This window comes from Garra rufa, chromosome 24 (genome assembly GCF_049309525.1).
Source record: "Garra rufa chromosome 24, GarRuf1.0, whole genome shotgun sequence".
Taxonomy (NCBI): Eukaryota; Metazoa; Chordata; class Actinopteri; order Cypriniformes; family Cyprinidae; genus Garra; species Garra rufa.
The window spans coordinates 16,248,730-16,320,818 of record NC_133384.1 but is presented as its reverse complement, the minus strand read 5'-3'; the positions used below and the strand labels follow the sequence as shown (position 1 = coordinate 16,320,818).

General features: G+C 37.1%; 1 protein-coding gene across 1 annotated transcript; it reads right to left on the bottom strand.

Moving 5' to 3' along the window:
• Positions 1–20,763: 20,763 nt before the first annotated feature.
• On the bottom strand, positions 20,764–43,309 carry crispld1a (cysteine-rich secretory protein LCCL domain containing 1a). The gene is made up of 14 exons (XM_073831138.1): positions 43,024–43,309; positions 34,547–34,665; positions 33,250–33,382; positions 30,232–30,347; positions 30,015–30,115; positions 27,906–28,052; positions 27,339–27,399; positions 27,157–27,223; positions 26,941–27,071; positions 26,823–26,866; positions 24,392–24,464; positions 24,166–24,241; positions 23,950–24,083; positions 20,764–23,566 (listed from the first exon to the last, which is right to left on the bottom strand). The coding sequence occupies exons 1-14, from the start codon at positions 43,279–43,281 to the stop codon at positions 23,515–23,517; spliced, it is 1,512 nt and encodes a 503-aa protein (XP_073687239.1). The 5' UTR covers positions 43,282–43,309; the 3' UTR covers positions 20,764–23,514.
• Between the last annotated feature and the right edge of the window lie 28,780 nt (positions 43,310–72,089).

Genomic DNA, 72,089 nt, shown 5'->3' with positions numbered 1-72,089 from the left:
TTATTTAAATTAAATAAAATTAAGTTTATATCTTGCAATTCTGAATTTATAACTCACAATTGTGAGTTTCTATCTCACAATTCTTAGAAAAAAGTCAGAATTGCGAGTTTATATCACGTAATTTTTACTTTATAACTTGCAATTGTGAGTTTATATCATGCTATTCTGAGAAAAAAAGTCAGAATTTCAAGTTACAAAATCAAATTTGCGAGAAAAGTCGGAATTGCAAGTTTCTATCTCGCAATTGTGAGTTTACTTCATGCAATTCTGAGTTCATATCATGCAATTACGAGTTTATATCACGCTATTCTGAGAAAAAACTCAGAATTGCAAGATACAAACTTGAATTTGCGAGGAAAAAAGTTGGAATTGCGAGTTTGTATCTCGCATTTACATAATGCAATTCATCATGCATGTTTACAACATGCAGTTCATATCGCACAATTGCAAGTTTATATCTCGCAATTCTGACTTTATAACTCACAATTGTAAGTTTCTCAGAATTGTAAATTTATATCTCACAATTTTGACTTTATAACTCACAATTGTAAGTTTACATCATGCAATTCTAAGAAAAAAGTAAGAAATGCATGTTTCTCTCTCGCAATTCTGAATTATTTCTCGCAGTTGTTAATTTATATCACACATTCTGAGAAAAAAAAGTCAGAATTGTAAATTTATATCTCACAATTTTGACTTTATATCTCGCAATTGCGAGTTTATATCTCACAATTCTTAGAAAAAATTCAGAATTGTGAGTTTGTATCGTAATCCTGAGGGAAAAATGGGCAGAACTGTGAGAGAAAAAGTAGCAATAACCTTTTTTTATTATTCAGTGGTGGAAACAGTCTTCCGTACTTGTTTATTTTGTGCTGTACAGTTTTTTAAATTGCTAACAAGCATTGTTCAGTACTGAAGCCACATTTTTTTGTTTATACAGACTGCATTACCAAACATGTTTTGGCCAAACAGTTTGATCTCACCTCCAAAACTCACTCAGACAAAACACTTCATATAGGTCTCAAAATAAGCTTGTTTTACTATACACTGGGAACAATTCTCATTCAAAAAACATACACTTCATTCATAACACACTGATTTAAAAAACACTAAAAACAGGGAGCATTAGTTCATAATCGATGAACTTCTATCTTTAAAGTTTGAATGATTTGTCACGTAAGTATTTCATTATTGGATAAGAATAACAGGAACAAATGAGAAAGAAAGTAATTGAGATCTATCAGTCTGGAAATGGTTATAAAGCCGTTTTTAAAACTTTGGGACTCCAGCGAACCACAGTGAGAGCCATTATCCAAAAATGGCGAAAACATGGAACAGTGGTGAACCTTCCCAGGAGTGGCCTGCTGACCAAAATTACCCCAAGAGCGCAGCGACGACTCATCCAAGAGTTCACAAACGACCCCACAACAACATCTAAATCACTGCAGGCCTCTCTTGCCTCAGTTAAGGCCAGTGTTCATGACTCCACCATAAGAAAGATACTGGGGAAAAAATGGCCTGCATGGCAGAGCTCCAAGACGAAAACTGCTGCTGAGCAAAAAGAACATAAAGGCTCGTCTCAGTTTTGCCAGAACTTGATGATCCCCAAGACTTTTGGGAAAAAGTAAAAGTAAAAGTAACACAGCATTTCAGAAAAAGAACATCATACCAACAGTAAAATATGGTGGTGGTAGTGTGATGGTCTGGGGCTGTCTTGCTGCTTCTAATAATAAATATATTTATGTCCTGTGTGGACAAGGGCTCAGTTGTAAAAAAAAAAAAAAAAATAGACAAAACATGTATAGGCAAAAATAATGTTTGTTTGTTTATGTATGTATGTATGTAATTTTATTGGAACATAATAAACAAATGGAGAGAAAAAAGATATTTCATTCACATTTAATGTACTGTGTGGAAGAAAGAAAATAGACACTAGTAGATGTCATACTTGTTTTATTCTTGGGGCAACACGTAATGAAAAAAGAAGTGTAATAATGGGAGTAATAACTAAGGGCAACATTTTCATAAGAATATCTCATATTTCATGGTAATATTGATATTTAATTTCCTTTCCTATTGACTATATACAAGAGGCATCATTGTGGGAAAAAAACTTCTCAGCTTTTATTTACATTTGAACAAAAAGTGGCATGTCCAAAATTAATCATACCCTTTGCAAACTGTCACAGTCTATGGGAAAATCCAAAGTTCTATACCATTCCAAATAGTCCAAGCTGTTCCCAGATAGGATGTTACCACATCCTAATTACCCTGATTCATTGGGAACAGCTGTTTTAATCAACTCAACAGGTGAAAAACAGAAGACGCAGACCAAGCAGGACACCACTTCTCCAGATAAGGCACACAAAAGCCTGCTTGGTCTTTGCAAATGCTCATCTGGACAAAGAAGAAGACTTTTGGTCTTCTGTTTTATGGTCAGATGAAACAAAAATTTTACAGTTTGGCCACAATGATGTAGCCTTCATTTGGCGTAGAAGAGGAGAAGCCATCCTCACTGTCAAACATGGTGATGGGAACCTAATGTTTTGGGGGTGTTTTTCAGCCGGTGGACCAGGGAACCTAATCACAGTAAACGGCGCCATGAAAAAGGAGCAATACATCAAAATTCTCAACAACAACATCAGGCAGTCTGCAGAGAAACTTGGCCTTGGGCACCAGTGGACATTTCAGCACGATAAGGACCCAAAAACCACAAACAAAAGTGGTGAAGAAATGGTTAGCAGACAAAACATTACCATTTTGCAGTGGCCCAGCCAGAGTCCTAACTTAAATCCAATTGATAATCTGTGGAGGGAGCTAAAGATCAGGGTGATGGCAAGGAGACCCTCCAACCTAAAAGAGTTGGAGCTCATCGCTAAAGATGAATGGGCAAAAATACCAGTGGAGACATGTAAAAAGCTGGTCAGAAATTATAGGAAGCGTTTGATTGCTGTAATAGCCAATAAAGGTTGATTATTGGCTATAAAATTGATTATTGAGAAGGGTATGGATAATTTTAGACATGCCACTTTGTACATCATCTTATTATCTTCTGGGAGATGTCTGTGTCATTTCTGAAAAAAAAAAAAGAAAAAAAAACTTGCAGGTTGAATAAAAGTAACTTTAAGTCAGAATTTGCCAGGGGTATGAATAATTTCGGGCTTGACTGTATATACCGCTACTTTAGGGACTAAGAACTCTTTTTAGCTTATTTGATTTATTGCTGTAATTTATTAATTGTTTTCATTTATGCAACAAGTAAGATTTGATTAAATGGCAATTAACTGCTATTGTTTATTCCTTTATTAGTTATCCAACTGGAAGGGAACTGAACTGATTAACAAGCAACTGTTGCCGACTTCAGAGCAGATTTGATTTCACAAGCTGTCACTGCAAGCGGGCTGTACAGAATCATTCATGGGATCAGCTGGAAACTCAGGCCAGTGAGGGGGTATAGAGGCGTGTATTTTGGCTCAGACTGTATTCGCAGCAGTTTATCGGCTCACTCATTTAATCTGACAGGTTTAATATAAAACAGGTGAAGTTTGTGGAGCTCTGAATCTTGGCTGGTTTTGGCAGAAACATGTGTGGCCGCTGCTGCCATTTCATCAAGACAAAGTGACTCTTTTACCTCCCCGCGGGTCCTGACAACGGCTCATGTGTGAACATGGAAAAAGAAGCGAAAAGAAATCCATTTTATAAACAGAGAAAGGTCAGTGGTGACGTGGATGAGTAGTACAAGACCTAGTGCTCACCACAGTCTGTAACCTTAACTGTGTCCTGTCCTGTATGCTGCTGCAACGAAAGTGAACCAGGTCAACTGATATGTTTTCATGTTAGAAAGAATATTATACAAATACGAAAATTATATATATGTATATATGTATATATATATATATATATATATATATATATATATATATATATAAATTGGAAAACACTACATATACTGTATATGTATGATGCCGTAAACAGATGTGAACAAAGATATAATTTATTAATTTATATATATATATATATAATTATTTATATAATAATTAATTTTATATATATATATATAAATTTAAAACATTACATATACATATGTATGATGCTGTAACGAATGTGAACCATGTAAATGAATGTTTTGATATATTAGAAAAAAATATTAGATTTAGAGAAAATTTTATATATATTACAAAAGTTGGAAATATCTAACTGAAATAAATACTGAATAAAAAAAAATAAAATAAAAAAACAGAAAAAAATCTGAATGTAACTTTTTTGCATAAATCAAGATTTTTTTTTACATAATACATCTTCATTAAAGCATATATTTATCTATAAAATTACATAATAATAATAATAATAATAATAATAATTCATAGCCTTGAAGAAATGTTCAAGAAACTAAAAAAATGTATATTTTCTTTATTAATGTTTATATTTCTCTTACTTATTTTTCACTTTTATTCGTAATTTATATTAATAAGAAAGATCAAATAAATATTGATAAATTCATATATACAAATAATATATATATACACATACATACATACAAGTATATATTATCTATACTAATATATATATATATATATATATATATATATATATATAAACTCTACAAAATTTATATTAATAATAATATGAAAAATAACACTGAAAATTAAAGCTGAAATATTGTATTATTTGTTTATTTTTATTTATTAATGTTTATTGGATTTATTGATTTTTATTTAGTTCGTTTTTTGATAAATAAAAAATATGATAAAATAAACACACACACAAATATATATATATATATATAAGCTAAATGTTTAAGAAAATTAAGAATATTCTATTTATGATTTTTTTTATTTTATTCATCATTTTTAAAAAATGAATAAAATAAAAATAAGCTGAAATATATATATATATATATATATATATATATATATATATAATAAATATAAAAATAATATTTTAAGAAAATGAAGAATATTTGTTTATTTATCTTTTTATTTTATTCATAATTTTTTATTAATACATGAATACAATAAAAATGATAAAATAAACATTGATTGACACTCATCTCTCTATATGTGTATGTATGTATATTAAAGCTGAAATAATGTTTAATGAAGAAATGAAGAATATTTATGTTATTAATCAATGTTTATTTTATTTTTTATTTTATTCATCATTTTTTGATTAAAAATTTAATAAAAAATATGATAAACTAAATATTGATAACATATAGAAAAAAAATATATGTATACATAGAGAGAGCGAGAGAGAGAATAATTGTTAATTATAATAAAATTTTTCTAATAATAATGATATGAATATGTAACACTAAAAAAATAGAATTATGTTTAAGAAAAAGATAAACATTTGTTAAATTTTATTTAGCGATGTTTATTTTATAAAGAACATTGATATAATAAACTATAATATACCATGCTCAAAAACATAAATTATTCTGCCCTGGCAGTGGTGTTCAGAACCAAAGCTTTGACAGATAGTTAACGGAAATAAAGCACCATCACACTTTCTTCTTGCGCATGTGATGCACACTTTACTTGATTCACTTGTAAAACTAAAAGGAAAAATACAAAAGTAGAAATTACAAAATGATTACAAATAATATACATCTTTAACATTTGTAAACATCAGCTGACATATTCAAACAGCTAAATAAACAATCGAAGCACATTAATGACGTGCACCTATATGAAAACGATTATACAGCTCGTTAGCAGATTGCGACAGATTTCAGAACAGAATATCAAGCTTTAAACATTTCAATACTTTAATCAATCTAACAGAAAAGAAGTATAGCAGATGTTTTCAAAATAAAATTAGCAACTTACGGTCGTTTCTATCACAAGGACTGAAAGCAAACAACAACGCGTCTCTGGATGCCGATCGCAGTCTCTTCTTCTATGATTATTTAAACATCCGGTTACGTTCTAAAGAATAGTGCAATAACGTTTTTCACCACTAGATGTCACAATCGAACCTCTTAAATAAATCAAAGTACAGCTTACAAAAACGAAACAAACACCATACAGTACACTCCCCGCCTGGTATTTTGGTTATACCACTATGCCTTTTAATCACTGGACAAAAGTAAGGCTACCTCACATATAGGTCTTAAGTACTCTCTGACAGCCCCTTGCTTTGCAGTCTTTACCATAACCTTCCGAATTTTCCCATCAGATGAGGCTACAGTCTTTGTTATGAGACCAATTGGCCACTCACTGCGCTTAGCTTCCCCATCCTTTAACAGTACGACGTCTCCTTCCTGAATATTATCTCTCTCCTTGGTCCATTTCCTTCTGGATTGCAAGGTGGACAAGTACTCCTGCTTCCATCGCTTCCAGAATGAATCCGCTAACATCTGGACTTGACGCCACTGACTTTTGTGCAAGTGTCCTAACTCAAAGTTGCCTGGTGGAGTTGGGGCAACGCTCGCTTTCTGAGTCAAGAGCATCGCTGGTGAGAGCACTTGAGGCATACTTGCGTCTGTTGAAATTGGGGTTAAAGGACGGGAATTCATAATGGCCATGACTTCTGCCATTAAGGTTGTTAAGACCTCATGTGTGAGTCTTGTAGGAGTTTTCACCAAGAGCGCTTCCAGAATACGTCTGGCAATCCCGATCATTCTTTCCCACACACCCCCCATATGAGAGGAGTGTGGAGCGTTGAATGTCCAGGTGCAGCTTTGATTCCGCAAGAAACCTTTTAGCTCAGAATCGCCACTGTCAATTTGGAGTTCTTTCACTGCTCCAACAAAATTCGTCCCTCTATCTGAACGAAAATGCTTCACTGGCCCTCTGACAGCCAAAAAACGCCTCAAAGCACAAATAAAGCTTGATGCTGATAGAGACTCCATGACTTCCAAGTGAACCGCCCTAGTACTCAAACAGCTGAATATGACGGCCCATCGCTTGTTCTCAAGGTTGTGCCCTCTTGTCTTGCGCGTCACCACAGTGAAAGGTCCAAAAACATCAAGACCTGTGTGTGTGAAAGGTGGATCTACAGAAACCCTGTCTGGGGGCAAAGCCGACATCTTCTGACTCTCCATTCTACCTCTCAGCTTCTTGCATAGAACACATTTGTGGATGATATTTGAAACACGTCTTTTGCCGCTGACAATCCACAATCCTGCACTACGTATAGCGCCCTCCGTAAAATGGCGGCCTCGGTGAGCAACTTGATCGTGATAATGCTGAATTAAAAGATCAGTCACATGATGGCTGGGCGGAAGTATCAAGGGATGCTTCTCTGGATCTGAGATGTCAGCACATTGAATCCGACCCCCGACTCTTAACAGACCTTCCTTGTCCACAAAGGGGTCAAGTCTCAGGAGTGTGCTACGCTGTGAGACTTTACCATACTTGGTCAGACTCTCGAACTCTTCTCTGAACACTTCTCGCTGTACAGTTTTAATTATGGTCGACTTAGCTTGTGAGATCTCAACATCTGAGGTCTTTGCACACCAATGCCACTTTCTACAAGGACTATTAGGTGGAGATTGTGAGAAGGATTTTGTGATGTGAGTAAGAGTTGTGACAGCTCTCACCAAAGACCTCCATCTCGAGAAACGTTGGAATCTGCTTGAGTCTAGAGACTGCTCAATAATGCCAGTTGCCAGGACTTGCACTTGAGGGCGTATTTCAACATCCTCTTCTGCTTGGACAAGTCCATAGGATTCCTCCACACTACATCCCACAGGACCACATTTCCTAAGGAACTCTGGACCTGAAAACCAGTTGGTAAGAGGTAAGTGGGCTGCTGGCACGAACCTAGTGGCATGATCCGCAGGATTCTGCTCAGAACAGATGTAGTGCCACTGATTGGGTTCTGTGGCTTTCCTTATGCGTGCAACTCTGTTAGCCACATACATATAGAATCTGCGCGTGACATTGTGAATGTAACCGAGCACTATGCGACTATCCGTATAAAAATGGACGTTGTGAAGCTCCAAGTCAATTTCTCCTTTTATGAATTCCATCAACTCCACAGCCAGCACTGCAGCACATAACTCGAGGCGCGGAACAGTATGCACTGGAAAGGGGGCTAACTTGGATCTTCCCATTACAAATCCCACATGAGGCTGTCCATTCGAGTCCATCACTCTGAGGTATGCTACTGCAGCAATAGCTAAAGTAGAAGCATCCGAGAAAATGCACAGCTCACGAAGTTGAGCTCTGCACACCGAGGTTGGGACATAAGCTCGAGGTATTTGCAATCGATCAAGCTCTGCTAAAGATGAAATCCATGCCTTCCATGGATGTTCCTTTTCTGATGGAAGAACAGTGTCCCAATCCTGCTGGACTGTTGAAAGTTCCCTCACTAGAGCTTTGCCTTGCATAGTGATTGGACAGACAAACCCGAGAGGATCATATAAACTATTGACGGTGGAAAGGATCCCTCTTCGGGTGAAGGGTTTGCGTTCCTGAGAAGCTTTAAACATAAAGCAGTCCGTCTTGAGGTTCCAACTTATACCAAGGCTGCGTTGGAGAGGTATTGTATCTTTACTGAAATCTAGGTCTTTCAGATCTTTGGCTCTTTCGCTAGAAGGAAATGCTTCCATCACCGAAGCACTGTTGGAGGCCACTTTATGCAGGTTCAAGCTTGACTTAGAAAGCATTGTCTGTGTGCGCTTTAGGAGATCAATGGCTTCTCTTTCAGTTGGGACGGACGTGATACCATCGTCGACATAGAAGTTGCGCAACACAAAGTTCTTGGCATCCATTCCGAACTCCATTTTGCCGAGTTCCGCTGCTCGTCTCAGGGCATATATTGCGACTGCTGGCGACGGACTATTGCCAAAGACGTGTACAGTCATTCTGTAATCAATTATCTCCTTTTCTGGACAGTTGTCTTTGTGCCAAAGGAAGCGAAGATAGTTGCGATGCGGCTCTTTTACTTTGAAGCTATAGAACATTTGTTCTATATCTGCCATCACAGCTATTTTCTCCCTACGAAAGCGCAACAGCACACCCAAAAGGGTGTTGTTGAGGTCAGGACCACTCAGCAAAACATCATTGAGGGAAACTCCCCTGAACTGAGCACTTGAATCAAAAACCACCCTTATTTTGTCAGGTTTGTGGGGGTGGTAAACACCAAAAATCGGCAAATACCAACATTCCTCCCCCAAATGCAAGGGTGGAGCCAGTTCTGCTTGTTTATGCTCGATCACCTTCTGCATGAAGTCAAAGAAGTGCGTTTTCATTTTTGGTTTCTTAGAGAGAGTGCGCTGTAAAGAGCTTAGTCTCTGCATAGCTTGCTCTCTATTGTTTGGGAGTTGAATCCTTGGGGAGCGGAATGGAAGTGGCGCCACCCAGTGGCTATCCTCGTCAAGGTACACCTCTTTATTCATTATGTCTAGAAAGACTTTATCCTCCACAGATAGAGTTGCTTTATCGTCGTCTGGAGATCTGAAGAACACATCCTCCTTTAAACTCACTGAATAGCTCTCGTTAGATTTGAGAGAACATGGTGGGTCGGGTATGTATGACAAAAGAGGTGACTCCGCTTTTTCTACGACGCTGATGCCCTTTGTGCATGAAGAGAAGTATGAAGTTCGTCCATTGAGAAGTATGTTGGTCTTGTAAGCGTTCACACTTGACTGACGATGAATACCATCTAGGCAAACTTCTCCCACTATCACCCAGCCCAGGTCTAAGCGCTGTGCATATGGTGTGTTGTGGGGTCCATTGCGTTGTTCACGCACTTTGTGCACACTAAGAACATCTCGTCCCAAGAGGAGAAGGATAGGAGCATTGGGATCTAAAGGTGGAATTTTATCTGACACCACAGTGAGGTGGGGAAAATGCACAGCTACCTCAGGCGTAGGGATTTCGGATCTATCGTCTGGTAAGCTGTTGCATTCTATCAAGGGTGGAAGAGCAACTACTGTTTTTCCATCAAGTGATTCGACAGAGAATCCACTTACTTTTCTCCCCGCCGTAGACACTATGCCTGAACACGTCTTCAGTGTGTAAGGGGAAGTACTGCTATCGACGTTAAACAGATCAAAGAACTGTGACTTCACCAAAGATCTATTACTCTGTTCATCCAGCACAGCATAAATGCGTTTGGCCTTTTCACACTGCTTAGAGGGATAAACTTTCACGAGACAGATCTTTGAACATGATTTAGGCTTACTAACATCTCCGCAAATCTCCGTGCACTTGTTGGTGACCTCAGCTGTGTCCTCACCTATGTTTTCTTTGATTTGTTCTGTCGTTGACTCAGGTGCCTCAACAGACCATGGAGCAGGTCCAGGATGCATGGCCGCAATATGTCGATCACTATTGCACTCCCGGCACTTGATCAATGCTGTACAGTCTCTCGCAACATGCTTGGTGGAAGCACAACATTTAAAACAGATGGACTTTTCCTTCAGGTGTGCTTTTCGTTCATCCAGATGCTTGCTCCTGAATGTTCGACACTTGTGAAGTGGATGAGGCTTATTGTGCACAGTGCAGACCTTGTTTGGTTCTACATTCTTTTCCAGGGTTCCGTCCTGGTTTGATTGCACAGCCATTATTTCAGTTTTCTTGACAAAGACAGAAGCTCTGTTACTCGACCTGGCAGCTCCGTCTGCTTTCGTGCTGCTCAAACAGCCAGATGAAGCAAGTGCAAAACTAGGATCATTTCTGGTTCTTGCTTGTCGACAAACAAACTCCACAAAGAACTTGAAAGGAGGAAAATATACTTTATGATCTTCTTTGTACCTGGAACCCTGCGTAATCCATTTGTCTTGAAAACCGAACGGGAGTTTTTCCACAATGGGGTTTACTCCTCGTGCTGTGTCGAGGTAAGCAAGTCCAGGCAAACGACCACTCTCTTTAGCAGACTGCAGCTCAAGCAGCAAATCTCCAAGGTCCCTCAGACGATGGATGTCTTTGTTTGTGATACGAGGGAAAGCATCAAGTCTTTTTAACATTGCCTGCTCGATGACTTCCGGACAACCATAGCAGTCTTCTAGACGACGCCATATCACTCTAACTCCTGAGGTCGGATTACTGACATAAACTGATTTGATTCGTTTGGCATGATTAGAGGAATCAGGACCGAGCCATCTGATGAGAAGGTCGATCTCCTCCCTACTAGTTAAATTAAGTTCACTGGTTACAGCTTGAAAAGATGTTTTCCACGCCCAGTAATTTTCAGGGCAGTCATCAAACCGGAACAAGCCTGAACTCACCATTTCTTTCCTCAGCAGATATGTAGTGAAGTCACTGACATGTGGCGTTGGTGTAGAGCACCTAGCAGGTTCTTGTGAGAGCGGGTTTGATTCACACTGTATTCTTACTGGATAGCTTTGATGCCTCACCTCATCATCTCCATCAAATGGATCCATCTTAACTTTCGAAGGAGAGCACTGAAAGCTGTGTTGAACTGTGTGTTCCTGTTTCATAGATACTATCTCTGCTTTAGACTCCTCTTTCTTTGTCGGCGAGTGGGAGCTAAGTGAACCTTCAACATAACTTCGTGTCACATACTGAGAATTCTCACTCTCATGTTGCGAATTAGAAGTCAGATTAGGAGCATTTGGTAGCTGAGAATGTGTCTGCACATACTCTCTGGTGCGTTCAGTTCTGTTCGAAATGCATGAAAGTTTTTCTAGGTCTTCACCTAGTTCATCTTCTCTGAGAACTGCAGCGTCATAAACATCTGCTTCTTTAGATGCTGCTACAGCTTCTTTCTGCAATTTCAATACATACAGTTCAGCCTCAACCTCTGCTTTCCTACGTGCTGTTTCCGCTAATGTTTTTTGTTGATGCTCTTCTAGTTGAGCTCGTTCTCGCATCATGATGGCTTCTTTCTCTGCATATGATGCTTTTATTTTGCATGCTGCTGCTTTAGCTCTTGCTGTGGTCGCAGCTGCACTGGCTGAAGATCTAGTAGACCGATGTGATCTTCCTGACCGTGATTCTATTTCTAGTGCTTGGTCAGCTTCTTCAACATTTTTGCAAGGCTGTGACTTGTCCATCTTGATATCACAGTGTAACTCGCTAAGATTGCGCTTGCTTGTCTTCTCCCGCCGCGTAGTCGACCTTTTACTATTCTGCCCTGGCAGTGGTGTTCAGAACCAAAGCTTTGACAGATAGTTAACGGAAATAAAGTGTGCATCACATGCGCAAGAAGAAAGTGTGATGGTGCTTTATTTCCGTTAACTATCTGTCAAAGCTTTGGTTCTGAACACCACTGCCAGGGCAGAATATAAATCATAAATTAGTTAAGAGAAAAAAACAAAACAAAAAAGCATTTTTGAAACCCAAAACAGTTAATCATAGGATGCCGTGAATAAATATCCTCACCAGATCCCATAAATATCCTTAGCAGATCCCATATTTCCTTCAGAAATTCTTTTGGATTCACTCATTCTCAGCTTGATTCCTTTTACTTTTGGGAAGAAAAAAAAATAACAAAAAACAATATTCTTCTCCATCCTGTTTGACCTAGATTCCTTCTCCCAGGAATGCAAAGTAGACAGCACGTTAATATCTGAGCCGGTTCCTGTATTCAAAGGTATTTCCTCATTTCACTAATATGGTGTTGTTTCACTAAACTAAAACACTACTTGTTCTCGTTTTAAAAAAGAAGAAACTTTTGAGTCCCATAATAATAATCTGAACATCTTACACAATGCATTTCTCAAGCCTTTAATCAGAAGTCTTTAAATATTAACGCACAAATGCCAGCAGCTTTCCAGAAACTGGGAATCTCTAGAGAAGATCTAAGAAATTGAATGTTCTTGTTTTAAGAAAGCTTTAACATATGGTACACACCTGAAGCAAAACTTTGTTATGCTTTTATTGTAACTCAAATGAGCAAATGTTTTTGTTGGACTTGTGCTGATGGAGTTTTGGCTTGAATGTATGGTACAATGAATGGCAGCAATTACACTTTTTTTTCTAGGTGCAAAAATTCATGTTTATATGAAGATTACAATAGCAATCTTGTTATTTTAACCAGTTATATTTGACTAAAACGTCATCCAAAAGCCAACCATGCCACAGCATACACGTTTAAAGGAAAAAGTTTCACTCAGCACAAAATTACTACTGTACATTACTGCAAAAACAAGAACAGCTTTATTTACTCAATACTGCTTGTACTAAAGCACATGTTCCTGATCCATCTGACATCTCATCTGCCGTAATGATTGTTTATTACTGTCTGTTACCTTCCTTTAATGTTCAGATTGCTCGCTTTTGTGCAACTTGAAATATTTGCTGATTTTCTGTCATTTTTCTGTGAAATTCGCTGTAAATTGCATTGGGAACAGACTTGTCATTTTTATATGAAAAATGGGATGCTGGCTGTGCTTAGAGTGAGACGTTATTAGTCCTGTTAATGTGTCAGAAGTAATAAATCAAATCACTCGTTCACGTGCATGTCATGTTCACATGTCACGGTCAAAACGTGCAGAAACAAGCAGGAGTTTGTGTTTCAGTAGCCCAGAAATATGAATTAAAATCACTGTTTTGGATTTACACAGGGTTTCTGTCTAATGAACTGAAATAGCTCCAATTGTAAGACTCGTTTGGCAGGTCAAGCGAAGTCTAAACTCCTTCCAATCAAAATATATTCAATTTGTGTGTCATATTTTTAGCGTTTCCCTTCATCTTCTGATGCCAAGGAAAAGGTGGGCGTAGAGAGGCAGACATTACTTCTGGTCACCATAATATTTCAATTCATCGCCAGCAACCTTGTGGCTGCCAGGCTGAACCGTTTTCAAAGGTTTCGGAAAATGCGGCATGTAAATAGAAGAACGAATGAGTAAGATTGTTGAAGATGTTCCAAAGGACTCAACGTTTTCATGCCAGCATGGTGAATATATATGCTGCTTTCAGTTCAGTTCATCACACAGCAGCTTAGAAAGTTATTAATGGTGACTGTTATTTTAAATGACTCTCAGAAAACATAAGTCTTCAGGTTTGTCTTTCATCATACGCACAAACATCTTCAGTCTTCAATCTGCTGCTGCCAACTGCCACACGTGTCAATGGAAAGTTGAGGCAACTCCCAGCCTCATTTGTCCTGCGCAAACCTCTGCTGCCATGCTGTCCAAAGACAGTCCTTTATGCCCTATTTAGTCAAATTGTTTGTATGAACTGCTTTCTGTTTCACACAATTTTCTGTTTGGGCTAATAAGCCAAAAAAGACGTTTCTTTGTGAGGAAAAAAGTACTTTTCTTAATTTTTTTTACTCTTTAGAGTCTTCATGAAATGTCTAAGACATACTTTGGTTAAAATTCCTCAACAGTTGTGTAAAACAACACCTTTTTTAACTTGTCCAAAACAGCTCTGTTCACAGCAAGCCGTTTTGGTGCATGTCTCTTTAAATGATAATGAGCTACTGCTCACCCCGCCCCTCTCTTCCGTTTTCTGTGTATTTTGTGGCGCATTACCATCAAAACAAAACTAACCCACTGCATCCGCAGTGTCTCTGATGTCTCATTTGGGAGCCCCAATTGCCTCTGAGCAAAACAAGAAAAGGTCAACGACTATTAGTGAATGGAATTTGCCTGCCAAGCCATTCCCCGTACATACGAGTATATAAGACGCCAACGTGCATCCACTCATTCAGGTTTATGCTAAGGAGCCGAGAAGCATCCCGGCATTCAGTGCAGTTCAAGGTTGTGCCATAAGGGATGTAAAACTGTAATAAACAGACCATACCACGAAAGCAAACGATATGTGAGTTATCAAAGTGCCAAGTCCGGCCAAGGGATGACTGATGACATAACCCCAATAAATGAAACAGCAACAAGACTTCAAGGCTGCAGGGAGAAAGACTTACTGGATAAACAAATGCATGTATCCTCACCAGAGGAATGTGAGTGCGTTCCACGTAAATGCGTAAAGCATATACAGGACACAGCAAAGCAAGGGCTGGGCTGGGCTTGCAAGTTCACCACCTGGACCTGTAAGGGAGTGGTGGGAACCTTGGGCACATAAACGGGCTGGGCTCCTCAGGCAACATGAGAATCAGCCGGACCAAACTCAAGGCACGATTCGTTGACAGAGAATGCTTGCAGGTCCCCTACCTTCTTAATTGGGGTAACCCAGACCAGGAGCGAAGTCTTGAGAGACAGGAATTTCAGCTCTACTGAGTCAAGCGGCTCAAATGGGGCTCCCCACAGTCCTGCCAGGACCATGGAGAGAGGGGATGAGGTGCAACCTGGGAGTTTAGTCTCCATGCACCTCTCTGGAACCTGACAATCAGGTGATGCTTTCCCAGGAATGTACCATTAACTGCATTGTGATGTGCAGCTATGGCAGCAACATACACATCTGCTCCAAGTTTTCCTGTAGGAAGAAAAGCACCACACTAACCGAGCATCTTTGGGGGTCCTCCCAATGAGAAGAACACCATTCAACGAACAGACCCCACTTCAAAGAACAGGCTTGAGTGATAATATTTATTACGGCCTGAGAAAGGCCAGAGAGGTCTACCGCATCCCATCCAGAGAAGCTAAACATGCAGGTTCCATAGATTGGGGCACGGGTGTTTCCAAATTGTGCCCATCCCCTAAGAGAGAAGGTCCCTCCCTCAGGGGAATTCTCCGAGGAGGGGTTGTTGCGAGAAGCATAAGGTCAGCAAACCAGGTCCGAGCTGTCGTGAGAGCACATCGGCTGCACAATTGAGCTCTCCTCGAACATGAACGCAGCAATTTGAGCCACATCTGACTCTGGAGGAGATGGCGGGCAACGTGCCCCCTTTGACGCTATCATTGCAGTGTTGCTTGTATGGACAAGCACATGCTAGTCTTGCAGCAGTAGAAGAAAATCAGCGAAGAGCAAGCAGTACTGCAAACAACTCGAGTCAACGGATATGCCACTGCAATCAAAGTCCTGTCCAGGAGCCCAAAGATGCATGCCCATTGCATACAAAGCCCAAGCCCATTCTGGAGGCATCTGTTGTGACAACAACATGCCTTGAAACCTGTTCTAAGGGCACTCCTGCCTGTAGAAACACAGAGTTATACCAAATGCTGCTTTATGGCCTCAATCTTCTTCTGGACTGCCAAGAACTGCTCAGCAAAGTCTTTGACAGTGTTGCCAAAGCGGGTGGCCTGGGAGAGGGGGGCATTGAGAAAGCAAACTTTGTCTGCATATCAGCCAGGTTCAGCCAGAGATGGTGCTTCTGGACCAGCTTTTATCCAGTTGGTTTCATCCAGTTTCTGCATCAACCCTGGGTTAGACCTACCCTTATGCAGTTTTTTGAGCACCTTGGCCTGATGTACGTGCAGGATGGCCATGGCATGCAGGGTGGAGGTGTCCTGGCCCACAGCGTTGTAAGCCTTGGCAGGCAGAGCTGACTACAGCTTACAGGTCTTGGACAGGAGGTTCCTTCAAGTTGCAGAGTTTTGTGTGCACAAACATATGAGCTACAACAGCAGAAAACCACACCGTGTGCGATGGTGTGGTTTTGTGGGCACAAGTGCACCGCAACTGCATGCTCCACCTGGGGATAGGTGTACGGAGCTTTCCTGGTTTTGGTGAGCTCTTCAATGGACCTCCAGGAAGAAAGGCACTGGGGCGGAGCGTGGTTCAGAATCACGTCCAGAATGCAGATACCAAATTATCGAGCCTTGAGCATTTGGAAGAAGGCGCAGAGTTCACCTCCAACCCAATTTTCTTGGTCGCCCAAAGGAGCATGTCCGTCAACTCTGCCTTAGACTCCAACTGAGCAGCCACTCTGTCAGCAGCCTCGAAGACAAAAGCTTATCTGTGCTAGACAAGGGCGAATTCTCCGGGGAATGCAGTGTTGATCACACCCGAGGAACTTTTTTCTTTAAAATGTAGAAGGGAATAAGCACTCATGCTGTCTCTGAAGGCTGAGAGTCACGTCCGGAACCCAGATATTAATCATCAAGCCTGAAGCACTCGGAAGAAGGCAGAGAGTTCATCTACAACCCGATTCTCTTGGCCGCCCGAAGGAGCATGGCCGTTAACTCTGCCTTAGACTCCAACTGAGCAGCCACTCTGTCAGAGTAGACTCTGAAGACGAAAGCTGCTAGACATGGTGAACTCTCCAGTGAATGCAGTTTTGATCACAGCCGAAAAACTCCTGCAAGTGATTTTATTGAAGAATTTTCTCTTCAAAATGTAGAAGGGTAGAAGCACTTACAAAGCGATCAGCTCTGAAGCAAAAATCTGAATGAGTGGATGAATGCCACCATCTTAGTGTATATACCCATATGTACGGGGAGTGGCTTGGCAAATTCCACTTGCCAATTGTCATTGGCCTTTTCTTATAATGCTCAGAGGTGATTGGGGCTCTCAAGTGAGACCCCTAACATCAGTGTTGACATAACATTGAACATGACTTTCGTGTTGTTTACACCAAATTCTGATCCTACCATCCAAACGTCAGAACAGAAATTGAGACTTATCAGAGCAGGCAACCTTTTTCCAATTTTCTATTGCGCTTGTGCAAACTGTAGCCTCAGTTTCCTGTTTTTAGCTGATAGGAGTGGCACACGGTGTGGTTTTCTGCTGTTGTAGCTCATTTGTTTTAAGGTTCAACATGTACACTCTTCTGCATACCTTGGTTGAAATAAATGTTTTTTTGAGTTAGTGTTGCTCTTTTATCAGATCGAAGCAGTCTGGCCACTCTCTTCTGACCTCTGGCACCAACAAGGCATTTTCACCCACAGATCTGCAGCTCACTGGACATTTTCTCTTTTTCTGACCATTCTCTGTAAACCCTTGAGATGGCTATGTGTGAAAATCCCAGTAGATCAGCAGTTTCGGAAATACTCAGACAACAACAAGCATGCCACGTTCAAAGTCACTTAAATCAACTTTCTTCCGCATTCTGATGCTCAGTTTGAACTTTAGATGATTGTCCATCTAATCAGCTAATCAGATGACAGCAACTTATTGCATTTAGTCATCTAGAGTCTAGATGACTAAATGCAATAAGTTGCTGTCATCTGATTAGCTGATTAGATATTTGCATTAACAAGTAGTTGAACGCATGTTTTGAGTAGTTGATTAAAGGGCTAATTCACTCAAAAATGAATATTCTGTCATTAATTACTCGCCCTTGTGTTGTTCCAAACGCATAAGACATTTGTTTATCTTCAGATCACAAATTAAGATATTTTTGTTGTATACATTGTTGAATAAAATCTTTTTTTTTTCCTTTGAGCACAAAATGTTTTTTTTTGTAGCTTTATAAAATTACGGTTAAACCACTGATGTCACATGGACTATTTTAACGATGTTCTTTCTACCTTTTGGGGCCTTGAACATGGTTCCACCGTTGCTATCTATGCTGGGTCAGAAAGCTCTTAGACGTAATCAAGAATATCTTAATTTGTGTTCCAAAGATAAACAAAGGTCTTACGGGTTTGGAACGACATGAGGGTGAGTAATTAAAGACTATGAACTATCCCTTTAACTTTACAAGTAAAATTGTGCACATGTATACATTTGTAATTACATAAGAAAGGACCTTGCCTTTCAACTGAGCTCCATCAGGTTTAATAACCAGAATTATTCTGACATGCTCAGTGTTGTTCTTTGTCTGTTCTCACAGTTGATCTTAAACTTTGTGTATTTCTCATTTTCCTTACATAAAGTGGGTATTTCCCTCTGTTTTTTACATTCTGCTGTAAGAAAGTGGCGACAGTAATATTTCCACGTCCAACGTTATTGCTTTTTTGAGTAATTTCCATCCAAAGGTACCAAACTCCAATAAACAGGCAAAGTTATTTATCAAGGTGTTGAAACCGTGTCATTATATGTTAATGGCACTTTATAATATAAACATATGTTAGTGTGGCAGTCGCCCTGCATTACTCTGTTTTGTTATGATGTCAGTGTGGCTGGCTGGTAATTACACTCAAGTTGTGTTTCTGGACCGCAGGCGTCCAGGTGGAACACAACCTGGAAGGAGAGTGATGTTTTGGACATTAGCCATAAATATTGGCTGTCTACAGCACAGCAGACAGCAATTGTGGCAGGTCTGAAACTTTGACAAAGTGGACTTCCAACTAATAAACAAGTTATTTAACAGATGACCTGAGGTGTCTGAAACTGCAGGTGTTTAATATTCACTAGCAGCTCCTGGTTTAGTAGTTATCATATTTACCCATCCTTCTTACTGAGAAGACATTCAATTCTTCTACTAAATTAGATCTATGGCATCTATCAACCTGAATGAATGAAAGTAATGTGGAAGCGTGTTGCTCAATAAAATGCTTCTATAATCCATAAGGGAATTGTTTTAGCTGTTACATTGAGGGTGAGAGAGCAGTAAACACTGAAAATTATTCCATCTGGTTTTCATTACAGACAGATGGCTTCAATACTTTCTCTAGTCCATGCATTGTGCCACTCCAGAGTTTCCAAAGAAGAAAAATCACATTGTGGGCTCAATACACACCATATTTTCATTTTAAAAAATGAGGTACATTGTGAGTGATTACTGAAGTTTATTGTAAAATGTTTTTAAAGATTGTGAGGTAGAAAACACAAATATATACAATCATACGCATACATTAGGCCATTATAACAGACACTGTGACATTGGGGAGGACAGTGTAAAGTACCATTCGTAATCTTTTGAATTTTTCCCATTTAAAGGGATAGTTCACTCAAAAATGCTAATTCTGTCATTAATTACTCACCCATACGTTGTTTGAAACCTGTAAGACCTTCGTTCACCTTCAGAAAACAAATTAAGTCACATGGACTATTTTAATGATGTCCTTACTACCTTTCTGGGCCTTGAACTTGTCAGTTGCATTGCTGTCTATGCAGGGTCAGAAAGCTCTCAGATTTCATCAAAAATATCTTAACTTGTGTTCTGAAGATGAACAAAGGTCCTCCGGGTTTAGAACAACATGAGGATGAGTGATTAATGGCACAATTTTCATTTTTGGGTGTACTATCCCTTTAAGCAGAACAGAGCTGTACTTGCATGACTAAAAATAACTGTTGTTCTCTGAATTTTCTGAAACAAGTAGTAACATTTAAAAAAATGTAAGATGAACGTCCAACCAAAACATTTCATAAAAAAACATTCCGTGAACAATGTATAGATAACGCTTTTTTTGCTAATATTAAATATTGTTAAATCTACTTGATCTCATGATGAAAAGATACCTGTGAGAACTTTCTCGCAAGATGCAAAATACGTACCGATAAGTACATATCGCTGCAGTTTCCAACAGAAATTAACACTGGAGGTGTTTTCGAACACAGTTATGGAATTGAATTTAGGATGCAGAATCCTTGGGTACAAATCCCATCAAAAACATGACTAACAATAAAAAATCTAAAATGACACGCTTGCGATTGCGTTTTTTTAATGTCACATTCACTTTTGTTCATACTATCGGATAGGTTTAGGTGCAGTGCAGATGGTGCATTATTTTAAAACGTCACGGAGCATTAGACTTATAGCGCCACTGAACGGACATTTCAAGTCAGAATTGCTGTGACACATAAAACATACCATATGTACGTTCAACTGTTCTGGGGAAAAGAAACGGAACACTCTTTTAACGCCACTCAGTGGACATATCACATCGAATATGTCACAAAATGTACATGGCACTACGTATTTCGCGTCTTGCATAAACGTTCCCACCGGTACACTACATAACTCTGAAGGAACATTATATTAAGAACAAATGTTTTTCCAGTAATGTTAACTTTGAGAGAACCTTGCCAGGACATCAGCCATAGTTCTGAGAACGTCCTATGTTAGCTGAGGATGCAGTCTTTTATGTCAACAACAAAATATACACATTCCCAGTCCGTTTCAAAAGCTTATTTATTTAGCTATCCTAAATATGCAGAATTATATGGTTAGTGTTTTCTGTATCAGAACCGACCTGTGACTCATTTTTGCTTGTGACCAATCCAGTTGAAAACCACTACATTAAAGGGATAGTTCCGCCAAAAACCTTTTCATCATTTACTTACCTTAACGTTATTTATAGTCAATAAGCCAAATGTTTGCATACAAAAATTATTTAAAATATCTTCTGTGTTCAGCAGAAGAAAGAAATTCATACTGGTTTGGAACAACTTCAGGGTGAGTAAATGACAATATAGGCTCATTGGAAATAAGTGCCTCTATATACATTTCTGCAAAACTGAAACATCATACCTATATGTACGAATCACTGCCGTTTCTAGTTAAAATGACACTAGAGGCAGTAAAACTCAGACAACTTTTTCCTTTTCACACAAAGTATGATTTACAGGTATAAAAAGACTAATTTTCACACAAGTACTTGCAGAATATTATGTCATGACTTCAAAACATCCTGTGCGATTTGAAAACGTGATACTTTTGAACATTGTCGTCACATAAACTGCTTCATATGCATGAGTTTTTTAATTCAGTAAATTAGCTCGGTAGCTCACAAGATACAGCGTTGCACTTAAAGGAACACGCCACTATTTTTGAAAAATAGGCTCATTTTCCAACTCCCCTAGAGTTAAACAGTTGAGTTTTACCATTTTCGAATCCATTCAGTCGATCTCTGATTCTGGCGGTAGCACTTTTAGCATAGCTTAGTATACATCATTGAATCTGATTAGACCGTTAGCATCTGGCTCAAAAATGACCAAAGAGTTTTGATATTTTTCCTATTTAAAACTTGACTCTTCTGTGGTTACATTGCGTACTAAGACCGACGGAAAATGAAAAGTTGCGATTTTCTATGCTGATATGGCTAGGAACTATACTCTTATTCCGGCGTAATAATCGAGGAACTTTGCGGCCGTACCATTGGTGCAGCAGGCGTAATGATATTAGATAGTCCCCAGCTAGGTAACTTCCAATGTGACTGGCACTAAGTTTGTGTTAACTAAGTTAGCCTTTTCAGGCGCAATGAAAGTTCCTTGATTATTGGGCAGTTGTGGCCTAATGGTTACAAAGTCGAACTTGTAACCCAAGGGTTGTGGGTTCGAGTCTCAGGTCCAATAGGAATTGTTGTGGGGGGAGTGAATAACCAGTGTTTTCTCCAGCCTCAACACCACGACTGAGGTGAGACCGTTGAGCGAGGCACCATACCCCAACTGCTCCCTGGGCGCCGCAGCAATATGGCTGCCCACTGCTCCAGATGCAGAGCACAAATTGCGAGTATGGGTCACCATACTTGGCCTGAATTCTGAACAGCCGCGATACATACCTCAAGCAGCGTACTAAAATTGCAACAATACATGCCTGTACCAATGTTATAAAAACGTGCCAAGGTCACTTATTGAATGTATGTTTTAGCGCCACTCTCTAGACATTTTACTTTGAAATTGCCACAAAACGAGCAGTAAGGTGCGTAATTACGGTGTTGCAGAAATGTACATAGAGGCATGTATTTTCATGAGCCTGGGTTGGTAAATGATGACAAAATTTGTTTAGTTCACTCAAAATTCATTTTTGAGTGAACTATCCCTTTAAGGAATTACAAAAAGGACCTCAAATTCATTAGAGCATGATATAAAAGAAATAGTTTGATAATACAGTTGTTTTTTCTGAGACAGTACACAATACCCATAAATACGTACAGCACCTCATTACAATTAAAGGGATAGTTCACCCAAAAATAAAAATGTTGTCATTAATTACTCACCCTCATATCGTTCCAAACCCGTAAGACCTTCGTTCATCTATGTGGTACTCTTGTGAAAGCACGTTGACTGACACAGAAGAGAAGAAATTATTAAATAAAGTCGTTAATTTTGTTTTCTTTGTGCACAAATATTATCGTAACTTCATAAAATGTCCTTACTACCTTTCTGGGCCTTGAACATGGTAATTACATGGCTGTCTATGCAGGGTCAGAAAGCTTAAATTTCATCAAAAAATATCTTAATTTGTGTTTTGAAGATGAACGAAGGTCTTACAGGTTTGAAACGGCATGAGGGTGAGTAATTATTGACAGAATTTTCACTTTTAGGTGAACTATCCCTTTAATACCAGAGACACGCTATTCACAACAAGCTATTTACAGTGTTTAACGATGTGGACGTTTCATATTATGTTTCATTAGATGTTTTTAGATGTAATCTCCTGCCCTGCAGGATTATACCCACATTCATAATTATAATCAAAATAATATGCAAAAAACCTTATCAGCAGTCCTTTCTTGCCCTAAAGCAAAAAATACACATATAAAAATAAATACATAGTGAAATCTATAAATGAGTGAGAACTTCCTCGAAATGTAATGAAACTAAAAAGCTGTAACGGTTTCTAAAATGATCTTTACGACAATAACGAAGATTAAAACTCCTTAAGTGCTTTTTCTCTGCAATACAGACACAATGTTCCCTGAATGATCCTCTAATTACATGCTTTTTAGGCAATACAATGGCTAATCAGCTTGATGCATTGGAAAGGGTCTCCATCTATACGGCAAATACTTAGTTCACTCAACATTTGTGTGAAAGAAAATACAGTATAGGCTGGTTAGAGCAAAAAAAGGCCTCACAATGGCCACTATTACAGCCTAATCAACAGAACGAGTTGATGAGTGACTGTGATTTCAGCACACGCTCAAATAACGGCGAATACTCTGAATGCCTTGCCTCCCGCGGGGTTCTGCAGACTGCGAGAGAACACAGGAGTTAAATAAGCAATGCTTCCCAACCCTTCAACATAATTGTGTTCGTTTTGGTGAAAAGCCTATTTAGTGTAAGTAGATGTTTACGATATTGTGATGAATCCTTTGTGATTATTTGATGGGATGGCTATGTTCATTACAAGCCATTGTCAATTTCCGTAATTGTACACATTTATTTATCCATGATTTTGCCTACCAAACCTTCGAAGTTTACTCTACCATGCTCTGCGTGGAACCACTGGTACGGCTCTACCCTAATCAGCTTTTTTAATAAAGGCCTGTGATTTTAAAAGCTTAGGGAGAGGCAGGCCGCCCCATACTCTGCCTTACACGGGCTCCACACGGGCCAGTTTAGGGATAAAACCTACCTTTCTGAGACTATGCCATTCTGGTATGAAGAAATGTACAGATTCCTGTTGTCTGTGGGCATCACGTCAACATAACCACCTGATTCGTTGCTTAAAACTCCGGCGTGAATTGCAGATCTGCATATACTAGATTTCTGCAAAACAAATTTAAAATTAAGTCTTTGGTGAGACAGCAATCTTCTTGCTTTGAGTTGATTTACAAAAAAAAAACCTTACATCTGAATAAATGTTGGTGCCAATGACTCGAGAAAGATTGGGATTTTCTTGCAGGCAGTTCCGAGGACAGTAAATCCTTGTTGGAAGAAAACACAGGTCAGAAAGATTTATTTTTTGGACAATGTAATAATAGTAGTTTCAAATGCTGTTGGCAATTTTTGTTTCAAAACAGGTGAGATAAAAGAATTTCACCTGGAGGTTTGGTTCATTACAGATCGAGTTTTACCTTGGACAGTGTCTTGTAGGCTTCTGGTAAGGGCACAGCACTGAAACTGTAGTCTCACATGTGATAGCTTTTACTGAAACAAATGAAAGATGATGAAATTAATAGTAAAGGTACTGTATGTAACAACTACAGGATGATACAAGAGCCCTCGGTTTTGCACCAGGGATCGTGACCACTGTTGTTGGTTTATTTTGTAATAATAACCATATTATTATTATTATTGTGCTCCTTCCTCAGCTACTTTGCAGATATATTCCTTATATAAAACATAATACCTTAAAATAATAATACCATAATACCTAAAAATTTTTAAAGAAATTTTATTTAGCAAGGGTGCTTTAAATCAGAAATGACAGAAAGGAAATTTATAATGTAAAAAAAAATCTCAATAAGAAATGTTTGTCAAGCATCAAATCAGCATATTAAAATAATGTCTGAAGGACCATGTGACACTGAATCATCTGACTGGAGTAATGACGCTGACAATTCTCCTTTGTCATGTATTCAGATAGAAAATGTAATATTTTGAATTGTAATACTTCGCATTATTTCTGTTTTTTATTCATTTTTAATTAAAGATATTTTTGACTAAATAAATGTAGCCTTTGTGAGCTTAAGAGACTTCTATGGAAGCCCTTTTTTTCAGTCAGAATTGTGAGATAATTTTTTTTAATTTTGACTTTTTTCTCAGAACTGCAAGTTATAAAGTCATAATTGCATGATATAATCTCATAATTGAGTTATAAAGTCAGAAATGCGAGATAAAAACTCACAATTCTGTTTTTTGTCTCAGAATTGCATGATATAAAGTCACAATTGTGAGTTTTAAAGATATAAACTTGCAATTGAGTTATAAAGTCAGAACTGTGAGATATAAAGTCAGAATTTTGAGATAAAAATTCAAATTCGAATTTACTCACAATTATGAGAAATAATGTAGCGATTGCAAGATAAAAAACTCACAATATCGACTTTTTTTCAGAATTGCATGAGAAAATTGCATGAGAAAATTGTGAGAAATACACTCACAATTCCAAGATAGAACTCGCAATCTGACTTTTTGTCTTAAAACTGCATGATATAAATTCACAGTTGTGAGATAACTCACAATTCTGACTATTTTTCCCTCAGAATTGCGATATAAGCTTACAATTGCAAAATATTGTGAAAACATAGAAAAAACTTTTTCTTAGAATTTCGATATAAACTCAGTTGCAAGTTATGAAGTCAGAATTGCGTGATATGAACTCACAATTGTGTGAGTGCAATTCTGACTTTTTTCTTGGAATTGCGTGATATAAACTCACAATTGCAAGAAATACACTCACAATTTCAAGATAGAACTCGCAATTCTGACTTTTTCCCCCTCAGAATTGCATAGAAGCTTACAACTGCAAGAAGTAGTGAAAACCTAGAAAAAACTTTTGACATAATTTTGACATAAACTAACAGCTGCAAGTTATAAAGTCAGAATTGTGAGATACAAACTCACAATTGAGTGAAATAAACTCACAATTACGAGTAATTAACCCAATTACGATCGCAGAATTGCGATATAAGCTCACAATTGCATGAAATAAAGTCAGAATGTGTGAGATATAAAGTCAGAATTGCAAGGAAAAACTCGCAATTCTGACTTTTTTCCCACAATTTAGATGATAATAAACTCACAAATGCGAGAAATAAAGTCAGAAGATTAAAAACCAGCAATACTGTTTTTTTTTAAGAATTGCAAGATATAAATTCATTATTGTGAGAAATAAAGTCAGAATTGTGAGATAAAAACTCACAATTAGGACTTTTTTCTGACGATTGTCAAATTTTAAGGGGAAAAAAATACTGATACGTTCTCAGAATTGCGAGTTTATATCTCACAGTTCTGACTAACTTACAACTGCATGTTATAAAGTCAGAATTACAATATAAACTTGCAATTCTGAGAACATATCATTTTTTTTCCGTTTAAGTTTCTCAGAATTGAGAAACTTAATAACTCCCAATGTAAACTTGCAATTGCAAGGAATAAAAGTCAGAACTGTGATAAAAAGTTACAATTACCTTTTTTTTTTTTTTTTTTACTTTTTATTCAGTGGCAGAAACAGGCTTCCTACTGTACGACTACTTTCAAAAACATTTTTTTTTAATCTTACCAAGCCCAAACTTTTACAGATGGACATGAAATACTTATGTAATACTGATTAAATAAATGCTTATATGTAAGTGCTTGTATATATATTTTTTATTATATGAGAATAAAATGCACAGTTATGCAAAGAGTCGTGAAACTAGCATAGCCATGTAGGAAATTTGTTGGCAAATTAATATACAGTTTAGCCATTATATAAAATATCTGACTGCTAAATGACACAACTAACCAATCAAAATCAAGTATTACAGAGAACCATGTAATATATTCTAAATGGTCATTTACCTGTCACTTTGGATACTGTGAAGGCATTGGCACTCTGGTATTTCCTGTAACATTTTCATCAAGTTAGATGGAGTTGTCTCTAATGCGCATGAAAGTCAATCTTGAACAGATTGCTTACCCAAGGGACTGAAGCCCATTTTTGTATGATTTGATGAAGAAGTCCTTTCTGCCCTGTCTTGTGACATCCATCCAGCCTCCATCATTGTCAATGACACCGTAATGAATGCCTGCCCGGCAAATACTGGATTGCTGAAGGCGAAGATATTGTCAGTATGAAAAGTTTAGAGTATATGTGACAGGATAAACGAAAAAAAAAAAATTATGCCAGGCTTACCATGTCATAATACACTGTTCCAACCACTTTCGCCATGCTACCTAAACAACCAGCAGGACACTCATACCTTTACAGAAGCAAAAAAATAATTGCAGAAAATGGAGTGAAAATTGTAATTATTATTATTTTCATGAAAATGGTCTATGTGACGTATATGGCATATATATTTTTTTTTATCTTACCTATTGCATGTGGTGCCTTTACACTGGTCTCTTAGCTTTGTGTCACATGTCACAATCTGGGCTGCACAACAAAGCAGAAAAAAACACAGGTGGTTCATTTATGTTCAGATATGCTGTATAGTTCAGCAGCGCTGCAGAAATGCACAGCTCTGTTCCTGCAGTTCTGTAAAAGCAAGCTGTGGAATTCCAGCAGGAGCTCATGGTGGCCAGCAGCAGGAGATCTCAGCTTTCAGTCCAAACCCGCTTTCAGCAAAGGAAGCAATTTAAAACCCACAAGTATTCATCGTCCCCAAAGCAAACACACTCAGCAGGGAGATCACATTATGAGAACAAAAAACCTCCCTGCTGCACAAAAGTGACTTGCAACATTAAATATATGTTTAAAGAAATAAAAAACAGATTGACAGATTCATGCCTGGCAAACATCAAAACAATCAGAGTTAAACAGAAATATGTTTACGTGCTAGAAATTTTTGAGTGTGGTCACATTTAGAAAATTAATTTTTAGATTAAAAACCACAACTTTTATTTCATGATGCTGGAAAGCATAATCAAAGAACAGCTTACACATCTGCTCCTTGCTCACAACCGTGTTTGGGCGTCTAGTTGGACTTGGGGCCTGTAAACGGGGCCCAGGGCTATGAGGGGCCTCTGGTTCTATAGAATTTCTTTCGTCTGTTTCCTCACGTGGGGTTTGTCTATTTGCTCCCTCACCTGAAAGAGTAGGAGAAATTAGCAGTTTTACATTTTGCCTGAAAAACTGATGCTGTTCATCAAGCAATCTACAGTACAAATTATTAATTAAACACAATATACAGTCAAGCCCGAAAAAGTTTTTTTTTGACCAGAAATGACACAGGCTTCTCCTGAAAGATAAGATGTACATGAGGCATCATTGTGGAAAAAAAATATTTCTCAGCTTTTATTTACATGTAAACAAAAAGTGGCATGTCCAAAATTATTCATACCCTTTTCAAACTGTCACAGTCTATGGGAAAATCCAAAGTTCTATACCATTCCAAATAGTCCAAGCTGTTCTAAAGCATCCTAATTAGCCTGATTCATTGGGAACAGCTGTTTTAATCAACTCAACAGGTGAAAAACAGAAGCTCTCTGCTGCTGGTTTGTGGACAGTCATGGCTAAGACAAAGGAGCTCACTGAGGACCTGCGGCTGCTCATTGTGGCTGCTCACAAGTCAGGAAAGGGCTATAAGACCATATCTAAATGTTTTGAAGTTCCAGTGGCTACAGTGCAAAGTATTATTAAAAAATACAAGACGTTACGCACTGTGAAAAATCTCAGAGGACTTAGTCGGAAGCCAAAAGTGACACCTGTTCTGGCCAGGAGGACAGTGAGAGAGGTAAAAAGAATCCAAGGATCACCATCAAGGCCATCCTGATGAATCTGGACTCTGCTGGTGGCAACATCTCAAGGCAGACAGTCCAACGGACAATGCACACCGCTGGGTTCCACGGACACAGACCAAGAAGGACACCACTTCTCCAGATAAGGCACACAAAAGCCCTCTTGGCCTTTGCAAATGCTCATCTGGACAAAGAGGAAGAATTCTGGTCTTCTGTTTTATGGTCAGATGAAACAAAAATTGAATTGTTTGGCCACATTGATGTAGCCTTCATTTGGCGTAAAAAAAGGAGAAGCCTTCAACCCTAAGAACACCATCCCCACTGTCAAACATGGTGGTGGGAACCTAATGTTTTGGGGGTGTTTTTCAGCCGGTGGACCAGGGAACCTCAGCACAGCATCACAGCAAAATGGCACCATGAAGAAGGAGCAATACATCAAAATTTCTAAACAACAACATCAGGCAGTCTGCAGAGAAACTTCGCCTTGGGCACCAGTGGTAATTTCAGCATGACGCTTTTAGCTTTGATTACTTTAGTCACATGATCCTTCAGAAATCAGTCTAATATTCTGATTTGCTGCTTAAAAAACATTTATTATTATTATTATTATTATTATTATATTAAAAAAGCTGGAAAAAAAAGCTTTTCCGGTTTCTTTGATGAATAGAAAGAAGAACAGCATTTATCTGAAATAGAAATCTTTTGTAATATTATAAATGTCACTTTTGATCTATTTAAAGCATCTTTGCTAAATAAAAGTTTTAATTTCTATAATTTCTTTAAAAAAAATTATACTAACTCAAAGGTTTTGAATGGTTTATTGTACAATGTTACGAAAGCTTATTATTTTAGATAAGTGCTGATCTTTGAATCTTTCTACTCATCACAGAATCCTGAAATAATTCTCAACTGTTTTAAATATTGATAGTAATAACAATAATAATAAATGTGTCTTGAACACCAAATCAACATATTAGAATGATTTCTGAAGGATCATGTGACACTGAAGACTTTAGAAAATGGGTTTTGATCACAGAAATAAATTACACTTGAAAATATATTCAAATAAAAAAGTTATTTTAAATAGTAAAAATATTTCTAAATTGTACTGTTTTGCTGTATAAATGCAGGCTTGTTGAACAGAAAAAACTTCAAAAACATTTCAAATCTTACTGTTCAACAACTTTTGATTGGTAGTGTTTTACTACAATGAAAAACTTTTTTATACTAAATAAAAGCACTAATTTCTTAAACATAATTCTGACCCCAAATGTTTGAACAGTAGTGCATGTATGGACAATGTTAACAAACCTTTATAACAGAGGTTTTCTCTGCACATTCCTCCATAGCTGGGTGGACAGGCAGAGCAAGGGGCGCCATGCTTATATGGGGAATATCCCCACCAGTTACCCCTGCACAGGACGAAACACACAAGGACAGACAGCATTGACAGGTTATCATAATATAAATGACAGAGAATCAGTGCAGTATTTAGTAATAAATGAAGACTACTGAATAAGTAACTCACTTTGGTGAGTAGTTGCACACAAGTAAAACAGCTCTCGCCCAGATCTGGCCCCACACATTCATGTTGTAGCACACATTGATCGCACAGCCGATTCGACTACTAGTTGCCCAAACAAGCTGGAAACAGTAAGGAAGAAAAACAGTCAGTGAAGTATAACTGCCTAAAGTGTCTATCCTTAAATGACAATTAGGCGTTATCTTTAACATAACGAATATGCGCTTTATTCAAATCTTTTTGCATGGGTTATCCCTCTTGTCTATACAAGCTCAAAAGGACACACACAGTAGTCCATATGACTTCAATATCCATATAATTGGCTATATTTCCTGCTACAAGGGGAATTTTTACTTTTAATTAGGCTTTAAATCTTTAGTAGATTGATAGTCTTTGACTGTTTAGTAGTAGAAATGTTTTGTGGCCATTTGGGGTTGCTGCTCAGATAAATTTGTGAGGTCCCTCAAGGCTCTATCTTGAGACCTCTTTAGTTTTAAAAGCACAGTATGTATTTTTTTATTAAAATACCCCAAAACCACTAGAACAGTGTTATATATTTTGTTGACTTGTGTACTTATATTATTCCATATGTTTCCAAGAATGTTTAAATCCAGAGAAATAAGAATTTGACTTGTGTGACGGAATGTGTCATTGTGTCCCCTGCCAATGATGTCATGCACCTTCAATTTCAGTTTTTATTTTGTAAAAAAACATTGAAAAAACCAAAGGCGTTTTAATTTGTTATGCGCTTTATTAGACGATATAATTGCGATATAAACTCGCAATTCTGACTTTTTTTTCTTGCAATTGCGAGTTTGTATCTTGCAATTCTGTTTTCCTCATAAATCTGACTTTTTTTCTCAGAATTCCTATTTTGAAAAAAACTGATGTGATTCCAGAATTGCAAATTTATATCTTACAATTCTGACTTTATGTCTCAGAATTGCGAGTTTTTTTTTAGAATATTGAGTTTATGTCTCAGAATTGCAAGTTTATGTCTCAGAATTGCAAGTTTATGTCTCAGAATTGCAAGTTTATGTCTCAGAATTGCAAAGTTATTTCTTAGAATTGCAAGGTTATGTCTCAGAATTACGAGTATATGTTTCAGAATATCGAGTTTATGCCTCAGAATTGCGAGTTTGTCTCAGAATTTAGTTTACTTCTCATAATTGTGAGTTTGTCTCAGAATTGTGACTTTTTCTTAAAATTGAGACTATTTCTCAGAATTGCAAGTTTATTTCTCATAATTGCAAAGTTATTTCTTAGAATTGCAAGTTTATGTCTCAGAATTATGAGTATGTTTCAGAATATGGAGTTTATGTCTCAGAATTGCAAGTTTGTCTCAGAATTTAGTTTATTTCTCATAATTGTGAGTTTGTCTTAGAATTGACTTTTTTTTCTTAGAATTAACTTTTTTTTTAAATTGAGACTATTTCTCAGAACTGTGAGTTTATGTTTCAGAATTGCAACTTTATTTCTCAAAATAGTGACTTTATTTCTCAGAATTGCGAGTTTTTTTTCTCAGAATTCCTATTTTGAGGGAGAAAAAAAACTGATGTGATCCCAGAATTGCGAATTTATATCTTATAATTCTGAGTTTATTTCTCAGAATTGCGGGTTTGTCTCATAATATCAAGTTTTTTTTAGAATATTGAGTTTATGTCTCAGAATTGCGAGTTTATGTTTCAGAATTGCGAGTTTATTTCTCAGAATTGCAAAGTTATTTCTTAGAATTGCAAGGTTATGTCTCAGAATTACGAGTATATGTTTCAGAATATGGAGTTTATGTCTCAGAATTGCGAGTTTGTGTCAGAATTTAGTTTATTTCTCATAATTGAGTTTGTCTTAGAATTGTGACTTTTTCTCAAAATTGACACTATTTCTCATAATTGCAAGTTTATTTCTCAGAATTGCAAAGTTATTTCCTAGAATTGCAAGTTTGTCTCAGAATTACGAGTATGTTTCAGAATATCGAGTTTATGTCTCAAAATTGCGACTTTATTTTTCAAAATTGCGACTTTATTTCTCAGAATTGTGACTTTATTTCTCAGAATTGTGACTTTATTTCTCAGAATTATGACTTTATTTCTCAGAATTGTGACTTTATTTCTCAGAATTGCAAAGTTATTTCTCAGAATTGTGAGTTTACGTCTCAGAATTGCGAATTTATGACTCAGAATTGGAAGTTTATCAGAATTGTGAGTTTATCTCTCAGAATTGCAAGTTTTTTTCTTAGAATTGCAAGTTTATTTCTTAAAATTGTGAGTTTATTTTTCAGAATTTCTAGTTTATTTCTCACAGTCTGAATGTCTCACAATTCTGACTTTATAACTCATAATTGTGAGTTTAAATCTCACAATTGTGAGTTTATATCTCACAATTCTGACTTTATAACTCACAATTTATATCGAGTTTATATCTCAATTCTGAGAAAAGAAGTCAGAATTGAGAGTTTATTTCTCAGAATTCCGAAAAGTCGCAATTACCTTTTCTAAACATTTTATTCAATGATGGACCTGCTTTATGCTACAGTGACGTTAATAAATCTTTATTATGTCAGCTCATCCATGAACATGATTTCTGCTCAAGTCTCATTGGATTTAATCTTCCTTATCAAACTACGCCTTTGTTTCTTTGTTTGTTTTGAATATGCGCCTTCTAGTGGCAAAAATGACATACTGTTCCTTTAATATGCTACTTCATGATTTACAGTCATTTACAACTGCCTTCTAACATCTAAGAATCACTGTCAAAAGCACACAGATATTGACACTCATGTTCACTGGTAGCAGACTGAAGCGCTTCAATGCTCTCTTGTCTGGTATTCTCCAGAACTATTTAAAAAGGCTGCAGCTGAAGTGCTGACAACCAGAACCAGGGCACATATTACATTGGTATTAAAATTCCTTTACTGACTTCCCATACATTTCTGAATTGTTTTCAGATCTGTCAAACCAATAAATGGGCTTGCACCTAAATAAACATGTGATGTGCTTATGAGGTATGTTATTACTGTTTATCTACCTGAGTGTAGTGGGTACAGACTGGACCAGTGCACTTAAAAGGGCAGTGAGGGTTACATTCCTGGGGATATGGGAACGAGTAGTCTTTGACCTCATCATACCAGGACTGTACATGAGAAGTAGGTGGACGATATCTGGGGTGAAGGGTAAAAAAAGCATAATTAGTAATAGCCTAAATTTAATGCATTGTCTAATGCAAGACAAAGCCAAAATATTGTTGACATGCACACTATTGTTTAAAATTCTTGGGTTGATTTTTGTTTTTAAAATCTTTAAAAGAAGTGTCTTATGCTGAAATATACATCACAATAATAGTCTATCATGGTGGACTCACAGACATAACTCAGAAAACAAATATTAACATACTTGGATATCTAGTTAAATTGCTAAAAAGTGCCTCAAACCATTGGTAGAAAGTCTCTCAAGTGCCAGTATCTTTTAAAGATCTGTTAACACTAACTTCAAACGGTCTTCAAAACCGCTCACTGTATCAGCATGGTACTCTGTAAACATGACTTCATTTCCAGGTGGACTGATAAAAAAATACTGTCTGCCCTTACTGACCGAAGTTGTGTAAAGCCAGCCAACCGGATTACGGTTTGCCAGATCTAAAAGGCAATCTCCAGTTTTATATGCAATATGCATCAAGCGGTCAGTGAACAGCATGTGGGTGGTCTTTGGGTGTGCCATCTGACACAGAGACTGATGTAAATATATTTTGCTAGGTTCATTTAAATATGCGTTAGACATACACTACCATTCAGGGGATTAGCAAGATTTTTTTAAAGAAACTAATATTTTTACTGAATGAATTAAAAAGAAAATTAAAGTAACAATAAAAAAATACAAAGGTATAAAAATAACTCTTTTTAACTCTGATAATAATAATAAAAAAAATTGAGCACCAACATATTAGAATGATTTCTGATGGATCATGTGAAGACTGGAGTTATGGCTGCTGACAATTCAGATTTGCATTCACAGAAATGAATGGCATTTTAATTACTTTAACTTTACTTGAATTACTTTTCGGCTGTATTTTTATTAAGTAAATGCTGCCTGGGTGAGCAAAAGAGACTTAAAAAAATGTTTCGTGGCCATTTGGGGTCGCTGCTCAGATAAAAACTAGGTCCTTCAAGGTTCTATCTTGAGACCTTTTTAGTTTTAAAGGCACAACATGTATGATTTTTTTAAATTAAAAACCCCAAACATTTGAACAGTATTGTACAAATAAAGCTGAATACTAGCTGTACAGAAGTTCAACACAATCACTATATAACACCAAAGCACAATCAGACCTTCCCCAGTGCACTCCCAGGTTCTGACCAATCTGAGGCAGCAGGCCAGCTGGGCCATGTTCCCACAGGCACGTCTCGGCCCATTCCTGAGCACTCTGCTCCAGTTCAGTGTCCCACACCTAAAAGAAACAGGGAGACATGGCTGAGATTCAGATGGAAACGGGTGGCAAGTAGAGCGCTACAGAAACGCTACACAAAGCTGTTTAATCCCTAACATTTGGCATGTGTAGTTATGATTTTGACCTATTTATAATGTGATTAACAGGAAAAGAATTCAGTCCTGTAAAAGTCAACGGCTGTTTTTGCAGGTTAAAGGGATAAATTACTCACCCTCATGTCGTTTCAAACCTGTAAGATCTTCGTTCAGCTTTAAAACATGAATAAGGATATTTTTGAAGAAATCTGAGAGCTTTCTGATCCTGCATAGACAGCAACACAACTGACACATTTAAGGACCAGAAAGGTAGTAAGAACATCAATAAAATTAACCTGGTCTCATGACGAAATGTCCACTGAGTGGCACTAAAACAGTGTTCAGTTTTTCCCCTAGAACAGACGAACGTTCATATGTTCTTATTCTTATTATTATAATTTTCATTATAATAAAAGTACATTTATAATGCAATGCCTTTATCACTGCTTAGAATACTATGAAATATGTAGTGTGCCTTATTCTGTGTAAGGAAGGATTTATTTCAAACACTCGACTGACATTATGAAGTTAGTTAGTAGTAAAAACATGTTATTAAATGTAGTTTTTTCACATGCTTTCAGATAGAGTAGCATTTACTACACAGAGCCGTAGTTCACTGATAAGCTACGCAAACAGCTGTCATTATCATAAAATTAATATTGCAACCTGTCAGTGAACTACGGCTCTGTGTAGTAAATGCTGCTCCATCTGAAAGCATGTGATGGAGATTAACTGCTGATTACAGAACCGGCTTTACTGACAAATTGTGCATGGAAATCAATTTTTTTGTTGATTAATCGTGCAGCCCTTCGTGTTTATCACAGGATTCATACCCCAAGAATTCCACATCCTAAATCCAATTCCATGCCGACTGAGCTACCAACAAGCTTGTCATGTCCGGAAAGCAAAATCATAATCATAACTGTTTTAACGCCTCTAGTGGACATTTCTGTTAATAACTGCAGTGATATGTACTTATTGGTATGTATTTCGCATCTTGTGAAAATGTTCCCACAGGTACGTTTCTGTCATGAGATCAGGTAGAATAAAATAGTCCATGTGACATCGGAAGAAAAGAGATGCACCGATCTGGATTTTGGGGGCCGATCACCGATCACCGATCACCAAAAGCAGTATCTGCCGATCCCGATATTACCGATCACAGCGTCAAATCCATAAATTCTTCAATATTGTTGTCTCATGTACAAACATTGACATTGTATTATTAGTATAAAAAGTAGGAAATGAGAAAGTATCATGAATTGACCAGTTTTATTGCAGGCTGAGGCAAATTTCAATATTGAACACTCTCAAGACTCTCAGACAACTTGGACTCAGCTTACATAGAGTAAGTGTTGCTTACTATCTTAAACTGTCTTTTGGCAGTAATTATGTACAACACAACATTTCACTCTTTTAGAGCTGACACAATTTGTAAACTATGAACCTTAGTTTTTCTGTGGAAAAAGTTAAATCTAATAAAAGAGTTAAATCTTAAAATAAAAAAATGATTGTGCAAAACACACATGTGCACCATAATAAACATTTAACTCTCAGGAGGCTCTTTCTTAAAATCACAATTTAGAGTTTAGCAACAAGCTTTTTGTGGAAAAATAAAATAAATATGCCATACATATGCATATACACATACATATACATATACACAGTGGTGGACAGTAACGAAGTAGTTGTAATTCGTTACTGTACTTAAGTACATTTTTCAAGTATCTGTACTTTACTGGAGTAGTTTTATTTTGAGTAACTTTTACTTTTACTTCACTACATTCCAAAGCATAATATCGTACTTTTTACTCCACTACATTTAATAAAACATGTCGTTACTCCTTATAATATATTACGTGCTCCGAGACGCAGAAGCAGTGTCTGATTAATGAACAAACTGATTCTTTTCAATCGGTTCGCAAATCGCCACAAGCGATTCATTCACGAATTGGACTGATCCAATTGCAGCTGTTCAAACTCACTGATTCAAATGAGCCGTTTAGAGCGAGTCTCCAGTCATCTGAATTCACAAATAAGAACCGGGAGATTGTGAGCGCGCGCGACTGATGCTGCGAAAAGTAAGATATAATGTCGAGTTTTAGGATTAATTATTGCAATTGTCAGTTGTTTGCGAACTAAATCTGCTGTAAAGGGTGATGTATTTAAGCCCGCTGAAATGATTAAATGCAGACACATCAACATCGTCTCTTTTTAGGTAAAATAACGAAACATTAAAATATCACAGATTAAATCAAATAACTCATAACGTTACACGTTCATATTCCTCGCTGCTGTAACCTCAACAGTTTTATTAAAATGCTACGCATTTAGCCCTATGTGACGTCTGTTTTTATATTGTTTATTAATGGTATACTTTTTTATATTGTTTGAATCAACTAGCCTAGTATACAGAAATAAATGTTTATTCATAACCATACTGAAAATAAGTAAATATTGTTAGCTGATGCTAACTGTCTAGCTAACAAGCTTGCTGGTGCTAAGTTGAGGTAATTTTCAGATATGAAGTCCAAATATTTATAATCAACCACCTAGACAGATTACATCTTAGGGAAAAGAAAATATGTGATGTTCAGATGGTAACTACAGTAATTATCAAAGTGGGAAGTGATGCCCTCTGGGGACATTTGGCCAGGGGGTGTTTTTACACCACAGACAATGTTTGAGAAAAAAGAAAAATATTATGAAAATATAATTACATTTTTCTTCCTAACTTCAGGCCTTATTCTCATATCATTTATAACTGTGCCGTTCCACAAAATAACAAGCTTTAAAACACTTTTCTTACTGGTGAAAATGAGATGGTTAAATCAGTTTTCTCTCAGGTAACGTTACAATGCAATGTAAGCTTCACAGTGAACATTGTCAACGTAGACCATATCAACAACAAAAATCTATCTTGACTCCATATAGGCTAGTGGTTATTTTGGGAAAAACCAAGGCTTATAGTAGGATTATAAAAAATATATATGCTAATATAAATTTATAGCCTTTATAAAATTGCAAAATATGTCAGTACTTTTTTACTTAAGTACACAAAAAATGTAGTACTTTTGTACTTTCACTCAAGTAAAATGGAAAAAGGAGTACTTTTACTTTTACTGGAGTAATATTCTATTATACGTATCTGTACTTTTACTCAAGTACTTGATTTGTGTACTTCGTCCACCACTGCATATACAGGGTGCAATTTGTGGAAAAAAAAACAGAAGGGGGGATGCTTTTAGAAACTTTTTTTTCTCTCTCCATAGGGAGAGGTTGACCAAACTGTTACTGTAATCTGTTAACAACGCGCATTATACCCGTCTTTTTAGGCAAGAACCAGATAATGAGTGTCAGGTCATGCATTTTTTTTTAATATGACAGAAGCTGTATTATGTGATCACAATTTAATAAAAACATTGTATTAATAGTAATGGTTTAATTTCAAACAACGAATACATTTTATAGAGAAGGTGAGCAAAGTATCAACGGAGCTTTTTGGAAACTCAGAATCAGTAAACCACTGCGTCGCAAAAAGATTCACTGTTTTGAAGCGCTCCAATCGGATCGCGAATCATTTGATTCAGTACGTTCAACTTCAAAGCGCGTATGGCGAATCATTTGATTTAGACGCCTTTAAAGCGCTTATTGCAAATAATTTGATTTAGATCGGGACGTAGGAGCGGCTTCGCGGGACGTTTTATCCCCACCGTGGATAAAAATAATTCAGCAGAGGCAGGGATGCATAGACCAGAGGGGAGGAAATCCCCTCACCGGCGACGTCATCTTCAGTGTTAATGCGTTGTAGAGACAGCCGCGCCCATTAGGAGACCCTAGTCTGAGAAGTGGGAATGCGTGCTCTGGCGGCTGTTTGTTGTTGTAAACGTCATCTGATCGGCCTGCTCTGATCTATTTTGAGAACTCCGATCAAAACCGATAGCGCCCCTATCGGTCGATTGCGATCGGATGCCGATCGATCGGTGCATCTCTAAAATAAAGTCATTATTTTGCACACAAAAGTATTCTTGTAGCTATTTTAACAATGTTCTGACTATTTTTCAGGGCCTTTAATGTCAGTTGTGTTGCTGTCTATGCAGGTTCACAATGCTCTCGTTTTTCATCTAAAATATCTAAATTTGTGTTCTGAAAAGGAACGAAGGTCTTACAGGTTTGGAACGACACAGGGTGAGTAATTAATGACAGAATTTTCATTTTTAGAGTAACTATCCCTTTAAGAGAAAAAAACGGGTTTCTTTCTGGTCCACCTCTTGGTTTATTTTTCTTGTGCCCTGATTCAAAAGGCACAGTGATTTCTTGGACACAATAATGTTCTCCATATGTCTTTGTTTCTATAATTCCTGCTCTGTGTTGCTAGTTTTGGTTGCATGCTACATCATTCAAGGCCACTCACAAGTGTTAGAGTTTTCTGTCCATCTGACCCATATTTTGCTGTTTAATACAAACATCTCATTATTCTGGAAAAGTAAAACAGCACTTTCACCTTGAATGGAAAGCATACAAAACTCAAGGTTGGAGAGAAATCTGAGCCAGAATTGTGGCGGGGGCAGCGGGGGAGTTATCTGCCCTGTCACTGCCCATACATGTTACACTTTTTCCCTGGGAAGTCCCTAAGCACAGTCCAGCGGTAAACCTGGCCCAATAAGGTCCCTAAAATAGCTGAAACAATTGCCTAAGACATTAATCCTTGAAGTGAGCACCTGCCAACTGGATGTCTGCTTGGTTTGCTAAGCCACCCATTAAAGTCGGCCTTCATACTGTAAAGATAAAGGAATATTCTGCGTTCAATACAAGTTAAGCTCAATAACAGAATTTTGATTCTTTCCTCATTTACTTAAAAAAAGAGACCACAATGAAGGTAAACAGGGCCAATTTTGAAGGATTTTACAGCAGAAATATTAGAAATAATCAACTAGACTGCAAAAATGCTTTTCTTACTTAGATTTTTTGTCTTGTTTCCGGCCAAAATATCTAAAAATTCTTGAATCAGGAAGGATTTTCTAGACAAGTCAAAATTTGTGTCTTGTTTTTAGTAAAAACAAGTCAAAATTAGGTGAGTTTTTGCTTAAAACAAGCTAAATAATCTGCCAATGGGGTAAGAAAAATAATCTAGTTGTCTGCTTGAAATAAGATTTTTTTCTTACCACATTGGCAGATTAGTTTGCTTCTTTTAAGCAAAAACTCACTTATGACTTGTTTTTACTAAAAACAAGGTAATAATTTTTACTTGTCTAGAAAATCCTTCCTGATTCAAGATTTTTTAGATATTTTGGCTGGAAACAAGACAAAAAATCTAAGTAAGAAAAGCATTTTTTGCAGTGTAGGACATGGATATCGAGGACTTTTGTAGTAAATCCAAATCAAACACTTCTAAACCACAACTGTTTAGTGACATTAGTTTAACATCAGTGAGTACTGATCGCACAGATTTGCACATTTTCACCAGTGAATGGTCTATACTGCAAAATCTGTAAATGAAAAAGGGTAAACTGACTCTGTTTGCACAGCGTTCTCAGTAGGGGAGGCCCCCAAGAATCTGACCGCACTTAGACAGGACCGGTAAAGTAAAACACGTTCCGTCAGTGCAGACACTCACACTCTTTCACACACCATTGTTTACTTCATTTGACACCTCATCAGCTGCACGTTTTTCGTCATCTGGTCACATTCCAAGAAAGTGAAAAATTTCCAACATCCCTCAGGAGAGAAGCTTGAGAGGGAAAGTATTAAATGAGAGATGTAGAGTCAATGCAGCCGCTGTACAGTGCATGTGTGCCTGTTGATCGCTCGATTTCCCCACTGCAGTCTGGAATTCTGCAGTTTTGCCTAGAATTCTGAATCTGGTATTATAAGAGGATGGAGCAGAGCATCATCACATTCCATGTCTCCACATCCATCACACCACTCCTATTACTCGCACTCTGCTGAGCAGCCCAAACTCCATTCCCAACACTCAGTTAACAAACCCTGCAAGGCATCTCTCAAAACACTACCCGTCTTTCTGAAAAGCTGAAATATAAATGGGTCTCAGTGTTCAAGAGGGCCATGCACCACTTACTTTTTTCTGATCTAAGACTGTACACTGTATTAGTCTCATGGCACTGGTTTGTTTAGTGTGAGTCATGTTTATCTCCTAGCTAGAGCATTTAAAATCAGCATTCAAATATGCATTTGAATTATTATGAAAATTACCCCATGATTTACTCACTCTCAAGCCAACCTAGGTGTATATGACTTTCTCTTTTCAGACGAATACATTTAGAGTAATATTACAAAATGTCCTGGCTCCTCCAAGCTTTATAATAGCAGTGAATGGGTTCTCTCGAGATTAGAATATTCTCACCGGAGCGTACACAACACCTACATCCTTTCAGAAGGCCTTTATTAACCCCCCGGTGCCATGTGGAGTACTTTTTATAATTAATGGATGCACTTTCTTGAACTTCAAAATCTCAAGAGCCATTATAAAGCTTGGAGATGCCAGGACAATTTGTAATATAACTCTGATTGTTTTCGTCTGAAAGAAGAAAGTCGTTTAAACCTAGGATGGCTTGAGGGTGAGTAAACATGGGGTAATTTTCATTTTTAGGTGAACTTTAAAGGGATAGGTCCTCAAAAAATGAAAATTCCATTATGCTGTTCCAAACCAGTTTGACTTTCGTTTAAAGCAAGATTTTAAAGAATGTGCCAACAACATGAGGGTGTAAATTAAGGGTGTGTTCAAACTTGTAGTTTGGTTTGTTTGGTTCATTTGGTCTGGACCAAATAGGAAAATGATAAATTTGGTCCTGGTCCGCTTAGTGTTCACACTGGCATTTTAAACAGCGAACCTAAAGGCACTGAAGCTAAAGGCATAGTGATATGTTCACAACCTGATTGGTAGGGTTGAATGACGTACATTTCATGACAAAAAAACACTCCAAACTAAAGGAAATGGCGCGTTTGACTTAAACTGACGCTGAGCAGACCGATCAGAGAATGGGTACTTTGAGTCCATCTGCTTGTTGTTGCATGTATATGATTTTATTTTTACCATAAAGAGCTAATAAAAGGGAACTTTACCTCCTCGTTGCTCCACCTTTTCCCCTTTGCTCATTTTGTTTTGGATACATCGCTTTTTCCGTTCATTAAATCATGTTGCATAGCGTCGTATCTTGTCATTACTTCCTGTTTTTGGTTTGTTTAAAAGTATTTGGTCCGTGTTGCTTTCATATTTCATTTGAAACGGACCAAGACACATCTTTTTAGCAGTCTTGGTCCGCTTGTTTGGTGCGCACCAGGGTTTGGATGGCAGCGTTCCCAGTTACTCAAACGAACCTCACTAACAGAGCAATCGCACCAGGGTTTGTTTTAATCGAACCAAACATACACCCTAAGAAAAATTGTTCATATTTGAGTGAACAATATTTAACTGTATTTGTTTTACAACACTTCAGATGCTGACATTCTGCTAATTTTATATCCCCTTGCACTGAAGGGGTTCTTTGTCCATTTCAAAGACTGTCTGGAAGAATAATGAAATTAAAACGTTCTTCCATTTCGACAATGATCCTTCAGACAGAACGATATATGTGCTTTACATGCAGACTAGAAGTAGGTTTGGTGGTGAGTGTCCGCAAGTGTGTGGTCCTCTGTTAAACAGCCTATTGAAAACTGACAGTGCTTGAGCAAAGATATCAGGACGTAATTATGCCACAAGCATCAAACTTTAATCAAAGCAAAACTGTTTATGCAACTTTCAAATATGCATACTATTTTGTTACCGTATTTCTATCCTGCAATGACACCAATTCTGTGTAAAAATCTAATCCTTTTTCATTCTTTTTTTTCTCATAAACCTCTGAAACCCCACTATCCACTTCACAAACAAAGACCAGGTAATTAAAAACAAGTACACACTTGTGTTAGCATTTTTTTTTTCCAAAAAAAAAAAGGTCAGACAGAAATCATTCATACTGTTTTCAAGTCACAGCATTATACAGGTTATCTTTCCTAACACTGTAAATCCTACTGTGTCAATTTTGACAAATGGATTTCTAAAGCCTCTTACTTAGTTATCAACACCATCAAAACTTTGCTGAAAAACCTGTTATACATAATTTTCTGAATACATTCGGCCTTTTTGAATCATAGTTTATCCTAAAAGATGATACAAACTTATTGTACACATGCCACTCAACCACAGATTGTTGAGTGGATAATTCTTCCTAGTATGTGTTGTTAAAAATGTTCTATCATTTGTAGCAGTGTAGAGGTGTTTTACCATGAATTCCATATTTGATGCCGGTGGGTAGACCTGCCCCCGGAGTTTGTTGTGGAGGTCTAGAATTGCTTGCATGTCACTGGCAGTGATGGCCCTCTTGCTTCGCTGTCTCTCCACCATCCAGTCTCCATCATCATCTAGGTACTTCTCCAAGAGAATGCCAAGATCTGTGGCATTAAACAGCACCATGGCAAACACACTCTGGGTCACCAGCAGGAGAGAGAGACCCCTCAGTAATGCAGAGGATAAGTGACCCATAGTGGATGAGTTCTGATGATGATGTCTGAGGGTCTGAGGGTAACTGAAGGAAAGAGAAAGAGCTTTTTAGGTAACAAAGCTGATGAACTGAACGTAAACAATGCCACTGAACTGAATGGAAATCACAAATTTTGCTGATTATTCCTGCTGAAAATGGTCAATTATCGTTATGATTTGGGCTGTGCTAATTGTTTGGACCGGGAAAAACATTTGAAGTACTGCCAAAAGTTATAACAAATCAAGGAGAAGAGTGCAAAAGACTGTTTGAGGAACACTGTTTGTGGTTGGCCAAACTGAACCAGAATTTCCAGGGCAAGAATCTTGACAACGTTTGTGTTTGTTCTTATAATTTCCAGTCAGGTAGGTGAAATATTAGCCTAATATCTTAATTAATACTGCTTGTACGTATCTTTACCACCTTTTCCTGTTTACCAAGTCCTTCTCTATATAATTTAGCAGCTTCCACACATCTTTCCCATGGTTTAGACAGCATAAATTAGCAGAACAATGTATTCAGTAGTAAATTAACTGTGCAATCCATGCTATTGTTTACATCCGTCAATATGGCAACGCATCGAGGTAACTGACCAAACCGTGATGTAAGTGCAAACCCTCTATTCAGCTAATAAAAGCATAACATTTAATCCAAACCTAAATAGAAAAAAATACACCTTGTTTTCGGTAAAAATACCGAATCAGTCGTGTGAGCAAATTGTTCAAAACAATCTTTTTCGATTAACTTATCTGATTCATAAACTCGATTCATTTAAAAGATCCAATTCACGAATCTGAGACAGCTGTTAGCCTATGAGCCAATGAGAGCAACAAAATGAAACTGAAGGCAGCTCCTAAATCGGTTTATTACAAAGATGCTCTCAACTGAATTGACTTGTGGACCGAATCAGTCGTGTGAGCAAATTGTTAAAAAAGCGATTCATTTTTGGATTCACTTAAAAGATGCAATTCATAAACTCAATTCATTTAAAAGATCCGAAAAAGAACAATTCGTTCCCAAATTTCTGACAGCTATTAGCCTACAGTTAACCAATGAGAGCAACGAAATTAAACTGAATTCAGCTCTTAAATTGGTTCACTACAAAGACGCTCTCAGTTCATTACGAATTGGACCGAAAGACACGAATCTTGGTTCATCGAGTCAGGTGAATTGACTAGAGGACCTAATCAGTCTTGAGAGCAAATTGTTCAAAGCAATTCATTTTTTTACACTTAAAAGATGCAATTCATAACCTCGATTCATTTAAAAGATCTGATTCAACAGAACAATTCGTTCCCAAATTTGTGACAGCTATTAGCCTACATTGAGCCAATGAGAGCAGCGAAATAGAAACTGAATACAGCTCTTAAATTGGTTCACTACAAAGACGCTCTCAGTTCATTACGAAATAGACCGAAAGACACAAATCTCGGTTCACTGAGTCTGGTGAATTGACTAGAGGACCTAATCAGTCTTGTAAGCAAATTGTTCAAAACAATTCATTTTTTAATTAATTTAAAAGATTTGAATCATAACCTCAATTTATAAAAAAAGATCTGATTCAAAAGAACGATTCATTCACAAATTTGAGAGTTATTAGCCTACAATGAGCCAATGAGAGAAACAAAATGAAACTGAACACAGCTGTTAAATTGGTTCACTACAAAACTGCTTTCATCTCATTGCAAATTAGACAGAAGGACACAAATCTTAGTACACTGAGTCAGGTGAATTGACTGAATCAGTCGTATGAGCAAATTGTTTAAAATGATTCATTTTTCGATTAATTTAAAAGGTCTGATTCATAACAGCAATTCATTTAAAAGATCCGATTCAAAAGAACGATTCGTTCACAAATGTAAGAAATTTAAAGTTATTAGCCTACAATAAACCAATGAGAGTAACAAAATTAAACTGCATGCAACTCTTAAATCAGTTCACTACAAAAGAGCTCTTAGCTCATTACAAATTAGACCAAAAGACACTCTACGTTTATTTATTCAGGTGAATTGACTCGTGGACCGAATCAGTCGTGTGAGCAAATTGTTCAAACCGATTCATATTCCGATTCACTTAAGAGATTCGATTCATAACCTCGATTCATTTAAAAGATCCAATTTAAAAGAATGATTCGTTCATGAATTTGAGACAGCTATTATCCTAATGAACCAATGAGAGCAACAAAATTGAACTGAAAGCAGCTCTTAAATAAGTTCATTACAAAGATGCTCTCAGCTCATTACGAAGTCCAAAAGCCACGAATCTCGGTTCGTTAAGTCAGGTGAATTGACTCAAGTACCGAATCAGTGGTGTAAATTGTTCCAAACGAATCAATTTTCGAATTATCTAAAAGACTCGATTCATTTAAAAAGATCCGATTCAAATGAATGATTCATTCACGAATTTGAGACCGCTATTAGCCTACAATAAGCCAATGAGCAATGGAATGAAACAACGTAGCTCTTGACATGCTTAAAAACTACTTTAACTTAAAACTCAAACTTAAATATAGTCTAATACGGTACATCAGTCTGACCTATGGCGTCTACAGTAACCAACAAATACAATATAGCGCAGAATTAATGCAAGCACGAACACCGTGCTAAATAACAAATGATATATCTTTTGCTGCTTCATAAAGTACACTAAGACATGAGGATATACGACAAACGGTCAGGTACAATATCAATAATTACACTTTGAACCAGTGATTTCGTCAACACATACAGAAGGACTGACCATGACTTCACTAGCAACTAATCACAAAGTGTCTATTTTTAATAAGTTATACTTTTGAATGATTACCTGAGATCTGTTTCCAGCGAATGAGCGCTCACTCAGCTTTTCTGCAGACTTGCTAAAAGTTTCAATACTGAGGAATGCAAGTGTTGTGACAGTAATGTTTTTGCGAATGCTCATCCATAGATCCCAAAGCATCTGTAATCACGCTCATAAGTGTAGTTTAACGACCATCAGTCTGCCGGGGAGACTCAGTTCCCCCTATATGGCTGCAGCATCTCTTTAAATCCACACTCAACTTCGTTCACAGTGTCGAATTTCTTTGGAAAATGGAAACCACACCTCCGGTCTTTCAGTCAACCCACCCGTTTAACCTGGATTCAAAGAAATATTTAGAAAGTGGAATTTTTGCGTTTAAATGCGTAATGTGTGGTAGTTATTGTTCGTTATTGTTATGCAACATATTGTTATCCACGTAGGTATGAACTCTGAATTCTGACCATGTTGATTTGAAAGCATTTATATTAGATCTCTTTTGAAACATGTAGAACCAATCTGAATGAGGGTTAGTAACATCCAGACAAGTGCCCACCATTACTTGGAATGGTACCTGTGCTTGGGAACCTCAGAAAAAAAATGATCATCTGCTGCTGTCCCATGTACTTTAACGTTTGATGAGTGTTCAGAGATGTTCCTCAGCAAAGAACTGATGTAACATGTGGCTATTTCACATACTGTTGCCTTTTTGTCAGATTGCACCAGCGTGGTCATTCTACTCTCACCTCTCATTAATAAAGCATTTTCACCCACAAAAATGCTGCTTACTAGTTATTGTTATTTTGTTTTGCACTATCCCCTATAGAGTCTGTTGTGCATGAAAATCCCGGAAAATCAGCAGTTTTATACTTACACCACATGTGGAACCATAAATCATTCAGTAGTTAGTGTCACAGATCACATTTCCTGCCAATTTAGATTTTTAAGAACAGAAACACTGGACATTATCTGCGCTCTTTATAATAGAGTGTTGTTATTTTTTTACGACACGTCATCAGTCGGCCATATTGGTGGCACTGAACATAAACAATGCTACTAAACCGAATGAAACTTGCATATTTTGCTGATTATTGCTGCTGAAAATGGTCAATTATTGTCATGTTTTGGCTTGTACTAATCGGTCAGAACAGGAAAAAAACATCTGGAGTACTAAAGACTGCCAAAAGTTATAGCAAATCAAGAAGAAAAGTGCAAAAAAACTGTCTAAACTGAACCAGAATTTCCAGGGCAAGAATCTTGACAACATTTGTGTTTGTTCTTATCATTTCCAGTCAGGTAGGTGAAATATTAGACTAATATCTTAACTAATACTGCAAGCTTGTACGCATCTTTACCACCTATTAACTTTAGTTTGCCAAAATATTGCACACAATTGTCTTTTCTATAAGATTTAGCAGCTTCCACACTTTTTTCATGATTTAGACAGCATAAATGAGCAGAACAACATGTTCAGTAGTACATTAACCATGCAATCAATGCTGTTGTTCATGTCCAGTGTATCACCAGTACGGCCACACATTCAGGTAATTTACCAAATCGTGACAAAAGTGCAAACCCTCTATAGGTGTAACAGTGTATATTAAGGTTTTAAAGCTAAGAAAGTTGTCTGCTTCCATGTTGTGTTTATATTTGGCAAATAAACTTCACAGTATATTAATTCTTCCTGTTTATATTTTGCAGAGCTCACATTGTGTCTTAATGCAAATCACTGTCCTTTCTGCTATAGCTCATGTGCATACATTTGAACTCAATCCAGTTTTATTGCTGACTCTTAAAATTCATATTTAGCATCTCTGTACTGTCCAAACCAGACGCTGTGCTTTTTGGAGTAGAGCTTTACTTTGCACTTAATGTTATAATGAGCCTCTACAGCATGACCTACCGCTTTTAAACAGCAATGAACCGGAGTTTGCGGCTGGTTGTGTAGGTCACTGGCACGGGGCCGTGACCGCAGCCATCAGAATGGATAGCTGTGTGAAGAGACCAGGACTCTCTACAACTGAAATAGAAATGCCAAGGTGCTCTGTGTGCCAGCAGGAGGCTGCCACAAAACACTACAGTAATTCATAAGACACAGACAGGATAGAGTCACGGTTGCTTCGCGTTTAAAGGGATAGTGAACTGCAAAATGAAAATTCTGTCATCATTTGCTTACCCTCAAGTTGTTCCAAGTTAGTATGAGCTTTTTTCTTCTGTTGAACACAAAAGTCGTCTGAAGTCTGATTCGTTTTTTTTTTTTTTTTGGCTCCCTCTGTTGGGCAACCAAATTCCCAGTTTCTTTCCAAGTGTAGATGTGCTTTAAGGCTGATGAGACAATATTTAAGTTAGTGTCTTGTGTATATTTACTTTCCAATAAACTGGACGAACCCAGAAACACAAGACCAAAACAGCTCGAAGTCTCCCTCTACTGTTTTCTAAGTGGAATTTTATCAAGACATACTGGGTTCAAACTGTTGTTACTTCTATCAGGCACAAGTGTATCTTTCTCTCTCACATCGTTACCTTTTATACCTTTATAGCCTTTTCACTTTTTTTCAAAATTATACAATGCATACTTAATTATCATTATTTCAGAAAGTACTCTAATTTATTATTTAAATATATGACATAACATAAAGTAGTATTTAAGATGCGTTAACAAAACAACAAAACTAACAAAATATGCAAACTTGTGACACTGACCATGTGAATTAATTTGTACAAAATTTTGCATTTTCTGGTCTGCTGTAACTTCTATTTTATAGTATATAACCATAATAATATTATTTGTTCACTTTGGCTCTGATACCTTTAAAACATTTACATTTACAATTTGTCACAATTACCTAATTACTTTAAATTATTAAAAAAATAATTAATTGTAACTGTCAGTTCCCTAAGTTCCAGTACTATGTACAGTTGAAGTCAAAGGTTTAGATACACCTTGCAGAATCTGCAAAATGTTAATTATTTTAGCAAAATAAGACAGATCATATAAAATGCATGGTATTTTTTTTAGTACTGACCTGAGTTTTATTTAATAGTAGAATTTATAAAAAAAAATAACCCATTCAAAAGTTTACATACACTTGATTCTTAATACTGTGTTGTTACCTGAATGATCCACAGCTGTGGTTGTTTTGTTTAGTGACAGTTGTTTATGAGTCCCTTGTTTGTCCTGAACAGTTAAACTGCCTGCTGTTGTTCAGAAAAAAAATTTTCAGGCCCCACAAATTCTTTGGTTTTTCAGCATTTTTGTGTATTTGAACATTTTCCAACAATGACTGTATGATTTTGAGATCCATCTTTTCACACTGAGGACAACTGAGGGACTCATATGCAACTATTACAGAAGGTTCAAACGCTCAATGATGCTCCAGAAGGAAACACAATGCATTAATAGCCAGGGGTGAAAACTTTTGAACATGATGGATCTCAAAATCATAAAGGCATTGTTGGAAAGGGTTCAAATACACAAAAATGCTATAAAAAAAAAAAAAAAAAGAATTTGTGGGACCTGAAAGATTTTCCTGAAGAACAGTTCAGGACAAACAAGGGACTCATGAACAATTATCACTAATCAAACAAACTAACTAACAAAACACAGCTGTGGATCATTCAGGTAACAACGCAGTATTAAGAATCAAGTGTATGTAAAATTTTTAACAGGGTCATTTTTATAAATTCACCTATTAATTCACCTTGTGGACTATATGTAAATGTCTTTTATGTGAAATATCTTATTCAGGTCAGTGCTAAATAAAAAATAACATGTATTTTGTATGATCCCTCTTATTTTTGTAAAATAATTAACATTTTGCAGATTCTCCAAGGTGTATGTAAACTTTTGACTTCAACTGTATATATAAGTTGTGTACACGGTTTCAACTAAATGCTAACTTAATAAATTTTTTGGATGTCTGAAGACAGTAAATGTTTCTCAAATTAGCTTTTTTCTGGCACTGTGTGGTGAATCACCAGTAGATGGCAATCTAATCTTTGTCCTAATGCAGCTAAACTCTACTAATCATCTTGAAATGCCTTTTAACATCAAACATGATACAAAATTTTAAAGGGATAGATCACTCATAAATAAAAATTCTGTCATTAATTACTCACCCGCATGTCGTTCCAAACTCTTAAGACCTTCGTTTATCTTCGGAACACAAATTAAGATATTTCTGAGGAAATCCAAGAGCTATCTGAGCCTGCATAGACAGCAAAACAATTAACACGTTCAAGGCCCAGAAAGGTAGTAAGAAGATTGATAAAATAGTCCATGTGATATCAACCGTAATTTTATAAAGCGACGAGAATACATTTTTTGCGCAAATAAAACCAAAATAACTTATGCTGAACTTGCAAAAAGAAAGTGAGGAATGGTCTCTATGTTCACATCACGGCAGAAACCTGCCTGGGAGATTCTGCAAGTGCTTGTGCAATAACGTTGAAAACAGCAGGAGTAAACAAGACAATGTAATGCACTTTCCTCAAACCGGGGTCTGTTGTCATGCATACATCCTGCGGAGATTATAATGAGATGTACGATAAATGTATGTAAAAATCTGTGCCTGTGTTTATTCCAAGCAGCACTGGTAATTTTATTTCACAGCAGGAAAGCTGAAATCTTCCTGTATAGTTGGGAGGCCACATGGAACAAGGTGAATCTCATTTATATTTATATGGAGCACGTCCTACCGTGTTCCTCCTGTAAACAACCACGGCAATATCATCACTGTCAACAGTACTGTTTTGCGAAGCGCATGCACTGGTTTCAGGTTTTTGATAATACTCTTAAGATAAGCTTGATTTCTGGACAAATAAACTTATTGTCGGCTAATGCCAGAGAGATGATATGCTGAGATTTATTGGTCAGACATGAACTAAATAAAGTCTTTGAATAAGCCTATTTATTTATCAATAGTAACTTTAAAGAATGGCACAGCTGGTCCTGTGATCAAAATTAAGATACAAACCTTGATAAATAGACTGTGATGTTCTGACCCAAAGACCCATGAAGACTGGGAGGAGTGTGTCCCTAAATACATGTGGATGTCCACTGCTCACTGTCTTCGCTATATAGTTGCACCAGAGCTGAAACACAAAATACATTACTATTAGTATTTCTATTTTATTAGACAACGCTGATTTCCTAAAGAATACCACAAGATTTTTTGACTGATTTGATAAATGACACTATAGTGAATAGTAACTTTATCTTGCCCCAGACATTAGCACAAATTTTACTGTTCACTGACCTAATTTTTTTAATCACTATTTTAGAAAATCTACATTTAAACTTATAAATAAAATGTCTCTTCATTTTTGAGAATCTCCTAATTTCTTAAGGACTCTTACTCTTAAACTGACCTTAAATTTTCAACAGAAAGTAAACCTGATAAACTATACTTTCTGTCTTTTCAAAAGTTTACAATATATTTTCAGAAAATGTACAATAACACTTTAACACAATAAATTTAAAGTTAACTTCAGCTGGCATACACAGATTAGCTTTAGGTTGTGTTAAGTATGTCTACTAATCTATCAGTCCTATTTTAAATTTTTTAAATTTATATTTTAATGTTTGAAGTTTGAAAATTCCTTGTTTATATAATTTATTTTATATAAACATGGACAACATCATTTTGAAAACGAATCAGACTTAAACCAAATCAAGAAATCTCTATCGACACCTATCTTAATAAATCTTGCCATTTAATTGTTTGCCTCAGGTTTTAGACACCAAAATTATTCTTTGGTGAAAAATATATTGTGTGTGTTGTATAGCATTTCCTGTCAAACTTACCTTAAAGCAAAACGTCCCGCGGGTGGAACGTTGGAACGCTAAAGAAACAAATTAGTGGAACAGAGAAGACGTTAAAAATTCCCGGCTGCACAGAAAAACAATGTTGGGAAAGTGTGTATGTTTATGTGTTTCAAAAGTGTTTGTAGTGTGATCAACGTTTGTGTAAGCAGTAGATGTGTTAGAGAAGTAACACGTAGCATTTTAATTATATTTGGCTAAAATTAACGAAATGACTCGAAAAAAGATTCGTTCATTTTGCTGAACGAGAAAGCATCGGAACTTCCCATCACTACAGTGAAATGGACTCGGCGATCCACAAGCTTCTTGCTGTCGCTATGGCAAATATCTAAATAGCTGCTTTGTTTAAAAAAAGTACATTAAAGCTAAAATACACAACCTGAATGATAACATGTTTTCATTTTTTTTTTTTTTTTACTCCTTTCAGTTCGCATTTTCAGCCCAAAATGGCGGCCGCGCTACCGAAGCGCCACCTAGTGGCTGTTATCAAAAACGCATCAGAGTTTCTTGTTGCTAGGAGACGCAAATGAAAACAAAGTGTTCTAAAATCGGCGGAAAATATCAAACATGTTTAATATCCTCCGACTGCATGAAATCAAAGTATGAAGCTAAAAAATCGGAGTCTGTGACCATCATATACAAGAAATTAAGTACAAGGATTTAAAGTAAGTGGAAAGTGTGATAAAATAACATCTCTACAATATCAAATCAATAAATCTGCTATAAATAGAGACCACAACAAGATGTTAAAAGCAAACAACAAGATGTTAAATAAAAGCAAGAATGTACTTTAGCTAACCTATAAGAAAAGAAACAAAAGCATAGTTATAAGTATATCTTGTCAGATAAGTTATTTTCAAAGTGAATCCTTAAATATGTAAATCACATTTAAATGAACACACATTAGTGTGTAAAGCAACATCTTTACAATATTGACTATATATGCATTTGCAAACATGTCTGTGTCTTTAGAAAGAGACCATACAAAATAACAAGAGTCACTTACAAATAAGATTTTAAATGAAAGCGCAAAGAACAGTTAAATGAGATTATTTTTAAGCATAGGTGTAAATGCTTATACTTGTCAGATGAGTTACTTTCCTAGATAAGTATGAGATAAATTTAATGCATAGTTATAAGTATAGTTAGGAGGTTACATTTAATGTAACTTTGAAGTGAATCGTTGACTTTGTTCATTTTCTTTTTGTAAACACACACCAACATGTGACAAAACATCTCTACAATATCAAGTCAAGACTTCTGCAGGCAAGTGATTATCATCAGAAAGAAGAGACCACGACAGATGACAGAAGAGTCGCCAACAGGTACGATTTAAAAGTTTTTTATTGCTTCCACAGGCAATGGCCAATGCTGTCAGTTCACCCCAGTTACGCACTTGGAGTTAGGACTAGGGTGTGTCCTGTAAGGTTGTGGTGGGTGGGACACAGGGCGCGCCCTAGGTTACCAAAAAAATGACTTTTTTTTTTTTAAAGAAAATCACAACCAATTTGGTAACAAATATCTGAAATTAGCTAAGCAAACTGGACAAAAACTATTTCAAACAAGAACAAAAAAACTTTAACAAGTTGACCATTCTTTTTGTCGTTTTGTTGGTTCCGAGCTCCAGTGGAGATCTCTGGGCGGGGCTGATCAGCTATGTGCCCATAATGCAGTCTGTTCAAGTCTGCTTCCATGCAACCCGTAAGTGCCTGTGTATTTAGGGAGAGGCCACCCTAACAGGCCAGGGAAGCTCTGCTGCAGTCCTCTGGAGGGGTCGGAGAGCAATGGACCAAGAGTGCAACTCTGCGCATTGCACACCTTGGTCACCTGGAAAATATGGGCAAGGTTGTGAGTTCACCCCAGAGGAAACATTTAAGAGTTAGGACTAGGGTGTGTCCTGTAAGGTCGTGGTGGGTGGGACACAGGGCACATCCTAGGTTGCCAAAAAAACCGACAAATAATATTTTTTAATAGAAAATCACAACCAATTTGCTAACAAAAAATTAAATCTGTAACAAATTGGCCCTTCTTTTTGTCGGATTGGTTCCTAGCTCTTGTGCAGAACTCTGGGCGGGACAGATCAGCTATGTGCCCATAGTGCAGTCTGTTACAATCTGCATCCAGGAAACCTGTAAGACCCTGTGCAATTAGGGAAAGGCCACCCTAACAGGCCAGGGAAGCAGGAAGCTCTGCCGCAGCCCCTCTGGATGGGACTGCTAGCAATGATCCAAGAGCGCAATTCTATGCCTTGGCCACCTGGAAAATATGGGCAAGGTTGTGAGTTCACCCCAGAGGAAACACTTGGAGTTAGGACTAGAGTGTGTCCTGTAAGGTCGTGGTGGGTGGGACACAGGGCGCACCCTAGGTTGCCAAAAAAAACGACAAGTAATATTGTTTTGAACTATGCATATTGCACAAAAATTGTTTAAAAATGAATTTAAAAAAACGGTCTGTATGTCAGATTGGTTCCTAGCTCCGGTGCAGAACTCTGGGCGGGACAGATCAGCTATGTGCCCATATAATCCAGGAAACCTGTAACTCTCCTGCGCAATTACAGAGAGGGCAGGGAGGCAGGGAAGCTCTGATTTACTTTGGTTAAACTATTAGAGTAGTTTCATGCATAGTTATAAGTATATATTTGTACACACACACACACACACACACACACACACACACACACACACACACCAGCGTGACACAACATCAAGACCTCTGCAGGTAAGTAAGTGATTATCTTCAGAAAGAAGAGACCATGATAGATGACAGAAGAGTTGCCAAGAGGTAAGATATTCAATTACTAAAGTTAAAAATGTGCTGCAGTCCTCTAGAGGGGGCAGAAAGCAATGGACCAAGAGCGCAACTCTGCGCATTGCACACCTTGGCCACCTGGAAAATTTGGGCATGGTTGTGAGTTCACCCCAGAGGAAACACTTGGAGTAAGGACTAGGGTGTGTCCTGTAAGGTCGTGGTGGGTGGGACACAGGGCACATCCTAGGTTGCCAAAAAACGACAAATGATTTTTTTTTTAAAAGAAAATCCCAACCAATTTGCTAAGAAATATGAATCTGAAATTTACTAAGCAAATTGTACAAAAACAAACTGGCCCTTCTTTCTGTCGGATTGGTTCCTTGCTCTGGTGCAGAACTCTGGGCAGGACAGATCAACTATGTACCCATAGTGCAGTCTGTTATAATCTGCATCCAGGAAACCTGTAAGCCCCTGTGCAATTAGGGAAAGGCCACCCTAACAGGCCAGGGAAACAGGAAGCTCTGCTGCAGCCCCTCTGGACGGACTGTTAGCATCTGCCTTAGTTTATTTAAACTATAATAGAAGTCTCAAGCATAGTTATATGTATACATTTGTACACAAACACACCAGCGTGTGACACAATAACTCTACAATATCAAGTCAAGACCTCTGCATGTACGTGATTATCCTCAAAAAGAAGAGACCACAACATATGACAGAAGAGCCGCCAACAGGTAAGATTTTCAATTATTGAAGTTTTAAGTGTGCTATGACACTATTAAGTTAGAATGGTCTCTACACCAGATGCAACATGTCTCGCATTTGTAAACAATTTGAGATAAGTATGAGATAACTTTTAAGCATAGTTATAAGTATAGTTAGGAGGTAAGTCATATGTCACTTTGAAGTGAATCGTTGACTTTGTACATTTTCTTTCTGTAAACACACACCAGCATGTGACAAAACAACTCTGCAATATCAAGTCAAGACTTCTGCAGGCAAGTGATTATCATCAGAAAGAAGAGACCACGACAGATGACAGAACAGGTACGATTTAAAAGTTTTTATTGCTTCCACAGGCAATGGCCAATGCTGTCAGTTCACCCCAGTTACGCACTTGGAGTTAGGACTAGGGTGTGTCCTGTAAGGTTGTGGTGGGTGGGACACAGGGCGCACCCTAGGTTACCAAAAAAATGACTTTTTTTTTTTTTTTAAGAAAATCACAACCAATTTGGTAACAAATATCTGAAATTAGCTAAGCAAACTGGACAAAAACTATTTCAAACAAGAACAAAAAAACTTTAACAAGTTGACCATTCTTTTTGTCGTTTTGTTGGTTCCGAGCTCCAGTGGAGATCTCTGGGCGGGGCTGATCAGCTATGTGCCCATAATGCAGTCTGTTCAAGTCTGCATCCGTGCAACCCGTAAGTGCCTGTGTATTTAGGGAGAGGCCACCCTAACAGGCCAGGGAAGCTCTGCTGCAGTCCTCTGGAGGGGTCGGAGAGCAATGGACCAAGAGCGCAACTCTGCGCATTGCACACCTTGGTCACCTGGAAAATATGGGCAAGGTTGTGAGTTCACCCCAGAGGAAACATTTAAGAGTTAGGACTAGGGTGTGTCCTGTAAGGTCGTGGTGGGTGGGACACAGGGCACATCCTAGGTTGCCAAAAAAAACGACAAATAATATTTTTTAATAGAAAATCACAACCAATTTGCTAACAAAAAATTAAATCTGTAACAAATTGGCCCTTCTTTTTGTCGGATTGGTTCCTAGCTCTTGTGCAGAACTCTGGGCGGGACAGATCAGCTATGTGCCCATAGTGCAGTCTGTTACAATCTGCATCCAGGAAACCTGTAAGACCCTGTGCAATTAGGGAAAGGCCACCCTAACAGGCCAGGGAAGCAGGAAGCTCTGCCGCAGCCCCTCTGGATGGGACTGCTAGCAATGATCCAAGAGCGCAATACTATGCCTTGGCCACCTGGAAAATATGGGCAAGGTTGTGAGTTCACCCCAGAGGAAACACTTGGAGTTAGGACTAGAGTGTGTCCTGTAAGGTCGTGGTGGGTGGGACACAGGGCGCACCCTAGGTTGCCAAAAAAAACGACAAGTAATATTGTTTTGAACTATGCATATTGCACAAAAATTGTTTAAAAATGAATAAAAAAAAAACGGTCTGTATGTCAGATTGGTTCCTAGCTCCGGTGCAGAACTCTGGGCGGGACAGATCAGCTATGTGCCCATATAATCCAGGAAACCTGTAACTCTCCTGCGCAATTACAGAGAGGGCAGGGAGGCAGGGAAGCTCTGACTTACTTTGGTTAAACTATTAGAGTAGTTTCATGCATAGTTATAAGTATATATTTGTACACACACACACACACACACACACACACCAGTGTGACACAACATCAAGACCTCTGCAGGTAAGTAAGTGATTATCTTCAGAAAGAAGAGACCATGACAGATGACAGAAGAGTTGCCAAGAGGTAAGATATTCAATTACTAAAGTTAAACATGTGCTGCAGTCCTCTAGAGGGGGCAGAAAGCAATGGACCAAGAGCGCAACTCTGCGCATTGCACACCTTGGCCACCTGGAAAATTTGGGCATGGTTGTGAGTTCACCCCAGAGGAAACACTTGGACTTAGGACTAGGGTGTGTTCTGTAAGGTCGTGGTGGGTGGGACACAGGGCACATCCTAGGTTGCCAAAAAACGACAAATGATTTTTTTTTAAAAGAAAACCCCAACCAATTTGCTAAGAAATATGAATCTGAAATTTACTAAGCAAATTGTACAAAAACAAACTGGCCCTTCTTTCTGTCGGATTGGTTCCTTGCTCTGGTGCAGAACTCTGGGCGGGACAGATCAGCTATGTACCCACAGTGCAGTCTGTTATAATCTGCATCCAGGAAACCTGTAAGCCCCTGTGCAATTAGGGAAAGGCCACCCTAACAGGCCAGGGAAACAGGAAGCTCTGCTGCAGCCCCTCTGGACGGACTGTTAGCATCTGCCTTAGTTTATTTAAACTATAATAGAAGTCTCAAGCATAGTTATATGTATACATTTGTACACAAACACACCGGCGTGTGACACAATAACTCTACAATATCAAGTCAAGACCTCTGCATGTACGTGATTATCCTCAAAAAGAAGAGACCACAACATATGACAGAAGAGCCGCCAACAGGTAAGATTTTCAATTATTGAAGTTTTAAGTGTGCTATGACACTATTAAGTTAGAATGGTCTCTACACCAGATGCAACATGTCTCGCATTTGTAAACAATTTGAGATAAGTATGAGATAACTTTTAAGCATAGTTATAAGTATAGTTAGGAGGTAAGTCATATGTCACTTTGAAGTGAATCGTTGACTTTGTACATTTTCTTTCTGTAAACACACACCAGCATGTGACAAAACAACTCTGCAATATCAAGTCAAGACTTCTGCAGGCAAGTGATTATCATCAGAAAGAAGAGACCACGACAGATGACAGAAGAGTCGCCAACAGGTACGATTTAAAAGTTTTTATTGCTTCCACAGGCAATGGCCAATGCTGTCAGTTCACCCCAGTTACGCACTTGGAGTTAGGACTAGGGTGTGTCCTGTAAGGTTGTGGTGGGTGGGACACAGGGCGCACCCTAGGTTACCAAAAAAATGACTTTTTTTTTTTTTTTCAAGAAAATCACAACCAATTTGGTAACAAATATCTGAAATTAGCTAAGCAAACTGGACAAAAACTATTTCAAACAAGAACAAAAAAACTTTAACAAGTTGACCATTCTTTTTGTCGTTTTTTTGGTTCCGAGCTTCAGTGGAGATCTCTGGGCGGGGCTGATCAGCTATGTGCCCATAATGCAGTCTGTTCAAGTCTGCATCCGTGCAACCCGTAAGTGCCTGTGTATTTAGGGAGAGGCCACCCTAACAGGCCAGGGAAGCTCTGCTGCAGTCCTCTGGAGGGGTCGGAGAGCAATGGACCAAGAGCGCAACTCTGCGCATTGCACACCTTGGTCACCTGGAAAATATGGGCAAGGTTGTGAGTTCACCCCAGAGGAAACATTTAAGAGTTAGGACTAGGGTGTGTCCTGTAAGGTCGTGGTGGGTGGGACACAGGGCACATCCTAGGTTGCCAAAAAAAACGACAAATAATATTTTTTAATAGAAAATCACAACCAATTTGCTAACAAAAAATTAAATCTGTAACAAATTGGCCCTTCTTTTTGTCGGATTGGTTCCTAGCTCTTGTGCAGAACTCTGGGCGGGACAGATCAGCTATGTGCCCATAGTGCAGTCTGTTACAATCTGCATCCAGGAAACCTGTAAGACCCTGTGCAATTAGGGAAAGGCCACCCTAACAGGCCAGGGAAGCAGGAAGCTCTGCCGCAGCTCCTCTGGATGGGACTGCTAGCAATGATCCAAGAGCGCAATTCTTTGCCTTGGCCACCTGGAAAATATGGGCAAGGTTGTGAGTTCACCCCAGAGGAAACACTTGGAGTTAGGACTAGAGTGTGTCCTGTAAGGTCGTGGTGGGTGGGACACAGGGCGCACCCTAGGTTGCCAAAAAAAACGACAAGTAATATTGTTTTGAACTATGCATATTGCACAAAAATTGTTTAAAAATGAATTAAAAAAAAACGGTCTGTATGTCAGATTGGTTCCTAGCTCCGGTGCAGAACTCTGGGCGGGACAGATCAGCTATGTGCCCATATAATCCAGGAAACCTGTAACTCTCCTGCGCAATTACAGAGAGGGCAGGGAGGCAGGGAAGCTCTGACTTACTTTGGTTAAACTATTAGAGTAGTTTCATGCATAGTTATAAGTATATATTTGTACACACACACACACACACACACACACACCAGTGTGACACAACATCAAGACCTCTGCAGGTAAGTAAGTGATTATCTTCAGAAAGAAGAGACCATGACAGATGACAGAAGAGTTGCCAAGAGGTAAGATATTCAATTACTAAAGTTAAAAATGTGCTGCAGTCCTCTGGAGGGGTCGGAGAGCAATAGACCAAGAGCGCAACTCTGCGCATTGCACACCTTGGTCACCTGGAAAATATGGGCAAGGTTGTGAGTTCACCCCGGAGGAAACATTTAAGAGTTAGGACTAGGGTGTGTCCTGTAAGGTCATGGTGGGTGGGACACAGGGCACATCCTAGGTTGCCAAAAAACGACAAATGATTTTTTTAAAAAAGAAAATCCCAACCAATTTGCTTACAAATATGAATCAGAAATTTATTAAGCAAATTGTACAAAATCAAACTGACCCTTCTTTCTGTCTTTCTGTGACACAACATCTCTAAAATATCAAGTCAAGAATCTGCAGGTACGTGATTATCTTCAGAAAGAAGAGACTACGACAGATGACAGAAGAGTCGCCAACAGGTAAGATTTTCAATTACTAAAGTTTAATGTGTCGCTACTCCAGATGCAACATGTGTCGCGTCGAATTGCACTGCAACAGTTAAAGTCTGTCTACACTGGACACGACAAAGCGACCGTTGCAAATCATTTGTACGTTGTGTCACCATGTAATAAATAAAACAAGGCATCATTTTACTGTCCGAATCTGTCGTGACACATTGCGCCGCATCCAGTGTAGACAGCATCACTGATTATAATGGTGTCTACACCAGATGCAACATCTGTCGTGTCATTTCACGGTGTGCCGCGTTGGTCACTTCTTATTTTCACCAAATGTACAAGTTGAATCAATATTTGTTGGGTCTTAAGAAGTGACATACTGTACTCGGTCAGCTCTAGTGTCAGTCTGCCTCTATCGGTCAATTCACCTTAAAAATCCAATAAAATATAGGTATAAAATAAAATTCAAATTTTTACTTTATAGCCTGATAAAGGTCCAGTAAAGTGATTTCTGTGGACTGTGGATATTTGAAATATTTAAAAATCAACACCCAAACAAACACACCTCTCCCCTTACTGCTCCACACCCTAATTCACAAACACACCATGCAACACAAACAAACATCGTTTTCATGATCAGCTCCAGGTTTCCTTTATAACATGATAAACCAAGTTACAATTCTATTACAAAACGTAAAAAAGAAAAAAAAAACTGCTTTAAAATGTTAATCTTAGTCAAAGAACTCACTGTTCACTAGGTTTTCTCATTAGTAACTAATTATAGGAAATTATCAAGTTAAACTGCATTAAAGTCAGTTTAATTTAAACTGTTCACTAGATGAGGTCATTTGTTTTATTGCGTAGGTTTTGTGAAGCATATTAATGAATATATGATACATTTTGCTTATTGGAAACACTAATGAACTATAAAAATGAGCTGAACCTTTCTGAAATGTTTTCATTTATATACATTCAAATCTATGATAAAAATAAATGAATAAATTAACATTTAAATTAAATCAAATGTATAATTTAGTATAATATATTTTTCTTCTGCTTTTCAGAAACACTGAAGTATAAATGAACTGAAACTTCCTGAGATGTATGAATTTGCTTGATATATATTGGTGTAATATAACAATAAGCCCCAGTGAATTTGTAACAGCTAAGGGGGTTTTAGCTGAGTTTTCCCACTACAACGGTTCAACGGTTTAACGGTTTGCCGTGCATTAAAGACTTTTAAACGCACAACGTGGAGGCATTTAAAATCCTTTAATGCACAGCAAGCCATTGATTATCCCGCTTATTCCATGGTCATTTGCAAATTTATAGACAAGTTAAAACTACATTCTATAGACACTGGAGTAGTGTAAAGAACAGGCGTAACCATAGAAAAAGTTATGCGTTTTAAAACGAAAATGCACTAGTGTAAACAGGGCCTGTTTTAATAATATATAGGTTTCCCTCTATTTTAAAATAAACAATAGAACAAGAAATGTACATATATTTAAACAAATATAAATTTATACTAGGTGAGTATAGGCAATTAGCTTTATTGTCTAGGTTTTGTGAACCATGTTAATGAATATATGACAAATTCTGCTTATAAACACTGATGAATTAGAAAAAAATAGCTGAACCTTTCTGAAATGTATTCATTTAAATAAATTCATATTTACAATAAATATAAATGAATTAATTTACATTTAAATAAATTAAAATGTATAATAGAATATAATATGATACAATATGTTTTTCCTCTACTTTTCAAAAACACTGAACTATAAAAAATAAACTGAAGCTACCTGAAATATATCACCTTAAATAATTTTAAATGTATAATTAAAAAAAGGAGTAAACAACAAAATACATTTACATGCATATGTAAACAAATTTGTATAATAAATTATAATATAATATAATATAATATAACTGATACACTGATTGTAACTGTAAAAATGTATGAATGTATAACTTATATATAGGGTGTAATTTACCAAGGGGGATGGGGGGGATTTTTCCCCCTCTGGTCTATGCAACCCATGCCTCTGCTGAAAGTCCGATCTAAATCAAATGATTCTCGATACACGTTTTAAGGTGCTGTTTTGAATCAAATGATTCACGATATGCATTTTAAAGTGCCACTTTGAATCAAATGATTTGTGATACGCACTTTGAAGTCCCAATTTGAATCAAATGATTCGCAATACACTCTTTATAGTGGTGTTTTGAATCAAATGATTTGCGATACGTGCTTTGAAGTCCCAATTTGAATCAAATGATTCGCAATACACTCTTTATAGTGGTGTTTTGAATCAAATGATTTGCGATACGTGCTTTGAAGTCCCAATTTGAATCAAATGATTCACAATGCATGCTTTAAAGTCCCGTTTTGAATCAAATGATTTGGGATACACACTTTAAAGTGCCGTTTTGAATCAAATGATTTGCAATACGCACTTTGAAGTCCCAATTTGAATCAAATGATTCATGATACGCACTTTGCAGTCCCAATTTGAATCAAATGATTCAAGATATATTTATAATATATATATAAATTATTTGCGATATGCGCTTTAACATGGTGTTTTGAATCAAATGATTCGCAATACAAGCTTTAAAGTGGCGTTTAGAATCAAATGATTCTCGATACATGCTTTAAAGTGGCGTTTTGAATCAATGATTTGCAATATGTGCTTTAAAGAGCCGTTTTGAATCAAATGATTCTCGATACGTGCTTTGAAGTCCCAATTTGATTCAAATGATTTGCAATACGTGCTTTGAAGTCCCAATTTGAATAAAATGATTCGCGATATGCACTTTAAAGTGGTGTTTTGAAACAAATTATTTGCGATACTCGCTTTGAAGTCCCGTTTAAAATCAAATTATTCATGATACGCACTTTGAAGTCCCAATTTAAATCAAATGATTCACAATACGTGCTTTAAAGTCCCGTTTTGAATCAAATGATTTGCGATACACACTTTAAAGTGCCGTTTTGAATCAAATGATTCATGATACATGATTTGAAGTCCCGTTTTAAATCAAATGATTTGCAATACGCACTTTGAAGTCCCAATCTGAATCAAATGATTCATGATATGCACTTTGCAGTCCCAATTTGAATCAAATGATTCACGATACGTGCTTTAAAGTCCCATTTTGAATGAAATGATTCACGATACACGCTGTAAAGTGCCGTTTTAAATCAAAGGATTTGCAATACGCACTTTGAAGTCCCAATTTGAATCAAATGATTTGCGATACGTGCTTTGAAGTCCCAATTTGAATCAAATGATTTGCGATACGTGCTTTAATGTGCCGTTTTAAATCAAATGATTCATGATACGCACTTTGCAGTCCCAATTTGAATCAAATGATTCACGATATACTCTTTAAAGTGGTGTTTTGAATCAAATGATTTGCGATACGTGCTTTGAAGTCCCGTTCTGAATCAAATGATTCGTGATGCGCACTTTGAAGTCCCAATTTGAATCAAATGATTCACAATACGTGCATTAAAGTCCCGTTTTGAATCAAATGATTCATGATACATGATTTGAAGTCCCGTTTTAAATCAAATGATTTGCAATACGCACTTTGAAGTCCCAATCTCAATCAAATGATTCATGATACGCACTTTGCAGTCCCAATTTGAATCAAATGATTCACGATACGCACTTTGAAGTCCCAATTTGAATCAAATGATTCACAATACGTGCTTTAAAGTCCCGTTTTGAATCAAATGATTTGCGATACACACTTTAAAGTGCCGTTTTAAATCAAATGATTTGCAATACGCACTTTGAAGTCCCAATTTGAATCAAATTATTTGCGATATGCGCTGTAACGTGGTGTTTTGAATCAAATGATTCACAATACACGCTTTAAAGTGCCGTTTTTTAATCAAATGATTCTCGATACACGCTTTAAAGTGGCGTTTAGAATCAAATGATTCTCGATACATGCTTTAAAGTGGCGTTTTGAATCAATGATTTGCAATATGTGCTTTAAAGAGCCGTTTTGAATCAAATGATTCTCGATACGTGCTTTGAAGTCCCAATTTGAATCAAATGATTCGCAATACGTGCTTTGAAGTCCCAATTTGAATAAAATGATTCGCGATATGCACTTTAAAGTAGTGTTTTGAATCAAATTATTTGCGATACTCGCTTTGAAGTCCCGTTTTAAATCAAATGATTCATGATACGCACTTTGAAGTCCCAATTTGAATCAAATGATTCACAATACGTGCTTTAAAGTCCCGTTTTGAATCAAATGATTTGCGATACACACTTTAAAGTACCGTTTTGAATCAAATGATTCATGATACATGATTTGAAGTACCGTTTTAAATCAAATGATTTGTGATACGCACTTTGAAGTCCCAATTTGAATCAAATGATTCGCAATACACTCTTTATAGTGGTGTTTTGAAACAAATTATTTGCGATACTCGCTTTGAAGTCCCGTTTTAAATCAAATGATTCATGATACGCACTTTGAAGTCCCAATTTGAATCAAATGATTTGCGATACACACTTTAAAGTGCCGTTTTAAATCAAATGATTTGCAATACGCACTTTGAAGTCCCAATTTGAATCAAATTATTTGCGATATGCGCTGTAACGTGGTGTTTTGAATCAAATGATTCGCAATACACGCTTTAAAGTGCCGTTTTTGAATCAAATGATTCTCGATACACGCTTTAAAGTGGCGTTTAGAATCAAATGATTCTCGATACATGCTTTAAAGTGGCGTTTTGAATCAATGATTTGCAATATGTGCTTTAAAGAGCTGTTTTGAATCAAATGATTCTCGATACGTGCTTTGAAGTCCCAATTTGAATCAAATGATTCGCAATACGTGCTTTGAAGTCCCAATTTGAATCAAATGATTCGCAATACGTGCTTTGAAGTCCCAATTTGAATAAAATGATTCGCGATATGCACTTTAAAGTGGTGTTTTGAATCAAATTATTTGCGATACTCGCTTTGAAGTCCCGTTTTAAATCAAATGATTCATGATACGCACTTTGAAGTCCCAATTTGAATCAAATGATTCACAATACGTGCTTTAAAGTCCCGTTTTGAATCAAATGATTTGCGATACACACTTTAAAGTACCGTTTTGAATCAAATGATTCATGATACATGATTTGAAGTACCGTTTTAAATCAAATGATTTGCAATACGCACTTTGAAGTCCCAATCTAAATCAAATGATTTATGAGACGCACTTTGCAGTCCCAATTTGAATCAAATGATTCACGATATACTCTTAAAGTGGTGTTTTGAATTAAATGATTTGCGATACGTGCTTTAACATGCCGTTTTGAATCAAATGATTTGTGATACGTGCTTTGAAGTCCGTTCTGAATCAAATGATTCGTGATGCGCACTTTGAAGTCCCAATTTGAATCAAATGATTCACAATACGTGCTTTAAATTCCCGTTTTGAATCAAATGATTTGCGATACACACTTTAAAGTGCCGTTTTGAATCAAATGATTCATGATACATGATTTGAAGTCCCGTTTTAAATCAAATGATTTGCAATACGCACTTTGAAGTCCCAATCTGAATCAAATGATTCATGATACGCACTTTGCGGTCCCAATTTGAATCAAATGATTCACGATACGTGCTTTAAAGTCCCATTTTGAATGAAATGATTCACGATACACGCTGTAAAGTGTCGTTTTAAATCAAAGGATTTGCAATACGCACTTTGAAGTCCCAATTTGAATCAAATGATTTGCGATACGTGCTTTGAAGTCCCAATTTGAATCAAATGATTTGCGATACGTGCTTTAACGTGCCGTTTTAAATCAAATGATTCATGATACGCACTTTGCAGTCCCAATTTGAATCAAATGATTCACGATATACTCTTTAAAGTGGTGTTTTGAATCAAATGATTTGCGATACGTGCTTTGAAGTCCCGTTCTGAATCAAATGATTCGTGATGCGCACTTTGAAGTCCCAATTTGAATCAAATGATTTGCGATACGTGCTTTAACGTGCCGTTTTAAATCAAATGATTCATGATACGCACTTTGCAGTCCCAATTTGAATCAAATGATTCACGATATACTCTTTAAAGTGGTGTTTTGAATCAAATGATTTGCGATACGTGCTTTGAAGTCCCGTTCTGAATCAAATGATTCGTGATGCGCACTTTGAAGTCCCAATTTGAATCAAATGATTCACAATACGTGCATTAAAGTGCCGTTTTAAATCAAATGATTTGCAATACGCACTTTGAAGTCCCAATTTGAATCAAATTATTTGCGATATGTGCTTTAACGTGGTGTTTTGAATCAAATGATTCGCAATACACGCTTTAAAGTGCCGTTTTTGAATCAAATGATTCTCGATACACGCTTTAAAGTGGCGTTTTGAATCAATAATTTGCAATATGTGCTTTAAAGAGCCGTTTTGAATCAAATGATTCTCGATACGTGCTTTGAAGTCCCAATTTGAATCAAATGATTCGCAATACGTGCTTTGAAGTGCCAATTTGAATAAAACGATTCGCGATATGCACTTTAAAGTGGTGTTTTGAAAAATTATTTGCGATACTCGCTTTGAAGTCCCGTTTTAAATCAAATGATTCATGATACGCACTTTGAAGTCCCAATTTGATTCAAATGATTCACAATACGTGCTTTAAAGTCCCGTTTTGAATCAAATGATTTGCGATACACACTTTAAAGTGTCGTTTTGAATCAAATGATTCATGATACATGATTTGAAGTACCGTTTTAAATCAAATGATTTGTGATACGCACTTTGAAGTCCCAATTTGAATCAAATGATTCGCAATACACTCTTTATAGTGGTGTTTTGAAACAAATTATTTGCGATACTCGCTTTGAAGTCCCGTTTTAAATCAAATGATTCATGATACGCACTTTGAAGTCCCAATTTGAATCAAATGATTCACAATACGTGCTTTAAAGTCCCGTTTTGAATCAAATGATTTGCGATACACACTTTAAAGTGCCATTTTAAATCAAATGATTTGCAATACGCACTTTGAAGTCCCAATTTGAATCAAATTATTTGCGATATGTGCTGTAACGTGGTGTTTTGAATCAAATGATTCGCAATACACGCTTTAAAGTGCCGTTTTTGAATCAAATGATTCTCGATACACGCTTTAAAGTGGCGTTTAGAATCAAATGATTCTCGATACATGCTTTAAAGTGGCGTTTTGAATCAATGATTTGCAATATGTGCTTTAAAGAGCCGTTTTGAATCAAATGATTCTCGATACGTGCTTTGAAGTCCCAATTTGAATCAAATGATTCGCAATACGTGCTTTGAAGTCCCAATTTGAATAAAATGATTCGCGATATGCACTTTAAAGTGGTGTTTTGAATCAAATTATTTGCGATACTCGCTTTGAAGTCCCGTTTTAAATCAAATGATTCATGATACGCACTTTGAAGTCCCAATTTGAATCAAATGATTCACAATACGTGCTTTAAAGTCCCGTTTTGAATCAAATGATTCATGATACATGATTTGAAGTACCGTTTTAAATCAAATGATTTGCAATACGCACTTTGAAGTCCCAATCTAAATCAAATGATTTATGATACGCACTTTGCAGTCCCAATTTGAATCAAATGATTCACGATATACTCTTAAAGTGGTGTTTTGAATTAAATGATTTGCGATACGTGCTTTAACATGCCGTTTTGATTCAAATGATTTGTGATACGTGCTTTGAAGTCCCGTTCTGAATCAAATGATTCGTGATGCGCACTTTGAAGTCCCAATTTGAATCAAATGATTCACAATACGTGCTTTAAATTCCCGTTTTGAATCAAATGATTTGCGATACACACTTTAAAGTGCCGTTTTGAATCAAATGATTCATGATACATGATTTGAAGTCCCGTTTTAAATCAAATGATTTGCAATACGCACTTTGAAGTCCCAATCTGAATCAAATGATTCATGATACGCACTTTGCGGTCCCAATTTGAATCAAATGATTCACGATACGTGCTTTAAAGTCCCATTTTGAATGAAATGATTCACGATACACGCTGTAAAGTGACGTTTTAAATCAAAGGATTTGCAATACGCACTTTGAAGTCCCAATTTGAATCAAATGATTTGCGATACGTGCTTTGAAGTCCCAATTTGAATCAAATGATTTGCGATACGTGCTTTAACGTGCCGTTTTAAATCAAATGATTCATGATACGCACTTTGCAGTCCCAATTTGAATCAAATGATTCACGATATACTCTTTAAAGTGCCGTTTTGAATCAAATGATTCATGATACATGATTTGAAGTCCCGTTTTAAATCAAATGATTTGCAATACGCACTTTGAAGTCCCAATCTGAATCAAATGATTCATGATACGCACTTTGCAGTCCCAATTTGAATCAAATGATTCACGATACGTGCTTTAAAGTCCCATTTTGAATGAAATGATTCACGATACACGCTGTAAAGTGCCGTTTTAAATCAAAGGATTTGCAATACGCACTTTGAAGTCCCAATTTGAATCAAATGATTTGTGATACGTGCTTTGAAGTCCCAATTTGAATCGAATGATTTGCGATACGTGCTTTAACGTGCTGTTTTAAATCAAATGATTCATGATACGCACTTTGCAGTCCCAATTTGAATCAAATGATTCACGATATACTCTTTAAAGTGGTGTTTTGAATCAAATGATTTGCGATACGTGCTTTGAAGTCCCGTTCTGAATCAAATGATTCGTGATGCGCACTTTGAAGTCCCAATTTGAATCAAATGATTCACAATACGTGCATTAAAGTCCCGTTTTGAATCAAATGATTCATGATACATGATTTGAAGTCCCGTTTTAAATCAAATGATTTGCAATACGCACTTTGAAGTCCCAATCTCAATCAAATGATTCATGATACGCACTTTGCAGTCCCAATTTGAATCAAATGATTCACGATACGTGCTTTAAAGTCCCATTTTGAATGAAATGATTCACAATACGTGCTTTAAAGTCCCGTTTTGAATGAAATGATTTGCGATACACGCTTTAAAGTGCCGTTTTAAATCAAATGATTTGCAATACGCACTTTGAAGTCCCAATTTGAATCAAATTATTTGCGATATGCGCTTTAACGTGGTGTTTTGAATCAAATGATTCGCAATACACGCTTTAAAGTGCCGTTTTTGAATCAAATGATTCTCGATACACGCTTTAAAGTGGCGTTTTGAATCAATGATTTGCAATATGTGCTTTAAAGAGACGTTTTGAATCAAATGATTCTCGATACGTGCTTTGAAGTCCCAATTTGAATCAAATGATTCTCGATACACGCTTTAAAGTGGCGTTTAGAATCAAATGATTCTCGATACATGCTTTAAAGTGGCGTTTTGAATCAATGATTCGCGATATGCACTTTAAAGTGGTGTTTTGAAACAAATGATTCATGATACATGATTTGAAGTACCGTTTTAAATCAAATGATTTGCAATACGCACTTTGAAGTCCCAATCTAAATCAAATGATTCATGATACGCACTTTGCAGTCCCAATTTGAATCAAATGATTCACAATATACTCTTAAAGTGGTGTTTTGAATTAAATGATTTGCGATACGTGCTTTAACATGCCGTTTTGAATCAAATGATTTGTGATACGTGCTTTGAAGTCCCAATTTGAATCAAATGATTCACAATACGTGCTTTAAAGTCCCGTTTTGATTCAAATGATTCATGATACGCACTTTGCAGTCCCAATTTGAATCAAATGATTCACGATACGTGCTTTAAAGTCCCATTTTGAATGAAATGATTCACGATACACGCTGTAAAGTGCTGTTTTAAATCAAAGGATTTGCAATACGCACTTTGAAGTCCCAATCTGAATCAAATGATTCATGATACGCACTTTGAAGTCCCAATCTAAATAAAATGATTCATGATACGCACTTTGCAGTCCCAATTTGAATCAAATGATTTGTGATATACTCTTTAAAGTGGTGTTTTAAATCAAATGATTTGCAATACGCACTTTGAAGTCCCAATTTGAATCAAATTATTTGAGATATGCGCTTTAACGTGGTATTTTGAATCAAATGATTCGCAAAACACGCTTTAAAGTGCCGTTTTGAATCAAATGATTCTCGATACACGCTTTAAAGTGGCGTTTAGAATCAAACAGTGGCGGTTCTAGACAAATTTGACTAGGGGGGCCAAGGAGGGGCCAGTGTTTAACCAGAGGGGCACATTAAAAAATGATAACAAGTGATATTTAAAGATTATAAACTTTATTTTACTTTAAAATCATACAAACATTTTAGGGATGCTCATATTGACCGTTCACTGTTAATCGACAGTAAGAAGTACTATAAGTTAAACGGTTTAATTATTTTTTACGTTTGCTGCATGGTGAAAGAAAAAAAAATGTTTACTCACGGGCGCGTGTCGACACGTGCAGTGTGGCTGTTTAGACATATTTTGATGAGTAAGCACCTGCTTTACCTTCTCTTAGTTTGTGTAACTGATGTAGTATGTGCTGCACGATAGCAATGGCGATGTTGCGTTATCAGAGAGTGAATCCATGAATAAATGAATTCAAATTCTGAATTAATTATAGTCTTAAAAGTGCGCGCTCCCCTTACAATCACTGGAAAGCTGTCACTCATACATTACTGTAGTTCATCGCAATCTCTCAAAGTTAATAAAAGGTAATGAAATCACATTTACACAGTACAATTAATCTCTTATTTACATCATGTCTACACTTTCTTTGTTTTAATGAGAGAGTTCTCAGAGGTGTAGAGTTTCAGCAGAACTAAACCGGCACTTGATCATGAACTAACAACAGGGTGTCTACAGGTTTGACCAAGTTAAATTTAAGACATTTTAAGACTTTTTAATACCATTTTCAAACAAATTTTAAGACAAAATTGAAAGTCCCGCAAAAGTCTAGCACAAAACTATGAAGATATTTTAAATTATTATTTTATTTAACTGATTATTCTTGGGAATATTCAACAGAAAACACTATTCCAGAAGAAGAAATTATTTTCTATTCCATGACAAAGTCAAGGCTCTCACACACTTTGAAGCCAATGTAACAGTGTAACAAACACGGATTTTGAGTCATGGATCGGATCATTTTTCGGATCAGCGAAAAAAAAAAAAAAAGTTTGTTTTTTCCTAATTACTGAATGCTTACTTTAGGTAGGCTACTTCTCATCCACAGCAAAAACTACTATCTGAACTAAAGTTCAGTAACAAAACAAGAACAATTACACAAATGACAAGTGTAAATGAATACAACATAAAGTTAGTAATAAAATCAATAACACTAGTATTCAGGAGGGGAAATTTAATAATTAATTGTAAAATAACTAGTGTTTCTCACTGCAGGTATTTATAGGACGCTGTCTCTTTAAGGCCAAATGCCCAAACCGAATACTGGCACGCATCTCTTTCTCAGCTGTTTCGGTTCACTGAAGACATAAACGACTGTTAAACAGAATACCAAAACGGGTATCAAGACATGACTTGGTATGTACGTTTCCGTTCAAATAGCAGTTAAAGAGGAATCAATCTGTGTGAATCGCGCCGCGCGCCTCTCTCTCCTCTCTCTCTATCTGCGCGTGCTCGCGCCAGTTGTGTGCGGCAACGTAAAAACATGTGCTAATTATAAACTTTTACTCTATGATGGTTAAATTTAACAGCTAATCTGCGATTCAAATGCGTGTAGTTGGGCGGAAACCCGCTAAATCTGGCAACACTGAGGCGTTGTCAAGCAAGCGCGTGTCTAGCAACAGAACAGATTTAGAACCTGCGCAGGAGATTCTCCTCAAAACGATAAACTTTTCCTTTTCAAAGTGTAAAAAAATTAAGACCCTTGGATTTAGATTTAAGTTAAATTAAGACATTTAAAGGCCTTATTTTAGGACAACGGAATTTAAGACTTTTTAAGGATCCGCGGCCACCCTGAACAATGAACAGCTGTATATTTTTATTAACTAACGTTAACAAAGATTTTACAAAGCCATTTACAAACTTGATTTAATTATCAGTGTGAAAAACAAAAGTAACACGGTTATGTGCAAGAACAAC

Excerpts from the sequence above, each read along its gene's own strand:
- crispld1a (XM_073831138.1), bottom strand. The coding sequence starts at position 43,281 with ATGGGTCACTTATCCTCTGCATTACTGAGGGGTCTCTCTCTCCTGCTG. Across the intron at positions 27,400-27,905 it reads TGTGAGCAAGGAGCAGATGT|CCCAGATTGTGACATGTGAC; the intron begins GTAAGCTGTTCT and ends TTTGTTGTGCAG. Across the intron at positions 27,224-27,338 it reads AAAGGCACCACATGCAATAG|GTATGAGTGTCCTGCTGGTT; the intron begins GTAAGATAAAAA and ends GCTTCTGTAAAG.